This window comes from Dermacentor albipictus, chromosome 2, assembly GCF_038994185.2.
Source record: "Dermacentor albipictus isolate Rhodes 1998 colony chromosome 2, USDA_Dalb.pri_finalv2, whole genome shotgun sequence".
NCBI classification, from domain to species: Eukaryota; Metazoa; Arthropoda; class Arachnida; order Ixodida; family Ixodidae; genus Dermacentor; species Dermacentor albipictus.
In genome coordinates, this window is record NC_091822.1 from 98,452,165 (window position 1) to 98,524,253 (window position 72,089).

General features: G+C 43.8%; 2 long non-coding RNA genes across 3 annotated transcripts; one reads left to right on the forward strand and one right to left on the reverse strand.

Moving 5' to 3' along the window:
* Positions 1–17,984: 17,984 nt before the first annotated feature.
* Positions 17,985–27,992, forward strand: LOC139055495 (uncharacterized). Of its 2 annotated transcripts, none has more exons than XR_011511804.1 (5): positions 17,985–18,412; positions 19,133–19,223; positions 21,964–22,149; positions 23,959–24,120; positions 27,896–27,992. It is a non-coding gene; the product is annotated as an uncharacterized lncRNA (long non-coding RNA). The 2 variants fall into 2 exon arrangements; XR_011511805.1 differs by having other exon boundaries at positions 27,899–27,977.
* A 2,184-nt stretch (positions 27,993–30,176) lies between these two features.
* Positions 30,177–40,173, reverse strand: LOC139055496 (uncharacterized). The gene is made up of 5 exons (XR_011511806.1): positions 39,756–40,173; positions 38,945–39,035; positions 36,020–36,205; positions 34,049–34,210; positions 30,177–30,273 (listed from the first exon to the last, which is right to left on the reverse strand). It is a non-coding gene; the product is annotated as an uncharacterized lncRNA (long non-coding RNA).
* Positions 40,174–72,089: the final 31,916 nt, after the last annotated feature.

Below are 72,089 nucleotides of genomic sequence, written 5' to 3' on the forward strand. Positions count from 1 at the left end.
GATTTAGATGGCTATACCGACAATAACGGAAAGTCAATGCTGTACCTTTGTGAGCAAAAGAACCTCGTGATCGTGAATACAGGGCCTACGTGTGAAGGACAGATCACGTGGGAAGTGGGAAACCGGCAATCGACCATTGATTACTGTCTGATGACAGAAGGAATTCATGATAAGTTGAGAGAAATGGTCATCGATGAGGAAGGGTTTAACAGCATAGGGAGCGACCATAAGCGCATCATATTGAAAATGGGATATGTAGTTGGGAAAGAGAGCAAGGTGAGCAAAATGGCCAGTCCAAATTTGAACGCTGAACAAATAGCAAATACAGTCACTAGAGTTGAGGAAGAACTTGGCAAATGGCCAAGTAAAGAGTGGGAATATGGTGAGCTTATAAGTGTAATAAAGACAGAAATACGGAAAGAGAACCAACATGTTCGTTGGAAAGGAAAAAAAACCGAAACGCTGGTGGAACAAGGAGATACGAGAAGCGATCGCCGAATGACAGAAACCAACTCGAGAGCACAGGCAGGCAAAGAAGGCGTAGTCGCCACAGGATGAAGTAACTAGTAAATGGGAAATATACCGGGAGAAAAAGTCTATGGTTCAAATACTGGTGCAAACAAAATTAAAAGCTGAAAGTGAACGTTGGTTGTAAGAAATACGTGAGAAACAGAAGGCCGCACCTAGAATATTTTGGAACCACATAAAATTTTTAGGCAGGAAGTCAACCACAATACAACAACATATCCTAGACGAAGATGAAAACAGACTCGAAGGAGAAGCGGCAATAAATTACATCAGAAAAGCAACAGCCGAATCTTTCCAAGGCAATGAAGAGGTTATACTTGTTGAAAAAAAGAGCATGAAAGAGACCCAAGGGGAAAGGCAGCTGGTGCTAACAAATTTAAACTGGAAGAAAGCGGAAGAGAAAATTCCTAAGCGTATAGCCACAGGGCTAGACGAGATTCCCATTAGGCTGATAAATGAACTAGGACCAAAAAGTAAGGAAGCTCTGGTGAAAGCAGTGGAAAGAACTTTAAAAAATAGACGAATACCAGACAGCTGGCGACAAAGAATAATGAATTTGATTTATAAAGGAAAGGGGGAGAAAGACAGAATTCACTCGTATAGACCATTGACCTTTACATCGGTAATATAAAGGCTCGCAATGCAGGCAATCAAATTAAAGCTTCAAGCATGGACTGATAATAATGGCATTTTGGGAGAGCTTCAGAATGGTTTCAGAATAGGTAGGCGTTTGGATGACAACTTGTTTGTTCTTACTCAGTGTATTGAAATATCAAAAGCAGAAAGCAGACCGTTGTATGTGGCCTTTTTAGAAATTACAGGAGCCTACGACAACGTTGACCGCAACATATTGTGGGATATCCTGGAAGGGGAAGGCTTAGGTAACGATTGTATACAGCTTTTGAGAGGGATTTACCTAGAAAATACCGGTTGCGTTGAATGGGAAGGGATGAGGAGCGATGAGAATGTTCATATCAACAAGGGACTGAGGCAGGGGTGCCCTTTATCCCCGCTGTTGTTTATGATGTACATGGTGAGGATGGAGAGGGCGCTAGAAGGAAGTAATGTCGGGATTAATCTCTCAAACAAACAGGCGGGTACAGTAATAGAGCGGCAACTCCTAGGTTTATTTTATGCGGATGACGTTGTGTTGCTAGCTAACAAGCAAAGTGATTTGCAACGTCTGGCTAATATCTGTGGACAGGAAGGTAACGATTTAGGCTTGAAGTTTAGTGTTAGAAAATCAGGTGTTATGGTATTCAATGAACACTGTGAACAGACAGCGGAGATACAGGGTCAAGAAATACCTCGGGCAACAGAATATAAATACCTTGGTATATGGATAAAAAAAGGCAATGGATATATGGAAACACAGGAGAAAACCATAACAGTAAAGGGGAAGAGAAATGCAGCCATAATGAAGCATAGAGCGCTATGGGGATGCAATAGGTACGAGGTCCTCCGAGGTATGTGGAAAGGTGTTGTGGTTCCAGGACTTACTTTTGGAAATGCAGTTGTTGGCTATAAATCAGGGGTACAATCAGGACTCGACGGGAACCAAAGGTCAGTGGGTCGCCGCGAATTGGGCGCTCACGGGAAGACTACAAACGAAGCTATGCAGAGTGATATGGGCTGGACTAGTTGTGAAGTGAGGGAAGCTTGCAGTAAAATTGAGTATGAAGAACGGCTGCGGAATATGGAAGAAAGTAAATGGGCTGGGAGAGTGTTCAGGTATCTGTACAGGAAAAACATTGATTCACAGTGGAGGAAAATAACTAGGAAGCTTACCAGCAAGTATGCGGCCTGTAGGGTGGACAACACAACAACAAAGGTCAAGCGGAAAATAAGAGAAGCTGAATTAATCTCATGGGTGGCGGCAATGGAACAGAAACCTGCCATGAGTAACTATTAAGAGGAAAAAACGAAATCAGGAAACAAACCATTTATGATAACTCAAAGGAAAGCTCATTACTTTTCGCAGCGAGATCAGGATGCCTTAGAACACGTACCTATAAAGCGAGATATAAGAAGGGAGAAGAAGCATGTGCTTGCTGTGGTAAAGCTAGGGAAACTACGGAGCATGTTTTATTAGAATGTGCAGACGTCTACCCAGCAGCCGATTTAGGCACCACTGTCCTCCTTGAAGCCCTTGGGTTCAGAGGGAGCAGTTGTAAAGCAAACATGTCCCCAATAGACATTAGTAAGAGGCGACTGGACGATTGGTGGAAGAAAAGTAGGGAAACGACATAAGGCGGAGACGTACAAAAGCACAGTTCGCAATAGGGGATCAGAAAATTTGGGCGTGGCAGTTCATAGGTTTTTTTTGTCTTTTTTCATTGTTTAACCCAGGTAGAATATTAGGCAGTATAGTAGCAAGAGCTTGGTGGCGAAACCCACCGCCCCGTTCCAAAGGGGACGCTCATAACATCCATCCGATTAGGTAGAATATTAGGCAGTATAGTAGCAAGATCTTGGTGGCGCAACCCACCGCCCCGTTCCAAAGGGGACGCTCATAGCATCCATCCATCCATGGTGGCGCCCGTGAAAAAACGGTGTATACCCGCTCTCAGCCGCTCCCCGACAGCAGCAGCAGGAACAGTGGGAAGGACGAAAGAAAACGCACAGAAAATTTCGCTTTAAAACTCATATAAGCACGTATTAGCATTTCGTACTAGACTAGCATTGAGTATACCACCTAAACCCGAGTAAGTCCTGCATACCGTAAACTGCTAAAACAAAAGCAGAAACCATAGCACACAATGGAGGGTGAATCAAAGAACGAATCCATTGGTCCCTGCCCAACACGTTCAACAATTGAACAATGAATGAACTACTTAAACAAAAGGTCACGTGACTATCTTCACTCTCGCGCTCTGCTCACATGTGCATTATTCGGTGCCTTTCGGGTCCTCTCATTCGCGGTCTTTAGAATATTCATTTCTTGCCTGACTAGTCGTCGGCCATGGCCATGAGCTCCTCCATGAACCCGTCATCCACGGTGGAATGGTGACACGTTGCGGGACTGTTGGCACAGGACACCAGGTCACGGTTGACATCCAGCTTGTGCTCGCGTGACGCTGTCTCGGCGCCACCTGTGATGCTTTCTTCAACTGCATCGTCGCCGATACTGCGGCATCCCTTGAAGCGCTTCAGAGGAATGCCTGCGCATAGCACAATAAATGGAAGGCCATAGGTTAGGGTTCTCGAAGATACGAAATTTAGAAATCAAGGCAGTAACGCACATCTCGCAAGATCACAGGAATTGTGCAAGAAGAAACAATACAGAGAAGGAAACAAACTTATCAACCGAAGTAAGTTTCTATCCCAGTCAAAATGCGTGTTCTGAATATTACGGGGGAAGTCACAAAATATTTTATGTTCTCCTTATCGGTCTAATTAGTCATGCTAATTACCACAGTTCTCAAGTATTGAGAATAGGGACAAGCCTACATTTATAAAGTTCTCGAGAGTTCCGAAGAACCTTGTTGACCCTATCGTTTTCATATATCACAGTCTTTCCGTGGGACGCGTAACAAATTATTGCTTACCAACTAAAACAGGAGGAAACGAGAACAAGGTGAAAGCGGGAGGCAACGTTTCGACAAGTGGACTTGTCGAAACGAAAACGCTGTCGAAACTAAAAGTAGGAAATATAAGCTGCTGAACAAGATATTTCATAGAATGTTGTGCGGTTATATTATTGGAAGTTTACCTCTGTAGCATAACTTGTAACGTTGAATAATCAATCTTGAAAAGTTATGCAATCGGGCACACGACAAAATCAGTGTGACGTGGTGCGTACCACCGTAAACAAACTACATTATTCAGGCTCTCCTCAAATGTTTCGGCCAATTTTGAAACCTTGTGCAGAGTTTGTTAGGACGCCTTGTATTTAAAAAGAATACAAAAGAAATGCTGAGGCTTGTCGCTAGCGCGACTTTCTCGAGCATGCCAATATTTACAACGTGTCCTATCGATGCAATACGCAATACGTTTAAAGCGCCGTTTTGCTTGCAGCAGAGCTGCCACGCAAAACGGCGCTTTAAAGGTATTGCGTATTGCATCGATAGGACACGTTGTAAATGTTGGCATGCTCGAGAATGTCCCGCTAGCGACAAGCCTCGCTTCTGTGCAAACCTTTTGTGAGAACGCCAAGCGGACTACCAATGCTAAGACTTCAAAAAAAATGCAACGTAAGACACACATGCGCACATAATACGACTGCGAGCGTTGAGAGCAGTAGACGATCCACATTAAACAAAATTCACGTGAAATGTTTTGGATATAAAGGTTGCAGTACAGAATATGTTTATATCAAAATTGGAAGCCCAGCGCTTAGGCGAAATACCCAAAAAATAACGGCACACCTATTTGAGGACGGCCCTGCGGGGGCAAGCAAGCAGAAAGCTTTATCAGTTTTTCAGATATTTCGGAAGCTTTCATCATGATGTGGCAAGAAATGCCACACGAGATGTACGCGCCGCAAAAGTCATGGTAATATGTTCCAATTCCGTCTAAAATGTTATGTTGGCGTACCTGCTGTTAGCATATTAATTATATTCTTCAATATTGATAACAAACCTAACAATTGTAACAATCAGTGTTAAGAACTGTCATAAACCCTGCAATGCAAAAAAAGTACTCACCACCACGGTAGACGATGCGTTTCTGAGCTGCGGGTCCTGACGAAGGGCCGGGCTCGGAAACAGCGTCACCGCCTGCAGCCCGCTTGGAGGCCACTGCAGCGCCTGTAGCCAGGATTACAGTCTCCCGTGAAGCCAGCTCCACTCTCCTTGGGCACACCACGCGGCCACTGGGCAGGGTGAAACGCACTCGCTTTGCTGGCATGGCTCCTTTGCTCGGTACAGCGAATCCGATGCACGTCCGCACACAACGAAGTCGGGCGTCGAATGATTTTTTTTTCACTCGCAAGGCAACGCGCGTCTTTCCCTTTCCCTCTCCCACTGCACCAACCAATGGGGTGGTTGGTTAGGGAAGCGTCCGTGCAAGGTCAATGTATCTCAAGCCCCGCCCATACTCGTGCCGCCCCCCCCCCCCCGCAGGAGCTGGATCCGACACATTTTAACATAAAACGGAGGAGTAATTGCGCATTTGTAATGCAAAGAAATTTGGAATATTTTTACCTTGTCCCGGCCCAGACATTCCCACCTGTGGCGACGGCAGCAATACAAAAGCCGACATTTACCACTACACCATGCTGCTCTCCCAACGACCACAGAAATAGTCAGGTTTGAAAACGAGACTGATCCACACTTAAACCATTGACGTTCTGTCATGACTGTTTAAGGTAAGCGGGGAAAAAAGTGGTGTCTTTCCTAGCAGCGTTCACGTCCGAGCTGCAAACTGGCTGCTGTATAGTTCATTGTTCCGTATGTCAGGTGCGTTTCCTTCGCTCGACTTCGTGCTCCAATTCAGCGTTGTATAATGTTTAACTCGGACGGCGTTACTCGGACGATTGAACATCCACCATGCATGGTCAACATTTTGAAATTGTTTTTCCGTCAGTGGGACATCGCGGCCATGACAGTCGAGGAGGGTGTCAGTGTTTCGTCTTCGCTCAGTTACAGGGAAACGCGCTGGCTTTTCCGTTATTAACCGCTGCAGTTCTACGCCATTTGGCTTGAATAGCCCGAAGACGCATGTGGTGTGTGCTATACAGGAACCGGGTGCGAGTGAAGCACATTTATCTACACCCCGTAGGCTTGGTTAAAGGAAAAGTAAAGCCAATCAGTGAGGAAATATTGTTCCCTTAAGCATGTATCAGCTGGGACTGTAGATAAGTGCTGTAAAATTGCATTGCAGAGTATAAGGATTTCTGATTTTAGCTTAAATTGAGTTGTCCCAAATTTTTTGAACAGAGGAAGCATTATGAATGACCATACAGCACGCACAACTGATTGATTGGCTGCAGCTATTATGTGAAAGAAACTATAGGCCCCTGCGACGCTGCCGTCGACGACTCAGCGCTTACGCGTGGATGTGAAAACGCCAGTACACGCTATCAATGCCAATGCCGCACTTCGCCATTTCCCTCTCAAGTTTCTTCTTTTTTCATTTTCCGTAGAAGCATGCGCTATCCTCAGCCTCCTAACTTGCGCTTGCTTTTGTTCATGCCACAGATTCTCGAGGTTAAACACAGACTTCTGAATGCAGCTGATGTTACTTGATCGCCTAACCTTGCGACCCATTTCATGCGGGATCGGTAGCCACTTCGAACTTGTTCGCCCCCTTCACGTTTTAAGTATGTTGTGCTGTGATTTTTCGCGGCGCCCTATGTCAGCTAGTATGCGGCGTTCCGGTGTTATCTAGACATACATATTCAAAGTGATGTTGAATATTGAGGGATTATTGTGCATTGGTAAGTGACAGTGTGCGAAGCCGCTGTCGCAGATAAAGGGACCGGTGGGGCGAAGACAACTTAACATCGAGAGCGAACGGGTGAGCGCAAGAAGCCGACGAGAAGAAGCGACGCGCGTGATGTCTGATGCGACGTCAAAACATAATACTAAGAAAGGAACCATTCAGGACCGTACACGTTGGGTGACGTAGAAGAGAATTAAGGAAGAAGAAGAGATGAGTAAGAGACCAAGGGCCGTGTTTGATGCCGTTTGCATTTACATATAATCAACAAAACGAATAACTCTTTCATTGTTCTCTTATAATTTGCTTCTTTTTGTATGTTTCGTTTTCTTGCTTTTTTGCTCACATCGAAATCGTAACATTCCAAAAGTATAGGTAATCGTTTCAGCACGCAATTCTTCGCCATTGATTGATTGATTGAAAACTTTATTGTTCCACCGAGCTGGGGTGCCCGCCTCTTAACTTACACGTAGGTAGGGGAGGAGGACGAAGCAGTCCCCGCGTGTTGAGGACGGTGAGTCTTCACGGCCTCAACGGCCAGGCGGATTGCTCGACGCTGGTCGTCTTCAGCCTCGCTCTGGAGCAAGGCCTCCCAGGCTTCTCTACTGACAATGTTTTCCTTGGCCCCTGGGGAGCCAGCACACTCCCATATTATATAGTCTAGCGTACCTTCGCCAATCCCGCGTGTGCGTAAGAGCCATAACATGAGGCCATTGTCATCATCATCATCATCGAGACCCTAGAACGGCGTGCACTGTAAACGAAAATAAACCCAGCTGGGGGTTTTTAAGAGGTGATGTGCCCTAAAACATCCGCTCCTCAAATATTTACTCCGATGTACGGGAGCAAAACAGCGCCATTCCCTCATTTCACTCCGCTGGCTAGCTGCGGGAGTATTAAGGCGACATGACGCGATTTTACTCCGCTTCAAAATCTTGTTCTCCCGTGAAACTCCGACAGGGTGTTTTAAAAAACTCCCCTCCACCGAAAAAGGTTGGTCACGTGGCGCTTCCCATGAGGCTGTGTGCCTCGCCAGCGACCGGGCGCGTTCGGCGGAGCCGGCAGTGCTCATGGCTGACGGTTTGTTTACGTCTGTGAAGTGTCGTTCCGTGACAGCGTTTCGTCAATTTGTTTCCCGTATTTCCTTCCAGAAAGTGTTACGGTATGCCTGAAGCTAACTGTATCTCAGCTTCAAGTAGATTAGCTGTGATCACTTTCCTGACAACGTTGATTGCAAGAGCAACGTTTTTAAGTGCGGAAAAAGGCTTAGGTATACCTCGAAGCTGCTCACTGGCTCGTGATGTCGGTTCAGGTTCTGACTGTGTTTTCGTGCTGCGTGACCCTGGCCTGTGTTCTTCAGTACGTGGAATGCGACTTCTATGTCTTTTTGGGTACATGATGGCAACGTCCAGTGTAGTGTTTGAAAGGACCGCGTAGCAATGGCAACAGCAGCCACTGTTCGAGCGACGACATCCGTGGTCGCGTATGAATGGTGTACCCCAAGTTCGTTGCGGTGCTGTGTTGCCAGTGAGAATGAGTGCAAGCAACTGTTTTTATGTATCTGTGAACGGATATCCTCACCGGAAGAAAAACGGTAGGACATAAGTATGCGTACTGAAAATAAAGCTTCTTATTGAGCGATGTGAATCGAATTGTTATCGCGCATATAGGTTTTGGTCACGTCGTTGCTTCCGATATTGCATGAACATTACGCTCTATCCGAGACACTGATTTAGACGCATGCCTGCTGGCTCCGAGTTTAAGGATTCACTCGACAGATCAGCGATGTAGCTTCTTTTCACAGCCGAGAGAGATTGCTTGGACGCAGAGCGAGTAGTGCGGTGTATAAAATGTATGACTACGCATTTTTCGGTGTTACGTCGGCACCTGCGGGTCATGCTCACGCGTAATAATTTTTTGCTACGCTACCACTATATCGCAAAAATTTAATTTTGCTATGTAGCCCACTCACTTACATTTTTGTTGCTTTCTGTAACCAACGCACTACTTTTTTGCCGCGAAGGCCGGCAGTGTGCGAAGTCGCTTCAGCACTCATAGAATGGCATAATTTTGAAAAAAACATCATTAACTTTTTTCTCTCACTATTCTGAATTAACAGTTTTGTGCTGATTAAGGTATTAAGGTAGAGAGGCAGATCTCGTATGAACGAGCATGTGAGTCGTAATTCTGAAAACAGCACAGCTGCTCCCTAGGCGGTTTCGAGGCACACAGTATTGTGGCTATATATACTGGCACCGTTGCTTCTAGAGTATCGCGTGTAGGTGGCATGTCTTCCAAATTTCTGCATTGGGCGTTTCTGAAATGTTTATGTATGTCATGACATATTGACTTGTTTCGTCGAATTTGACGCGGTCTCCTGTGCATATTTCGAAATTTGACCAGCAGCCTCTGCATGTCAACATGTTCGCGCAAACTCACGCGATGCCTCTTTTTATACTCCCGTTGCATCTCGAAAAAGCTCCGTCCTTGCAAAGCAAAAAATTAAAAAGACAGAAAGAAAACTCCCATAATTCCACGCAAAAAATCCGCTCGCACGGAGTAAAAATTCTACTCCGATCGTACGGAGCATAATAAACTCCGAACCGGGCCGGGGGTCGCTAGAAGACAAGCAGTATACTCCCACGTCGGAGTTATTTCCGTTTACAGTGTGGTGGTGTTCGGACGCAAGTGAGCGCCGAAGAAGTCAGCGTCCACTGCTAGCGGGAGTAAGCAGTCGGGCCGTGGGCCCGAGCTTGCAGATTACCACAGGTGGAACCTGGACTGCCTAACCTGCTCAGTCAGCACAACGTCCCATCGCGTGGCAACCTTGAGTTGCCACGACGGCTCGGCGCTTTTCAACTTCGCGGCCACGTGACAAGAACTGTTGGCGAGGCGTACCCCGCTCTTATTCTAATGTCCTTGTGTATTCTGACACACCTAACAACTTTAGGATTAGAGTAGCGGTGACTTTGATTAATGAGAACTGCATTTGTTACGAGCAGTGTAGAGTGCTTTTCATCCTTTTTCTCCATGCTTTGTTTATGGGTGTTTTCTTTCCACTTTCTATGTGTAAATACACATTCTTCTTTCACTTCTGAAATTTACCGCTTTCATGCTTCATTTGAATGGAAAACATAGATAGCGACATTATTTTAGGTCGCTTTCCATAAACGGACCGTGACAGGGATCAAGGCCTTGCTTAAGGTCTCACACAGGCAGCTTGCGATGTCACTACAACGTAATGACGGCGCCATCTGTAACCGCCACGGCAAACAAACAGCATGTCGGATTTTTGGACGTGGTGAAATGTCGTTTTGCAGAAGCAGCTTTTCTAGCGGTGTTCCACAAATTGCCTTCTCGTGAAAATTCCATCTGCCCATGTTAGGTCACATGGTGGTCGGGAAATCTGAGACGGAAACAAATTATTTAATTTTTCTAATATTAATCATCATATCAAATACATTGGTCCACTCGGGAGGTTTCGACCGTGCCCGTTAGGTCACTCTTACATATGCGGCAATCTCGATGAAGGTTTTACGCCAGGAGGTACGTTGACATCTCGGTGCCTCAATTCCACACGTGTGTTACATAAACTACGGAAGCCTAGGATCAAGATAAAATCATATTGTACAGCTGCCGCGTATTCAACTGCAAGAAATCAAATTATATCTTAGGGTAATTGCAACTGCTTATGGATGCTACACAGGATAATGTCCAAGAAATCACTGGAATCTCCACTGACCTTGAAAATACTTGATATCGTTTGCAGCTTCTTACAAAGTAAGCATTGACGTATACTTCTCTCTTGCCCACACCAGATAGCCATTTCATATGGTCACTGCGGGTTAAATATAGTGATGACCATTCTGTAGCACATGCGCACAACAGGAAATTGGCAAAGAGCCGTGTCCGTGTTTTAATTGTCTCCAATGTCCTGGCACAGTTGCTCATCAAGGAAATTTCGAACAAATTGCTCACAGTTATTCGGGCCATGGAGAGTACATACGTTGAAAAAAGAACCAAGAAATATTTTTTATGGTGTAAACTATTTATTGTGCTAATTAATGAATTGTTTATTGTTTTTAGGCTATCCAAAGGTGAAACGTCACTCCAACATATAAGAAACGAAATAGGGGCTTTGCTTTAGGTTTTCTGTGTTTCTTTTATCGTTGCGGCGCATAAAACACAGCGTAGCAGATATGATATATTGTACATTACGTGGGATGATTTCATTACTGCACATACCACAATGGGGGATTTACCAAGAAGTGGCCGTTACATATCATGCAACCGACTGGAGATACTATCCTGGACGGTGTTGAATTCTGTCATCTTGTCATATTTGGTAATGGCGGTATTTTGATCATATCGGAGGCACCTGTGGGCATCTCTAATTGGCTCAAAATTCCGTCATTGCCCAATTCCACGACGTTGCGGAATCGACACTGTCAAGAATAGTGTCCGTAGCTCTTTTACATCATTGCCGCGTGTTGTTGAGGAATATATTTTCCATACATTGGCACATCCCAGGTGATCTGTGATGAAGCAACCTGTACATGCGCAATAACCAAGAAAAAATGAAAAAGAAATACAATACAATGTAACAACTGCCACATTGTGTAGCATCGGCATACGCGAGGGCAGATGCACGTGTCACGTACCTTTGTGCCAAAGAAAACTACACAAAGAGAGTTCTTTTTTTTTGTCGGCCGTAATAATTCCACTTATCGTTGCTCTCCTAATAAATTAAAGAACGTGTTCAGACACCCGTACGGCAACTCACGAGCACATCTCTCTCGATGATCAAGTCCACTTGGTGTCGCAAACCTGGGGTGATGAAGAGTGGCCGCAGTGGTCAGCGAATTACCTGTCGCGTTGCCTCTGACCTTAGCGCAAATTATGCTTGGGAAAACATACACATCATTCTGGAAGCCATCCATCATACCTGATTGCTTAGCGTTAATAACCACCGCAGATTGCAGCCAAGAAGAGCCGCCTGCAGGCCTCTACCCCCCCCCCCCCTCTCTTGCCCACGCTTATATTGTCACGTGTACCTATCTTTATCGGGCGCCTAACAAATTTTCTCGCACAGCGTGGGATGCGCCTGCGTGTGTCCGAAGTTTCTGGAAAATTATCGATGCTTCTATCCGGCTGTCTGTTGTCGCCGAACTTTGTGTTATCTGATTTCATTGCGGGACGGAAATGGTGTAGAGCTTCGTGGAAGGCAGGCGGGTCCGAGTGATTAGTCTGGAACATTCGGCGACTGCTATATAAAAGCCGACGCGCTTAAACCGCTGATCAGATTTTCGACGATCGCCGACCCTGTTCGCCGCTATCGTTGAGTTATAAGTGTAGCCTGATTTTGTGGGCACAGGTTCGCCCAAAAAAAAGTAGTTTTGTCTTTCACAGTATTGCTACTGTGTTCTTCAGCGTCACCACCACGTGACATCTGGTGGAGGTGCGGGGTAACGTTCCCCGTACCTCTCGCAGATGTCACGCGGTGGTTAGGTTGAAGAACACCACTCACTCGTTCACTCACTCTCGCACTGCATAGGTTCAAGAACAATCTGTCCTCTTGGCTGAGTCCATCCCAGTCTTGAACCTATGCAGCGCGAGAGTCAGTGAAAGAAAAGAGGTGAGGGGGCAATCATTCACAGACGCAACACCCGATCGACGTCACCGACTTGCACGGACCAATGGAAAAACTAGGAAAGTGCTCCAAAATGAGAGCGCATGACCATGACGCCCCCCCAAAAACGTTGAACCGAAACTAACAAGCACACGCATGCAGACAAAAACACACGAATACTTACTTAATGTTTCACAATTTAAACGAAACGCAAAAAAGGGGGGATTTCCATGTCAGGGGTTCCTCGGAACAAAAGTGTGCGCGCCTCCTTGGCCGCATCACATTGTTGTTTTTTTCTGTGCAGATTTCAGGCAATTAAGTTGAGTGAAATCATCTTTCAAGTAATCACATTTAAAACGAACTTTTACTCATGATCTTCAGACGGTCGTGTTTCTAGCATCCTGATCGAGCACTACAGATAAGAACCGAGTCACAGAGAGGAAGGACGTGTTAACGCAGTAGCTCGGTTTCACAGAGAAATCGTGACTGCTTCCTGTGGCTGCGGTGTCCGTGATCGCATTTACTCGAAACTCTTTTTTTACATTCTCGGCAGAGCAATGGAAATCTACCAAGTTTTAGAAACTCAACTCGACATTGAGTTTAACATTGCCACTGACACGTTCGTTGAGAACAAACAAACGCACTCGTTCACAAGACGAGAAACAATGTACACAATTTACTGTGTACGCGAACTTTGGTCGTATTTGTCTTTTTTTTCCTTTCGTTCGATTGTACTGCTCTTTTAGATTCAACGTATATTTACGTCCACATATTTAAGTTGGCACCAAGCTAGTCGCGTCTCACGTGCATAAATTTATTTTTATTTTGCTTAATTTCACCTTGTTTTGTGTGCGAAGAAGTTCTTGTGTCTTTTTACGTTACAAGCACATTGTGAGTTTCATCTTTTCGTTGTTTTGTTACTTATGTTTAATGGGTGTCCTTTTGTGTTTCGCTCTCCTATATTTGTAGCATCGGGACGATGCATTTTAAGAGGGGGGTATGGACACGTCTACTCATCTTTATCGGGCGACCACGTTTCGCCGCCTAACAAATGTAATCGCACAGCGTGAGATGGGCCTGCACGCATCTGAAGTTGTGTTATCTGATTTCATCGCGCGACGCGAATGGTGTAGAACTTTGTGGAAGGCACGCGGGTCCGCATGATTAGTCTGGAACATTCGACGACTGCTGTATAAAAGCCGACGCGCTTAAACCGCTGATCAGATTTTCGACGATCGCCGACCGTGTTCGCCGCTATCGTTGAGATATAAGTGTAGACTGTTTTCGTGGGAACAGGTTCGCCCATTAAAAGTTAGTTTTGTCCTTCACAGTATTTCTACTGTGTTCTTCAACGTCACCACCACGTGACAATACATACTCTTCGATAGACTTTGCCTCTTAGTGGGCGCTCACCTTCCCTCGGCCCCCTGTGCGCACGTGACGAGACCCCACGCATGAAGCCGCCGTCCATCTCGGCTCTCCCTCGAACGCTTTCCGCCGAATCTGCAGCATACAACGCGCTGCGACGAGGGAAGAAATTCGCCTGAAGTGTCGCTATAATTGCTATGACAATAAAAGGCACAGAAGCTTAGCTATCGCATGCGTGGAAACATGCTTTCATTCACTCGTCTCGCTGGGGACAATGGTGTAAGGCGACATGGAGACACTTCACAGCTATCAAGGGTCCCAGCCTAAACATAATGGTGAACCTTCAGTGAAATCAAGAAGGGTGTGCGGCGCAAGGTAACAATAAACGTAAGTTCAAAGTACGGTACGGTCCGCTTCTGCTATATATAAATAAAATAATCAAATATGGGTAGCGGTAAACATACGCAGGACATGCGTAAGCAGAGTTGGTTTTATTCACCTCAGTGTCTAGGCGACACAACGGAAGTGGTTGCACGTCAAAGAAACACTTCTGTGCCCGCCGAAGTAGCACTGTGGCTATGGCATTGCTCGAGGTCGCAGATTTGACCAGCGAGCGTATACTTTTATTTCAAATCAACAAGATTTAGGCACCCGCATTTTGACGAGGGAGAAATCGTGAGACATATCACGTGTCTCGTTTCATAAACCATCAGAAGTGGCGTGGGAAGAAAAAACGTTGAGCCCGATTAGAGTGCAGATAATTGGGGAAAATGCTTGTGATTCTCCTCTCTCTGCATCGTTCTACCTACGGGAGAGAAATAGTGATCAAGGTAAAAACTGTGATCGCGGTATCAGAGACGTCCGCTACACATACAGTATACCAACTATAAGGAACGATCTCTATTCTCAGAGGCCAAATAGAGACGATGTACCTGCTTTAGCGAAGCATTTAGGTGTCTGTCAAAGCAGAAAATCATGACTGATTCCAGGAATTTCGCAAACGTGTGATTTTCCTTCATCTTTGTAGAAAAAGGAAGGCTGTGTTGCATCTGGCAGTACTGCCGCACTGTTTCCGATGGGTGTCGACTAGTTCCGCAATTTGTGAAGCGCGAAAAAAATTAAATTATGGAGATACCACGCACTATGGGAATCTATGGAAGCGAAGCTTTCTGTGCTGTTTGTATTGACTGCCATAATTACTGGCTCATGTTGACTGCAAATATTTAGTTTTTAAAACGGTTTCTGAACACGAGTGTCGTGAGGTGATGATAAACGTTACCTTTTGTGCACCACTACTGTTTGTCTGCTTAGTACACAAAACACAAAGGGAGAGGTGTTTGCTTTAGTTGTTGTCCGCCATATTTCGTCACCTCAGAGAGGGTTGAGCATTGTCATTGGCTCACATGGCACATCGCATTATGGCAGAAGCCTTAAACTTGATTTTGATGATGAGGCTCTGCATGCCAAAACCACGATCGGATTAAGAGGCATGCCGTAGAGCCGCACTCCGGAATAATTTGAGCTGCGTGGTGCTCTTTAACGTCTCCCTAAATCAAAGTAACCGATAGTTTTTTATTTCTCTCTTGTCAAAATGTGGGTGCCTCGGTCAAATCTGCGACCTCGAGTAATGCCATAGCCGCAGTGCTACTTTGGCGGGCACAGTAGTGTTTATTTGACGTGCGACCGCTTCCGATGTGTCGCCTAGACCCTGTGGCGCACTTTATTGAACGCGACTCTGCTTACACATGTCCTGCGTATGTTTACCGCTAGACATACTTGATGCTTTTATTTTTATAAATAGGAGAAGTGGACCATACCGTATCTTGAACTTAAGTTTATGTAGCGTTTCTGTGCCGTCTTACGTTAGCTTTTTCTATTCCACCCCTCACCCCTGGTATTTGTATGAGAACTGCGAACCAAAGGTGGCAAGGCTTTAGTCACTCGTTTCGCGACTGCCTCTGTTCAGCCCATTCTCTGCCTTCTCTTCCCGCTCCTTTCTTCCATTCTGTCTAGCTAAACTCTGGATTGGCATGTTGGTAAAAAGGTAAGCGCTGGTGAGGGGTCACGGTCAATTACAGCTGTCAAAACGCTAATGTGGCCTTGACCCTGAACCTCCAGGGGGCATTGTGCACATTCGACGCGGTGCGGTCAAAACGAGTTCTTCGCGTCTTTTCTCTGCCACGCTCTTTCTATGTATATAGAGCTTTTCATCTGGTGAGAAGAATAGGGAGCGCGGCGCATCTTGACGGTATTGCTGTCGCTAGCTGCGGAACGATTTCGGGATGGTTTAGATCTTACTTTGTGAAATTTACGCATGTCTGTTCATATGAGATCGTAAGGGGAGCCTTTCGATGCACCGGTAACTACAGTACGCGCTTGGGGGCCCAAACATGTGACGCGGATTATAAGCCGCGGTGTGTGTAAGTGTTGTGAACTATTTTGCGTACACTGTAAAAAATTTCCGTAATTTTACGGGGGATTTCTGTCATTATACGGAGAACTGCAGATAAAAATACGGAAAGTATGTCATATTTCAAAAATACGGCAATATCTGCCCTTAATATACGGAAAGTGCTCTCCGTATTCAGCTTTACGGACATTTTCACTGTAATCATATAACGGCTATACACTGTTTTGGACGAAACAGAAAATTCCGTATTTTTGTTATGTGAACATCCGTATATTGTGAGAAAATTTAAGCTGTCTGAATGAGCGCTCGTACTCATAAAGTTTCAGCTAACAATACTTTATTGAACACGCAAACTGTACGCATTACGAAGATGCGTACAAAATGTGAGAGCTAGCCTTCTACCAAAAGCTGCAATAAGAGATCGTATAAATATATATACGCATCTTCTATTCCGGTCGCAGTTTGCCGCGCATATGGGCTTTGTAACGCTGATCATATGCGCAAATATATGCGTGTTCTCACAATGTTCTCAAATTAGGCGCTTTGTAGTTAATAACGCAGCATATATGTTTAAATGAATGAAGAGCCGGGGACATACGTGCATACGTAAACAAGCTTGCGGCACTCAGGTGCTGGTGCACTGGGAATGACATTGGTGCTCTATACGCCAAAAATTGTGCGTACTCTAAATCAGTACCGAAATGCAGGGAGCGGTATAATGACCGTAACTGCGTTTACATTTGGCAATAAATGGTCTCGAAGGGGACTGGCGGCCTATAGATCCAAGTACAACGGTCGGAGGAAATTTTCGAATGCGGCAAGTGTCGAATCCCAAGTGTCAAAGGGCACTGCTGAACTGCAATGTAGTTGGTTGAACTCATTCCCATGATATTTACAAAATATCTCGTCTCTGACAATAACTGCCCATTCATTGAGACAAATCGATTACGCATAATCTTCACTGTTCATGTGTTAATTCTTGCGGTAAGATGTAATCGCAAACATTTGGCGCTTCATCTTGAAACAAGACCGGTAAGCGCGCTCGTTCTTGTACGGTAGAATAAAGAACGCGAACATGCACCGACATGTGTGTAAACTACTGGAAGGTGACTGAAGATGAAGGACCTATTACCGTGCTAGTACTGTGTATACTGTCAAAAAGAAGAAAAAAACATTTCGGAAGGAAAGAATGCCCAGTGTCGAGATGTAACGATTCAAGCTTTATTTCTTTTTGACCTAGAATGCAACACCATTAGTTCCACGTGCTTTATGCATGGGTAATGTTATGACACAACTCATTATTTACCCGTTCATTACATGCACCAACCAGCCCAAATTATCGCTGTACTAGAGCTTATGGACGCATCGCAGTGCATTGCTTTGCACTTCATTGTAGCACAGGGGTTTGCTATTGCCAGTAGCGAATGCTTTGGTTGACCTCCCTGCCTTTCTGTTTTTTGAATTCTCTCTCCCTTTGTATAAAACGCACTAACTTGTGGGAGAGAAAGCGTTCTCCTCTCTTAGAATTCAATTAATTGTCAAGCAATTATATTCCAGTTCCAGTAACTAGAGCACAAATGCGAAAACGAAACCGATTCCGTTCGGTTCTCCGCGCTCAGAGTGCGGCACCAGGGGGCAGCGCGCGCTGCGCGTCCGTTGAAGGAGTGGTGTACGGAGATGCACATGTGTTGTCAGCCGGCATTTTTCGAGTTGTGTTGTAAATGTTGTTAATTCGCCGTAAATATCTCTTGATTTGTGCTCAAGAGTGGAGCAAGACCCCAAGGAAGAGAGATTGACGCATCGGGAGCGAAGAACAGCAACGATGGATGGTTACGCTGCTTGGGTCTCGGCACGTTCGAATTGGCAAAGTTCCGAATTTGTCGCTGTGTTGTGTACGCTTGTGCGCTCATCATTTGCCGTCATCGCGCGGAGATATTTGCGCTGGGTGTCTTTCACTTCGTGTACAAAACTCTGCACGCTGCGGCATCGAAGAAGTTGTCCTGTGTTTGGGTGCACGTATGCGCTTGGACACGGATAGCCTGCTTGCTCTCAACGGGTGTTCAACAGTCTACGCGCGCTCGTAACTTCCTCATGAGGTAAGCCCATTTTAATCTTATTTGGTTTGCATAACGCAGGTGTTAAAATGATGTGTGGTAAGCCGGTGTCGCGAACAGAAATATTGTTTCAAAAGACCACTATGCAACGTCTTAGGGCAAAAATGACGCATGAATGGGGAAAGGGATCACCCTATCTTTTCAGATCGATTCCAGTCGTAGCGCGATTGGCTCGATCGCAATTTCCGTGAGGTACTTCTAACCTTTTGTTCACTCGCGTTAAAAGCGTAGAATAAAACTGCGTTCAGTTGAGCTCTTGTATTGACGCTTGTATTGGCTTGAGAGCATACTGTATCCGATACAAGAACTTCTGTTAAAATACGGAAATAAACGTTCGAGGCAATAGCAGTCGCTCACTACCTGTGATCGTTACTTTCTTGCTTGGGTGCACGTTTTAATTGTGACCAGAAAAAAACGTCTTGCTGCACCGCAAACGGTGCAGCAAGACGTGTTCCTTCGAATGATGTCTGGGCAGTCAAGGCATTCGTGCCACTAAGCAAGCAGTAAACGGGGTATCAGTGCGAAAAAATTTGTACATACAAGAGAAGCGAAAGGTATCATCATTGACTCTTTTATTTTACGAATAATTAAGTTGTATTACTAAAGCGGAGAGTGGATATGCATGAAAGTCAGATTGTATTGATACTCAGCAAAAACAAGGTAACTTATCATTACTAATCAATCCTTTTCTTTTACTGAAAGGCAAGTTGCTGTTGTGCTGCAGCTGAGAAGAGGTCTGCTGCCTGCAATGGGTCCATCTCTCTCAAGTTATTGCAGTATTATAGCTCTCAAGGTGAGTGGATTTTTTTTTCTCATAGCTATTTGCCACCTGAATCATGACCGTTTACTTAGCTGTGTAGGTGATCACTGTTAGTGACATTGGAGTGCTGGTGGACCAGCACTCCTTTATGATTGCAACGCATATGACAGGGTGCAGCTGTGGCAGTAGGCAAAGGTGTTAATCTATAAGCCAAATTAGGTTCTTTGAGGTAATATGTTAATATATTGATGACATTGGATTGTGGTCTAGCAGGCAAAAATGCTAAACAAGAAATTTTAATTTGCACTTGGTAAGATGTGCAAGCAATTCAGGCTGTTATACATGAAATGGGACATTTGTAGATGTCTTCTACAGTGATGCAGTCCTGAATTGCTTCAGAGTTGAGTGATACCACTATAATTTCTCTGTAGAGCATGCAGCACAGTTTAGCATTGGGGGAGGCTGGCATCAACAGGCGTCTACTTACTGTGAAGTTCAAATGAGGTGTTACTGTTAGGGTGACTATATATAATTTATGGTTTAATTCTAATCTTGTGTCAGGCAGACATAGTTTACCCACTTGGTTAAACAATAGAGATGTAATATCTATGTATACAAGTATTACCCATTCATTTATGCCATTTAGACAATGGCAGAAATGCGTGGGTAATACTTGTGTACATAGACAATACATCACTATTGTTTAACCAAGCGGTGCCCCTGCATGCTAAATTTTACAGGGCTATTATTATGTAATGTCAGCTTTTGTTGTAACATTAAGGCACCTTTTATATTATTACAGATTACCACCATTGTGCACCATCATAGTGTGATATTTACACTAAATGTATTTGACTTTGCTATAAAACCTTGCACAGCGGTGCATCATGAAATTTTTTTATATAGTTTCTGGCCTCAGAATGCACTTCACGTTATATTCTTGTTTGCAACAAGACTATAATGCAGGTTTCTCTCCTTATGTTTTGTGGCACTTCAAACTGCGGCGAGCTAAACCACTGGGCAGCAATACTGGATATGCTACTGCGTGTGGAGCTGTCTTCAAACACACACAAGGAATACATCATTGCTTTTTTAGCACAAAACAACGGACACAAGAAAGACGACAGAACAAGGCGCTACCCTCAACTGACATCACTTTATTGCGTCCCTCCTTTGTAGACAGCAGAATCTAGAACATGCGCTGTGAACACCATGTGCAGGAATCACCAACATCTGATCAAAAAAGCACACTCATGCGACAGAATAAAAAAAAAACATATTGAGCACTGTACAAGGTTAAAGAAAGCACACTAATGCACTGTGACCCCAATGACTGTATGAATAAAACTTCCGATAACTCTCTGGCGGTGGTATCACGGCTCTTTTTTCAAAATCGTAGCATCACGAAACATTGCGAACCTAAGCGATCCATACCAACAGGCACAGGTTCCCATTTGGCTCAACATTGTAAAATATGGAAGTGCAAAGCCATGCATCGTGATACTACGATTTTGAAAAAGTGCTGTGATACCACCGCCCGAGAGTTATCGGAAGCTTTCTTCATACAGTCTTTGGGGTCACAGTGCATTAGTGTGCCTTCTTTAACTTTGTGCAGTGCTCAGTATGGTTTTTTGGATCCCGTCGCATGAGTACGCTCTTGTGATTGGTTGGTGGTCTCCGCACTTCGTGCTTACTGCGCATGTTCTTCTAGATTCTACTATTTATAAAGGAGCGACGCAATAAAGTGATGTCAGTTGAGTGTAGCGCCTTGTGCTGGTTGTCTTTCTTGTGTCCAATGTTTTGCGCTTAACAAAGTATTTATGGATTCACACCAACTAGCCCGCCAACACATTGTGTTGCGGGCACTTCTGAAGTACTGTCTGTCTAATAACCTTGGTGGCATGAAAGCGCCGTCCACTTCTATGCGTTGCTTTCTGTTTCATTGTGGCATCACATCACATTATAATCATAATGTGTATGTACTTTTTCCAAGAGACCCATATTCCTATCCTTGTGTTATATTTGCTGTCGCATTATTTATGTGCAAATTACCAGTGCTCCAAGCTCCATTTTATCGCAAAGTAAACTACTGGTACTTAAACAGTTCTATATATCAGAAAACCAAAGCTGAACTGCCGAACAGTACCAAGCGGCAGCCTTAGTGCAGTGTCAAGTAGTCAGATTTTATTGGTCATGCAGAGGTGCACAGGATAGCTCTTTATTACTTGCTGAATAATTAAGCTGTGTGAAAACTGAGTATTTATGTAGCTTCAACCACATGCTATTGGCCATTGCTCCTGCCCTCATCAAATGTAGAAGATTATCACGGCATTTCCTATTCTCTTTTTCCTTCTTACAGTGGGATTACTGTATGCGTAAGTAGGAAACGGATCACATAGGCAATCAAAAGCCAACAATGTGTAAACTTGGAACATTGATTGTACAGTTTGATGACCCAGAATAAGTAGAAATACACCATAAATGATTGACCATTAACTTTTACTTGACACAGGGCTAGAGCATACAGTAAGCATACTGTATGCTCATACGGTGTCACATCAATTTAAATTTTAGTTGAGCTTTGCAGTGTACACTTCTATTGTTGCATTCTCTCAGAGGAATGGTAATGTTTCGCGTGTATAGCAACTAGACTGTCTATATACAGTAGTAAAAATGTGTGAACTGTATTTTTTAATGATTTGATAGAATGTGTAGCACAATAAAGCCATACAATCAACGCACAGTGATGTGACTTTCTCTGCACGTGTTGCAGGTTCAAAAAAAGTATGGTGGAAGCTGTTGCCAAGGTTCCGGCCAGAAAAGACAGCCAGTATAAAAGGGTCCACGCCACTGATCTCTACTACAGGGGATGAACAGCACATCGAGCACCCTCGACTGAAGCCGGCCTTGTCCTGGAAGTTGGTGCTTCACAACTTTGCGGCAGCACTTTGTTGCACGGGTGTGTGGCATTTCTTCCCCTAACATGCTTGCCTGATGTGCCATAAACTACCCAAGCAGTGTTTCGAGGTGTCCAGAATTTTTCCATTGTAGTGTCTACAGTGTCGCTAACATAAGTGGCGTGCAATGGAAACACTGGTAAATCAGAAAAAACTTGATGTAAGAGAACACTATCGTATACGGGTTCAGATTGTCATAAAAGTGCTTACCAGACATGTAGAGACCTCCTAAAATGTGAAAAACCACAAAGAAAGGTTTTTCGGCAGCAATATTATCTGATCGCACGCACTAGTTAGTCCACCATATGCCCTGCTTCCAGGACAAGCGACTGCATGACATCGCATTTCCACTGGCTTCACCTGCATCCGGTGCGGTGTGCTGCATCCAGCGAAACATGTTAGAAATCAGTGGTGCACAGTGTTTTCTGTCCCCTTTCTCGACGCCTACTGAACACATGTTAAACTGTTTCCAAAGCAGACAAACAGAGGGAAAGGGTTCTGAACACATTGCATTTTAAAGTGGCTGGTCTGGGTAACGCAAGTACTGTGGCATAGTAGATTTGCACCAGGCAACCTGGGCGCCCAAAAAGGCTGCTGTTTACTTGCAAATGGCCAACATATTGTGAGCATGAAGTTCTTTTTTTATTCTCATCGCTTATTTAGCTAATGGAGACAGCTTTTACAACTGAAGAAGCCTTGAAAGCATGAAACACTTCACAAAACCAGCTTGAATATATTGTGTCTGCATCACAATTTCATGGCTGCATGAGTGAACCCTCAGGTTAACATGTAAGAGAGTTCATGATGTTTGCCATGCATTATCCACTTTATTTACAGGTCAACCCTATCTTGAGATTTAAGCTGATGTTGCGTTTAGAGAAATTATGGCCGAGAGCCAGCTTTTGAGAATACAGATTGAGCTTGACAGATTAAACGCCAGAACAAGTCGTTGAGGATTTCAGATCAAGAATCTTCAAATGCCAGTTCATTTAGTGGTGTTAATATTCTGCTCGAAGTTATTGATTGTTACGTTCATATGGTGCCCAAGCATTGCGGTAACAACTTCACTTGGAGTACATAGCAAGGGTGTATTCGATGTAAGCTGCTGGCTTTTTTTCTGTGTTTTCAAAAACTGGTTTCTTGTTCACTTTAAATTTTCAAATTTTGCATTGTTTATTAGGTGTTGTGTCCTGTTTCCTTTTCCTGCAGCTTCTTAGTTAAACATCTGAATAGTGAACACAACTTGACCTTTTGCTTGATTGTCTAGATTACATGCCCTCGATGCAAAACAATTTCACTTCAAAACTGCTTGTACCATACTGAAAGAATAACTTGAAGCAGCCATAGCTACCAATAACACGCAAAAGATGATTATGAAAGTTTTAATATTGTTTTTTGATCTACAGGGTGTCTTGACTATCATGCACCAAGATTTAGAAATATGTAAATGCGATGTAACTAGACAAAATGAAGGTAATGTTTGCCATCGCTTGGAGATACTCTGATTATATTGTGCATTCTGCCTAATTGCATAATTCTTAATTAGTTATTAAATATCTCAAATAATTAAATTAAATGTGTCAATGAAAAGTTGTAGAGCAATATGAAAGCCTCCTGATACACTTTTTTGTTACTGTTACTCATTGTGTGCTACATAAAAGTGTTTTTCCAAGGAATAAGCCTGCGAATACATTAAAAGTGTCTTGAGTGGCCAGTCATATGTCATTTTGTGGTGCAAAGCCACGAATACAACTTAAATGGGCTCTTTTAAGAAAAAGACTTAGCTCAGCAAATTATCTTTCTTTGTGCAGCCTGTGGAGACAAGGTTTCTTAGACATGGCCATGGCCCTCAAGGAAGATGCCGAGGCCACAGGCAGTTCCTCCAGTGACCGTGAAAAGGTCCCCTGGGGCACAAGTCTGGTTTGGCACCCCCGCCTTTCTCCTGCAGCTTTTCTGTCTACTTAGCTAACCAGGTGGGTCAATGATGGCAAAGGGAAAAAAAGAATCAACAGTATCAAATGCAGAACTTGCTCAAGCTCAATGCATTTTTGGTGTGAAGTTTTTCCCTTATCATTTATCAAAAAACGGGTAATATGTATATGATATGGTCTTCATACGGACACCTCTTTCCCACAGAGAATTAGCAGTAAAAAAAGCAGCTTATGAAGGCTTGAATATTAGCTAGGATGATGTGGCATAGATAGGATAATGATTATGAATGTTTCTAATGAAGGTAGTGGTAGTAAAGTGAATAATCATAGTTTATATATAGATTGAAAGACATTTCGTTCCAATGCCAGAATTTTAAATCATCCCAAATAATCCTTGCATTTTATAGTCTTCATTTTATAGTTCTTGATGCTTGCTTCTTGCGGACATCATTCTTATGCTGCATAAGTCACCTGTTATAAATTCCCTATTTCTCCCGTTCAAGCAACTTCCAGAAACTTGCTGATGAGATTAGGGGGCGGCGTGCACCCCAGGCTGAGATATGCATTCAAGAGCCTCATATCTTGCAAATGTTAGAAATACTCCTGCTAAGCAAGTTCTTGGTGTCATACAAGGTTATTTGCGAATACGAATTTGCCTAAATTTAGAAAGCAGTCAATATAAAACATGTCAAGCGATATCGCTGACGATACACACACATTCCAACTGAACTAAATACAAATAAATATAGCACCAAATGCAGAATCATTGGCATGATGCCATTCTTTCAGTGGAATAAAATCTGTCCTGCATTGTAAATCTGGAATCCTTTATAATCCAGAATACTAAATACTTATGAGGGTTGTAACGTAAAATATGCATGTATTTATTCCTCGTTTTTTTACTTTAGGACCCGATAATGCTTAAACAGCAGTGAAAGAACTGAGATCACAGTACCTAATACTTTATATTGCTCCAGAAATCCGTTTCCCTGCCGATCGCAGCATTAGACTCTAACAAAAAGGCACATAACACTTAGGGTGGTGCTATTCACTTTGATTGTTTGGGAACGAAACCCATAATGTACATGTTATGGCCCTACGTGTCATTACGTTTGAACAACAAAAAGGTAGAGGGTTTGCGTTTTGCAAAACTGCATGGAGGTTTTCACTGTGTGCAATTAAAATTAGGAACCTTCCCAGCTCATACTAAATGCATTCTCCAAAGCTTTAGGTTATACAGGTGCACTACTTTACACAGAACACACTCTTTTCCCTCGTCACGGCTCACACTCTTAGGCAGAGTTACACCCTTTGAAGTGCCCCTTCTTCCACACAACGATAATTGTCATCTGCCTTTATGCATTTCCTTTCTTTACCGCTGCGAGCCCTGTGCTTTCCAGTAACGAACGGCATGCGCGTTATCAGCATGATAGCATTCCCGACAACAAAGTAGCGGGCGTGGCGTTTTCAAGAAAGGAAACGCATCAAGGCAGATAACGATTATTGTTGTGTGGCAGAAGGGGCACTCCAAAGGGTGTAACTTTGCCTAAGAGTGCAGGTGGTGATTCAGATTCTTCAAAGGTGTTTCATTGTATGGGATGGCACATCGCGCTTCACTTATTTGCAGAATATTGCATTCCAATTGTGTCATATGAGATAAATCCATTAGAGAGCTTTAGCTTGCCCTAAATTTATTACAGCTGTGTACTGGTAAACTGGCCGCAGCTTGCAGTGCTTGTGGAAAAACAATTGTAACTGCCATATTATATGTAACTGCTAGTGCACAGGCTTCAGCAGCAGCAATGGTCAGGGTACACTTGTTTCTTCTATTCTGGGGTATGCATCCTCCACCAGAAAGTAGTTTTTTTCGTCTTCCTCTTCTACCATATTGGAATGTGAAATTGGGTGTAATTTGTAGGATATAGTCTTGCATAAACTTCATGAGCATTTATTCTTGTCTGTGCCACAGATCATTGTTGCTACCACTGTAAAAGCAGGGTGCCTGTTTACAGCACCCGTAGGGAACAATCTGTGAATCTTTAACGAACAGTAAGGATAATGAATAATCGTATAATTTTTAGTAATTTTCAACAAATTTAGCACTCTTTGCTTTCCACTATGGTGTTTTTCAAACTCTAATGTTGGCACAAGGTTTGAGTGCAGGATGTCATTTTGTGTGAAAGAGTACACTTGTGCGCATAACACCTCATCGTCAACATTCTGCTGCACAGAATGTCATTAGCTTTCGTATGCATTGGTCACTATCTCACAAACCGGTTGCTCCTTTGTTAGTTGGAATGTAGCATTTATGTAAAGCACATTTGATGTTCTAACAAAAAGCATTGTGCCCTCTTATCCCCTAATTCTCCTCACTTGATGCCTAGTGTTGTAATAGCATGGTTGACACCATGAGAGTCAGTGTGGTGAATAATTGTATCTGGTGGAGTAGGGGGTGTACGTTAACTTAAGCAACTTTTTCAGACGACTTGAATCAGTATTGTGGAATGCTGTTTTTTTTTTCAATCACTGTTACCAAGTTTCACTTTGGTTGTGGCAACAAGTATAATGTAGTTCGCTAGCACTCCTGCCAACACATATAACGTGCAGGCATCTGTGTTGAAAAAAAGACCAGCTAATGGTTTGCCAGGAGCTAAGGTCCATTTAGACCATTAAATTTTGAACTTACACCGGTGGAAATAACTGGTGAATGAAAGCACATCCGGGAGAACTGAAGCAAGACTGCGAGTCGGCCTAGTTGGAACAAATTCATCTTGAAACTTATTGTGCGCAACAAACAGGGACGAAGAATAGAAGAAACATAAGGAAGAGCGCTTAACATTGTGTTTCTTCTATTCTTCGTCCCTGTTTGTAGCGCGCAATAAGTTTCAAGATGAGCAGGAGAACTGACCATAATATTTTCTTTCATTATAACACCACTGAAGCTTTGAACTGCATTTGAACTGGCTTGTTTAAAAAATGACCCATTCCCTTGTTCAAGTAAGACAAAGGTTCCACAGGAAGACAGAAACTTGAAGCCGTCAACGGCAGCATGAATATAAACAGCACTCGACGTTTTTCAATCTTGCACCTGGTTATATTATCCATCCCATTTTTTTCCACAGGCTGTTCTTTACTGTTTTATGGTCATACCCAGTTTAATTTTAATGTCCCTATTTTTTAATATTTGGTTAATATATATTTTCTTCATCGGCTTTCAACAAAATATATATTCATAATGTGCCTTCATTTACCATTTGCAGTGATCTTAACCAGATGCATCTTGATACAAAATTTATTTTCCTTAATTCTTCGTTTTCCTTTTCCAAAAGTGCAAACTGTTTATCTTGATACCTATTATGTCTTCTGGGAAGATTGGGTCCACTGGATTAATGACTGCATACATGTGTACATCGTTTTCTGTTTTGGTCACCCCTACTCTTGGCAAGTACTGACAGCGTTGCTCATACCCGCTCCATCACAATCACCACTGCTAAGCACACCCTTCCTTCCTTTATTTTAACACTTTGGCTTCTCTTGACCTATTATATGCACCAGTTACTTCTCCCCCAATGAGGCTAGGGGCCAGTGAGATATGCACAATCTAAAACAACACAGCCAAGGAAAACATTTGCTACCCTAATGACAAGCACCTATGTCGAAATGTTCGCTACAGCAACATCCCCTGTTCCAACACTGTTGATCTACTTACATGTTTTTCTAACACAGAAGTTGCTGCTTTGTCGTGTTCTGTGGTTATACTTTTTTGCCGCTTTCTTTAGGATGGATATTCACGAATACTATTTGTTTGTCCTAACAGCAGCAAGTTTATCCTTGCAAGCGTTTGGAGTCAAGAACAACTTTCACCAGGAAGAAGTGCAAGACGAGTGATTGAAGAAAATAAAGTTGCTTCTGTGGTCTAAGAACTTGAGTACTGAAATGTTGCACCTTTTTGTATATATGCTATGCAGTGCATTCATATCACAAAGTGCAAAGTGTTTCATCTCTGCAGCCATGTCAGTGTGTTGGCAAGACAATTTTCTCAATGGTGACCTGCTGCTTTGACTAAGAGCTGCCTTCATGACATTTGCATTAAAGGAGATGTACTATCGTGGACAGAAGTACCCTGGAAGTGCAAGCGTTGACCAAATTACATTTCTGCTCAAGACCGCTGAAAACAGTGGGTCACGTATACACATTCCGAACGCAGATGGTGGCAAGGCTGATCCCAGCAAATAGCACACCAATGAAATTCGGTCGACTCTCGCACGTCCTGGGCAATTTTGTCCCCGATGGCACATTCTTCGAATAATGGATATGCTCTGCAAGATGAAATACGGGAAGCACCTGTACTTTAACGGATATAGTACAGATTTAGCATACGGAGTCTTTCGTTTTCTGAATACGGCAAGCACCTGTTTTTTAACAGTTATAGTACAGATTCAGCATACAGTGTGTTCCGTTTTCTGAATACGAGAAGCACCGTACTTTAACGGTTACAGTACAGATTCAGAATACAGAGTCTTCCGTTTTCTAGATACAGAAGCACTCGTATCTTGTATTACGGTCTCTTTTTTTACAGTTGTCCGTTCTACGGAAATGACCGTTCTTAATTTACGGAAGAGTGTTCGGTCACAAATTACCAGCAAATTTTCTGTAAAGTAAGGCAATTTTTTTTTACAGTGTAGGTGCTGGATTATAGTTACCGTTGTTCTATACAGCGTATGTTCCAAGCATGCAGCGTCAATGTTTATATATCTATACACGTTGTGCGGCGTGACAATGTGAGCTCGTATTGTGGTCTTGGCACGTGTTTCTCTGTTTTTCCAGAAAGAGGATGATAATCGAATTTTTTTTCGGTTGTGTTCGTTCCGTTCTCTATAATGCACTTACAGGTATTACGGAAATGTTGACCTCAAATATAGCCATGGCTTTCTTATTATGCGATCCCTCTCATATGTTAAGGCTTTAATGGGCAAAAGATCAATGCCGACGCACATACCTTATATATGTATCATGCTGGTTCACCAGCCGCAGTAATCGCCGTGTTGAGCAGCGCCATCGACCTCGTGCAGGAAGACTAGCGTAGACATATAGTGATTTCAAGCCTACTAGACTTCAAATGCCTGAAAACGATGACGGTGTACCACAAATATTTGCTAGCGCCTGCCGCTTAGATGTTTCGTGATTGCCTTAGGTTGACCGCACGCGAGCATGTGCACTTATGTTTTAGTCCCTACGCCAAGCCATCAGACAGACAGCAGATTTACCGTATCATGCTGGTCACACAGAGACACCGGTTCTATTCTATTCGTTTCATTGAAACGAATATACACTGTAAAAAAAAATTGCCTTACTTTACAGAAAATTTGCTGGTAATTTGTGACCGAACACTCTTCCGTAAATTAAGAACGGTCATTTCCGTAGAACGGACAACTGTAAAAAAAGAGACCGTAATACAAGATACGAGTGCTTCTGTATCTAGAAAACGGAAGACTCTGTATTCTGAATCTGTACTGTAACCGTTAAAGTACGGTGCTTCTCGTATTCAGAAAACGGAACACACTGTATGCTGAATCTGTACTATAACTGTTAAAAAACAGGTGCTTGCCGTATTCAGAAAACGAAAGACTCCGTATGCTAAATCTGTACTATATCCGTTAAAGTACAGGTGCTTCCCGTATTTCATCTTGCAGAGCATATCCATTATTCGAAGAATGTGCCATCGGGGACAAAATTGCCCAGGACGTGCGAGAGTCGACCGAATTTCATTGGTGTGCTATTTGCTGGGATCAGCCGTGCCACCATCTGCGTTCGGAATGTGTATACGTGACCCACTGTTTTCAGCGGTCTTGAGCAGAAATGTAATTTGGTCAACGCTTGCACTTCCAGGGTACTTCTGTCCACGATAGTACATCTCCTTTAATGCAAATGTCATGAAGGCAGCTCTTAGTCAAAGCAGCAGGTCACCATTGAGAAAATTGTCTTGCCAACACACTGACATGGCTGCAGAGATGAAACACTTTGCACTTTGTGATATGAATGCACTGCATAGCATATATACAAAAAGGTGCAACATTTCAGTACTCAAGTTCTTAGACCACAGAAGCAACTTTATTTTCTTCAATCACTCGTCTTGCACTTCTTCCTGGTGAAAGTTGTTCTTGACTCCAAACGCTTGCAAGGATAAACTTGCTGCTGTTAGGACAAACAAATAGTATTCGTGAATATCCATCCTAAAGAAAGCGGCAAAAAAGTATAACCACAGAACACGACAAAGCAGCAACTTCTGTGTTAGAAAAACATGTAAGTAGATCAACAGTGTTGGAACAGGGGATGTTGCTGTAGCGAACATTTCGACATAGGTGCTTGTCATTAGGGTAGCAAATGTTTTCCTTGGCTGTGTTGTTTTAGATTGTGCATATCTCACTGGCCCCTAGCCTCATTGGGGGAGAAGTAACTGGTGCATATAATAGGTCAAGAGAAGCCAAAGTGTTAAAATAAAGGAAGGAAGGGTGTGCTTAGCAGTGGTGATTGTGATGGAGCGGGTATGAGCAACGCTGTCAGTACTTGCCAAGAGTAGGGGTGACCAAAACAGAAAACGATGTACACATGTATGCAGTCATTAATCCAGTGGACCCAATCTTCCCAGAAGACATAATAGGTATCAAGATAAACAGTTTGCACTTTTGGAAAAGGAAAACGAAGAATTAAGGAAAATAAATTTTGTATCAAGATGCATCTGGTTAAGATCACTGCAAATGGTAAATGAAGGCACATTATGAATATATATTTTGTTGAAAGCCGATGAAGAAAATATATATTAACCAAATATTAAAAAATAGGGACATTAAAATTAAACTGGGTATGACCATAAAACAGTAAAGAACAGCCTGTGGAAAAAAATGGGATGGATAATATAACCAGGTGCAAGATTGAAAAACGTCGAGTGCTGTTTATATTCATGCTGCCGTTGACGGCTTCAAGTTTCTGTCTTCCTGTGGAACCTTTGTCTTACTTGAACAAGGGAATGGGTCATTTTTTAAACAAGCCAGTTCAAATGCAGTTCAAAGCTTCAGTGGTGTTATAATGAAAGAAAATATTATGGTCAGTTCTCCTGCTCATCTTGAAACTTATTGCGCGCTACAAACAGGGACGAAGAATAGAAGAAACACAATGTTAAGCGCTCTTCCTTATGTTTCTTCTATTCTTCGTCCCTGTTTGTTGCGCACAATAAGTTTCAAGATGAATTTGTTCCAACTAGGCCGACTCGCAGTCTTGCTTCAGTTCTCCCGGATGTGCTTTCATTCACCAGTTATTTCCACCGGTGTAAGTTCAAAATTTAATGGTCTAAATGGACCTTAGCTCCTGGCAAACCATTAGCTGGTCTTTTTTTCAACACAGATGCCTGCACGTTATATGTGTTGGCAGGAGTGCTAGCGAACTACATTATACTTGTTGCCACAACCAAAGTGAAACTTGGTAACAGTGATTGAAAAAAAAAACAGCATTCCACAATACTGATTCAAGTCGTCTGAAAAAGTTGCTTAAGTTAACGTACACCCCCTACTCCACCAGATACAATTATTCACCACACTGACTCTCATGGTGTCAACCATGCTATTACAACACTAGGCATCAAGTGAGGAGAATTAGGGGATAAGAGGGCACAATGCTTTTTGTTAGAACATCAAATGTGCTTTACATAAATGCTACATTCCAACTAACAAAGGAGCAACCGGTTTGTGAGATAGTGACCAATGCATACGAAAGCTAATGACATTCTGTGCAGCAGAATGTTGACGATGAGGTGTTATGCGCACAAGTGTACTCTTTCACACAAAATGACATCCTGCACTCAAACCTTGTGCCAACATTAGAGTTTGAAAAACACCATAGTGGAAAGCAAAGAGTGCTAAATTTGTTGAAAATTACTAAAAATTATACGATTATTCATTATCCTTACTGTTCGTTAAAGATTCACAGATTGTTCCCTACGGGTGCTGTAAACAGGCACCCTGCTTTTACAGTGGTAGCAACAATGATCTGTGGCACAGACAAGAATAAATGCTCATGAAGTTTATGCAAGACTATATCCTACAAATTACACCCAATTTCACATTCCAATATGGTAGAAGAGGAAGACGAAAAAAACTACTTTCTGGTGGAGGATGCATACCCCAGAATAGAAGAAACAAGTGTACCCTGACCATTGCTGCTGCTGAAGCCTGTGCACTAGCAGTTATATATAATATGGCAGTTACAATTGTTTTTCCACAAGCACTGCAAGCTGCGGCCAGTTTACCAGTACACAGCTGTAATAAATTTAGGGCAAGCTAAAGCTCTCTAATGGATTTATCTCATATGACACAATTGGAATGCAATATTCTGCAAATAAGTGAAGCGCGATGTGCCATCCCATACAATGAAACACCTTTGAAGAATCTGAATCACCACCTGCACTCTTAGGCAAAGTTACACCCTTTGGAGTGCCCCTTCTGCCACACAACAATAATCGTTATCTGCCTTGATGCGTTTCCTTTCTTGAAAACGCCACGCCCGCTACTTTGTTGTCGGGAATGCTATCATGCTGATAACGCGCATGCCGTTCGTTACTGGAAAGCACAGGGCTCGCAGCGGTAAAGAAAGGAAATGCATAAAGGCAGATGACAATTATCGTTGTGTGGAAGAAGGGGCACTTCAAAGGGTGTAACTCTGCCTAAGAGTGTGAGCCGTGACGAGGGAAAAGAGTGTGTTCTGTGTAAAGTAGTGCACCTGTATAACCTAAAGCTTTGGAGAATGCATTTAGTATGAGCTGGGAAGGTTCCTAATTTTAATTGCACACAGTGAAAACCTCCATGCAGTTTTGCAAAACGCAAACCCTCTACCTTTTTGTTGTTCAAACGTAATGACACGTAGGGCCATAACATGTACATTATGGGTTTCGTTCCCAAACAATCAAAGTGAATAGCACCACCCTAAGTGTTATGTGCCTTTTTGTTAGAGTCTAATGCTGCGATCGGCAGGGAAACGGATTTCTGGAGCAATATAAAGTATTAGGTACTGTGATCTCAGTTCTTTCACTGCTGTTTAAGCATTATCGGGTCCTAAAGTAAAAAAACGAGGAATAAATACATGCATATTTTACGTTACAACCCTCATAAGTATTTAGTATTCTGGATTATAAAGGATTCCAGATTTACAATGCAGGACAGATTTTATTCCACTGAAAGAATGGCATCATGCCAATGATTCTGCATTTGGTGCTATATTTATTTGTATTTAGTTCAGTTGGAATGTGTGTGTATCGTCAGCGATATCGCTTGACATGTTTTATATTGACTGCTTTCTAAATTTAGGCAAATTCGTATTCGCAAATAACCTTGTATGACACCAAGAACTTGCTTAGCAGGAGTATTTCTAACATTTGCAAGATATGAGGCTCTTGAATGCATATCTCAGCCTGGGGTGCACGCCGCCCCCTAATCTCATCAGCAAGTTTCTGGAAGTTGCTTGAACGGGAGAAATAGGGAATTTATAACAGGTGACTTATGCAGCATAAGAATGATGTCCGCAAGAAGCAAGCATCAAGAACTATAAAATGAAGACTATAAAATGCAAGGATTATTTGGGATGATTTAAAATTCTGGCATTGGAACGAAATGTCTTTCAATCTATATATAAACTATGATTATTCACTTTACTACCACTACCTTCATTAGAAACATTCATAATCATTATCCTATCTATGCCACATCATCCTAGCTAATATTCAAGCCTTCATAAGCTGCTTTTTTTACTGCTAATTCTCTGTGGGAAAGAGGTGTCCGTATGAAGACCATATCATATACATATTACCCGTTTTTTGATAAATGATAAGGGAAAAACTTCACACCAAAAATGCATTGAGCTTGAGCAAGTTCTGCATTTGATACTGTTGATTCTTTTTTTCCCTTTGCCATCATTGACCCACCTGGTTAGCTAAGTAGACAGAAAAGCTGCAGGAGAAAGGCGGGGGTGCCAAACCAGACTTGTGCCCCAGGGGACCTTTTCACGGTCACTGGAGGAACTGCCTGTGGCCTCGGCATCTTCCTTGAGGGCCATGGCCATGTCTAAGAAACCTTGTCTCCACAGGCTGCACAAAGAAAGATAATTTGCTGAGCTAAGTCTTTTTCTTAAAAGAGCCCATTTAAGTTGTATTCGTGGCTTTGCACCACAAAATGACATATGACTGGCCACTCAAGACACTTTTAATGTATTCGCAGGCTTATTCCTTGGAAAAACACTTTTATGTAGCACACAATGAGTAACAGTAACAAAAAAGTGTATCAGGAGGCTTTCATATTGCTCTACAACTTTTCATTGACACATTTAATTTAATTATTTGAGATATTTAATAACTAATTAAGAATTATGCAATTAGGCAGAATGCACAATATAATCAGAGTATCTCCAAGCGATGGCAAACATTACCTTCATTTTGTCTAGTTACATCGCATTTACATATTTCTAAATCTTGGTGCATGATAGTCAAGACACCCTGTAGATCAAAAAACAATATTAAAACTTTCATAATCATCTTTTGCGTGTTATTGGTAGCTATGGCTGCTTCAAGTTATTCTTTCAGTATGGTACAAGCAGTTTTGAAGTGAAATTGTTTTGCATCGAGGGCATGTAATCTAGACAATCAAGCAAAAGGTCAAGTTGTGTTCACTATTCAGATGTTTAACTAAGAAGCTGCAGGAAAAGGAAACAGGACACAACACCTAATAAACAATGCAAAATTTGAAAATTTAAAGTGAACAAGAAACCAGTTTTTGAAAACACAGAAAAAAAGCCAGCAGCTTACATCGAATACACCCTTGCTATGTACTCCAAGTGAAGTTGTTACCGCAATGCTTGGGCACCATATGAACGTAACAATCAATAACTTCGAGCAGAATATTAACACCACTAAATGAACTGGCATTTGAAGATTCTTGATCTGAAATCCTCAACGACTTGTTCTGGCGTTTAATCTGTCAAGCTCAATCTGTATTCTCAAAAGCTGGCTCTCGGCCATAATTTCTCTAAACGCAACATCAGCTTAAATCTCAAGATAGGGTTGACCTGTAAATAAAGTGGATAATGCATGGCAAACATCATGAACTCTCTTACATGTTAACCTGAGGGTTCACTCATGCAGCCATGAAATTGTGATGCAGACACAATATATTCAAGCTGGTTTTGTGAAGTGTTTCATGCTTTCAAGGCTTCTTCAGTTGTAAAAGCTGTCTCCATTAGCTAAATAAGCGATGAGAATAAAAAAAGAACTTCATGCTCACAATATGTTGGCCATTTGCAAGTAAACAGCAGCCTTTTTGGGCGCCCAGGTTGCCTGGTGCAAATCTACTATGCCACAGTACTTGCGTTACCCAGACCAGCCACTTTAAAATGCAATGTGTTCAGAACCCTTTCCCTCTGTTTGTCTGCTTTGGAAACAGTTTAACATGTGTTCAGTAGGCGTCGAGAAAGGGGACAGAAAACACTGTGCACCACTGATTTCTAACATGTTTCGCTGGATGCAGCACACCGCACCGGATGCAGGTGAAGCCAGTGGAAATGCGATGTCATGCAGTCGCTTGTCCTGGAAGCAGGGCATATGGTGGACTAACTAGTGCGTGCGATCAGATAATATTGCTGCCGAAAAACCTTTCTTTGTGGTTTTTCACATTTTAGGAGGTCTCTACATGTCTGGTAAGCACTTTTATGACAATCTGAACCCGTATACGATAGTGTTCTCTTACATCAAGTTTTTTCTGATTTACCAGTGTTTCCATTGCACGCCACTTATGTTAGCGACACTGTAGACACTACAATGGAAAAATTCTGGACACCTCGAAACACTGCTTGGGTAGTTTATGGCACATCAGGCAAGCATGTTAGGGGAAGAAATGCCACACACCCGTGCAACAAAGTGCTGCCGCAAAGTTGTGAAGCACCAACTTCCAGGACAAGGCCGGCTTCAGTCGAGGGTGCTCGATGTGCTGTTCATCCCCTGTAGTAGAGATCAGTGGCGTGGACCCTTTTATACTGGCTGTCTTTTCTGGCCGGAACCTTGGCAACAGCTTCCACCATACTTTTTTTGAACCTGCAACACGTGCAGAGAAAGTCACATCACTGTGCGTTGATTGTATGGCTTTATTGTGCTACACATTCTATCAAATCATTAAAAAATACAGTTCACACATTTTTACTACTGTATATAGACAGTCTAGTTGCTATACACGCGAAACATTACCATTCCTCTGAGAGAATGCAACAATAGAAGTGTACACTGCAAAGCTCAACTAAAATTTAAATTGATGTGACACCGTATGAGCATACAGTATGCTTACTGTATGCTCTAGCCCTGTGTCAAGTAAAAGTTAATGGTCAATCATTTATGGTGTATTTCTACTTATTCTGGGTCATCAAACTGTACAATCAATGTTCCAAGTTTACACATTGTTGGCTTTTGATTGCCTATGTGATCCGTTTCCTACTTACGCATACAGTAATCCCACTGTAAGAAGGAAAAAGAGAATAGGAAATGCCGTGATAATCTTCTACATTTGATGAGGGCAGGAGCAATGGCCAATAGCATGTGGTTGAAGCTACATAAATACTCAGTTTTCACACAGCTTAATTATTCAGCAAGTAATAAAGAGCTATCCTGTGCACCTCTGCATGACCAATAAAATCTGACTACTTGACACTGCACTAAGGCTGCCGCTTGGTACTGTTCGGCAGTTCAGCTTTGGTTTTCTGATATATAGAACTGTTTAAGTACCAGTAGTTTACTTTGCGATAAAATGGAGCTTGGAGCACTGGTAATTTGCACATAAATAATGCGACAGCAAATATAACACAAGGATAGGAATATGGGTCTCTTGGAAAAAGTACATACACATTATGATTATAATGTGATGTGATGCCACAATGAAACAGAAAGCAACGCATAGAAGTGGACGGCGCTTTCATGCCACCAAGGTTATTAGACAGACAGTACTTCAGAAGTGCCCGCAACACAATGTGTTGGCGGGCTAGTTGGTGTGAATCCATAAATACTTTGTTAAGCGCAAAACATTGGACACAAGAAAGACAACCAGCACAAGGCGCTACACTCAACTGACATCACTTTATTGCGTCGCTCCTTTATAAATAGTAGAATCTAGAAGAACATGCGCAGTAAGCACGAAGTGCGGAGACCACCAACCAATCACAAGAGCGTACTCATGCGACGGGATCCAAAAAACCATACTGAGCACTGCACAAAGTTAAAGAAGGCACACTAATGCACTGTGACCCCAAAGACTGTATGAAGAAAGCTTCCGATAACTCTCGGGCGGTGGTATCACAGCACTTTTTCAAAATCGTAGTATCACGATGCATGGCTTTGCACTTCCATATTTTACAATGTTGAGCCAAATGGGAACCTGTGCCTGTTGGTATGGATCGCTTAGGTTCGCAATGTTTCGTGATGCTACGATTTTGAAAAAAGAGCCGTGATACCACCGCCAGAGAGTTATCGGAAGTTTTATTCATACAGTCATTGGGGTCACAGTGCATTAGTGTGCTTTCTTTAACCTTGTACAGTGCTCAATATGTTTTTTTTTATTCTGTCGCATGAGTGTGCTTTTTTGATCAGATGTTGGTGATTCCTGCACATGGTGTTCACAGCGCATGTTCTAGATTCTGCTGTCTACAAAGGAGGGACGCAATAAAGTGATGTCAGTTGAGGGTAGCGCCTTGTTCTGTCGTCTTTCTTGTGTCCGTTGTTTTGTGCTAAAAAAGCAATGATGTATTCCTTGTGTGTGTTTGAAGACAGCTCCACACGCAGTAGCATATCCAGTATTGCTGCCCAGTGGTTTAGCTCGCCGCAGTTTGAAGTGCCACAAAACATAAGGAGAGAAACCTGCATTATAGTCTTGTTGCAAACAAGAATATAACGTGAAGTGCATTCTGAGGCCAGAAACTATATAAAAAAATTTCATGATGCACCGCTGTGCAAGGTTTTATAGCAAAGTCAAATACATTTAGTGTAAATATCACACTATGATGGTGCACAATGGTGGTAATCTGTAATAATATAAAAGGTGCCTTAATGTTACAACAAAAGCTGACATTACATAATAATAGCCCTGTAAAATTTAGCATGCAGGGGCACCGCTTGGTTAAACAATAGTGATGTATTGTCTATGTACACAAGTATTACCCACGCATTTCTGCCATTGTCTAAATGGCATAAATGAATGGGTAATACTTGTATACATAGATATTACATCTCTATTGTTTAACCAAGTGGGTAAACTATGTCTGCCTGACACAAGATTAGAATTAAACCATAAATTATATATAGTCACCCTAACAGTAACACCTCATTTGAACTTCACAGTAAGTAGACGCCTGTTGATGCCAGCCTCCCCCAATGCTAAACTGTGCTGCATGCTCTACAGAGAAATTATAGTGGTATCACTCAACTCTGAAGCAATTCAGGACTGCATCACTGTAGAAGACATCTACAAATGTCCCATTTCATGTATAACAGCCTGAATTGCTTGCACATCTTACCAAGTGCAAATTAAAATTTCTTGTTTAGCATTTTTGCCTGCTAGACCACAATCCAATGTCATCAATATATTAACATATTACCTCAAAGAACCTAATTTGGCTTATAGATTAACACCTTTGCCTACTGCCACAGCTGCACCCTGTCATATGCGTTGCAATCATAAAGGAGTGCTGGTCCACCAGCACTCCAATGTCACTAACAGTGATCACCTACACAGCTAAGTAAACGGTCATGATTCAGGTGGCAAATAGCTATGAGAAAAAAAAATCCACTCACCTTGAGAGCTATAATACTGCAATAACTTGAGAGAGATGGACCCATTGCAGGCAGCAGACCTCTTCTCAGCTGCAGCACAACAGCAACTTGCCTTTCAGTAAAAGAAAAGGATTGATTAGTAATGATAAGTTACCTTGTTTTTGCTGAGTATCAATACAATCTGACTTTCATGCATATCCACTCTCCGCTTTAGTAATACAACTTAATTATTCGTAAAATAAAAGAGTCAATGATGATACCTTTCGCTTCTCTTGTATGTACAAATTTTTTCGCACTGATACCCCGTTTACTGCTTGCTTAGTGGCACGAATGCCTTGACTGCCCAGACATCATTCGAAGGAACACGTCTTGCTGCACCGTTTGCGGTGCAGCAAGACGTTTTTTTCTGGTCACAATTAAAACGTGCACCCAAGCAAGAAAGTAACGATCACAGGTAGTGAGCGACTGCTATTGCCTCGAACGTTTATTTCCGTATTTTAACAGAAGTTCTTGTATCGGATACAGTATGCTCTCAAGCCAATACAAGCGTCAATACAAGAGCTCAACTGAACGCAGTTTTATTCTACGCTTTTAACGCGAGTGAACAAAAGGTTAGAAGTACCTCACGGAAATTGCGATCGAGCCAATCGCGCTACGACTGGAATCGATCTGAAAAGATAGGGTGATCCCTTTCCCCATTCATGCGTCATTTTTGCCCTAAGACGTTGCATAGTGGTCTTTTGAAACAATATTTCTGTTCGCGACACCGGCTTACCACACATCATTTTAACACCTGCGTTATGCAAACCAAATAAGATTAAAATGGGCTTACCTCATGAGGAAGTTACGAGCGCGCGTAGACTGTTGAACACCCGTTGAGAGCAAGCAGGCTATCCGTGTCCAAGCGCATACGTGCACCCAAACACAGGACAACTTCTTCGATGCCGCAGCGTGCAGAGTTTTGTACACGAAGTGAAAGACACCCAGCGCAAATATCTCCGCGCGATGACGGCAAATGATGAGCGCACAAGCGTACACAACACAGCGACAAATTCGGAACTTTGCCAATTCGAACGTGCCGAGACCCAAGCAGCGTAACCATCCATCGTTGCTGTTCTTCGCTCCCGATGCGTCAATCTCTCTTCCTTGGGGTCTTGCTCCACTCTTGAGCACAAATCAAGAGATATTTACGGCGAATTAACAACATTTACAACACAACTCGAAAAATGCCGGCTGACAACACATGTGCATCTCCGTACACCACTCCTTCAACGGACGCGCAGCGCGCGCTGCCCCCTGGTGCCGCACTCTGAGCGCGGAGAACCGAACGGAATCGGTTTCGTTTTCGCATTTGTGCTCTAGTTACTGGAACTGGAATATAATTGCTTGACAATTAATTGAATTCTAAGAGAGGAGAACGCTTTCTCTCCCACAAGTTAGTGCGTTTTATACAAAGGGAGAGAGAATTCAAAAAACAGAAAGGCAGGGAGGTCAACCAAAGCATTCGCTACTGGCAATAGCAAACCCCTGTGCTACAATGAAGTGCAAAGCAATGCACTGCGATGCGTCCATAAGCTCTAGTACAGTGATAATTTGGGCTGGTTGGTGCATGTAATGAACGGGTAAATAATGAGTTGTGTCATAACATTACCCATGCATAAAGCACGTGGAACTAATGGTGTTGCATTCTAGGTCAAAAAGAAATAAAGCTTGAATCGTTACATCTCGACACTGGGCATTCTTTCCTTCCGAAATGTTTTTTTCTTCTTTTTGACAGTATACACAGTACTAGCACGGTAATAGGTCCTTCATCTTCAGTCACCTTCCAGTAGTTTACACACATGTCGGTGCATGTTCGCGTTCTTTATTCTACCGTACAAGAACGAGCGCGCTTACCGGTCTTGTTTCAAGATGAAGCGCCAAATGTTTGCGATTACATCTTACCGCAAGAATTAACACATGAACAGTGAAGATTATGCGTAATCGATTTGTCTCAATGAATGGGCAGTTATTGTCAGAGACGAGATATTTTGTAAATATCATGGGAATGAGTTCAACCAACTACATTGCAGTTCAGCAGTGCCCTTTGACACTTGGGATTCGACACTTGCCGCATTCGAAAATTTCCTCCGACCGTTGTACTTGGATCTATAGGCCGCCAGTCCCCTTCGAGACCATTTATTGCCAAATGTAAACGCAGTTACGGTCATTATACCACTCCCTGCATTTCGGTACTGATTTAGAGTGCGCACAATTTTTGGCGTATAGAGCACCAATGTCATTCCCAGTGCACCAGCACCTGAGTGCCGCAAGCTTGTTTACGTATGCACGTATGTCCCCGGCTCTTCATTCATTTAAACATATATGCTGCGTTATTAACTACAAAGCGCCTAATTTGAGAACATTGCGAGAACACGCATATATTTGCGCATATGATCAGCGTTACAAAGCCCATATGCGCGGCAAACTGCGACCGGAATAGAAGATGCGTATATATATTTATACGATCTCTTATTGCAGCTTTTGGTAGAAGGCTAGCTCTCACATTTTGTACGCATCTTCGTAATGCGTACAGTTTGCGTGTTCAATAAAGTATTGTTAGCTGAAACTTTATGAGTACGAGCGCTCATTCAGACAGCTTAAATTTTCTCACAATATACGGATGTTCACATAACAAAAATACGGAATTTTCTGTTTCGTCCAAAACAGTGTATAGCCGTTATATGATTACAGTGAAAATGTCCGTAAAGCTGAATACGGAGAGCACTTTCCGTATATTAACGGCAGATATTGCCGTATTTTTGAAATATGACATACTTTCCGTATTTTTATCTGCAGTTCTCCGTATAATGACAGAAATCCCCCGTAAAATTACGGAAATTTTTTACAGTGTACCCCTGCTTGGGACGCTCGCACAGTTGGTATAGTTCACACTGTGTGTTATGCTGTTATTACTTATCAAAACTATTTTATATTCATGGGTGGAAACCTCATACACAGAACCATGTAATCACGCTATGTAATCTGCAGCTAACAGTTTGAACGCTTGTCAAAGTATAACAGTACAGCACCTATCAAAGCAGAACGGTTCCCACGCGGTTACAATCGTCGTGTATGTTTTCTTGCTCCGAAACCACAGCTTAAAGGGCCCCTGAAACGGTTCGGACAAATTTTGTAGGCGCATAGGGTACAGCTTAAGTAGAACATTCGCACCACAATTTAAGTGAAGCGTTACGTATTAATGGAGTTACAAGCGATTAGAAGTTACCCTCCTCCCTAGCCATGCTTTTCCTCCTCAACTCGCTCGCCGAGCGAGCGGCGCTATGCTCCGCCTTCACTGGTCTTGCGTCACGATGCGACGCCACATCGTCCACTTCCGGTTGTTGGAGCACGCCTCCTCCCGCGCCAGACCTCTCCGCTGGCCGCTTGGCCGTCGACCGAGAGCCATCGAAGCAGCGTGCGTTGCGAGCATTCTGTCGTAGCGCCGAAGGTGGCCGGTATTCCGGTAACCACAGGCAAGCTCGTCATTTCGGCAAATGACTGGAGGCATAAACTCAAGCTGATGAAGGAACTTCAGAGTAGGCGTACGTGAGCAGCCTGATCGGTCTGCACGGTCCAGACACTTGTTGGCACAGCGCTTAACCAGTCAAACGAAGCGCTAATATTGCTCTAACCAAGTGTAAAACATTTTGAACATTTATAAGAACAACGTGTTGATGACTACACTCCTGCGAAAAACACACACGCAGCAAAGAAGAATGCACTTCGTTGCTGCTACTGTGTATGGTTGAGCTCTGTGCCACCAGGCGGCTGCACCGTGCAGACCATTCACATTTACCTTTCTGCTCATCTCATGGCTCATCTCGGCGCAGTGAAGCGGCCAGACCCTGTCCCCTTGCGCTTGTGTTTGCCCTAATACCGGACTTGCGAAACGCTATTGCGTTAGTAATCTTCCGCTGTAAAGTGACGGCCACAAACGCGCAAATCCTGGCGCCTCTCGGATAGCCGCAGTCCGATGCGCAGCAGTAAGTTCGCTCGTATGCTGCCTTGCAGAGAGACACGATTTCGCAACTTCACATCTTTCCAGTCGCTACGTGTGCAGCCCACAACGCAACAAGGGTGATTCATCGTGCTCACGAAAAGACTGATCGACACTGACGGCGGAGCTCTCGTCAAAGACTGCGCATGTTGTAACACAAGCAGACGACACTTGCTGTGTGCCGGAAGTGCTCAAGTGTACTAAAAAACTATTCTTGTGTATTCTCTTTAAGTTATTTTCTTTTTACAAAAACAAAGTAACTAACATTCCAACTGTTACGAGCATCATTTGTTCACCATAAAGTTGGAAAAATTATCGACCACGCGCCCTGGTCAGCCAATCAGATAGCTCGCTCATGTGACGTCATATGGGTTATTTGCATCATATGGGTAGGGGCTGCTTAAAATTCCGCCGAGCAGTGCGCTGCGATCGACAGCGATATGCATTTTTAAAACCTTATAATAAATTACACGCTTTACGGAGAGCACCTAGATGTGTCAATTAATGATCAGAAGGACCTACTCTAACGACTCAGAACGTTTGTAGAAAATCGCCAAAATCGTTTCAGGGTCCCTTTAAAACTAGACCATATTACCGCAATAAGGTCACATTAGTGAATGGAACTGTTAGTAACGCACAATTGATCTCCGAGGCTGATTGTAGGCTCAAACATGTGCGCACACATCGCGCTTCGTGTTCCCTCCGCCTCAACGCCGGTAGAAAGCCCTGCGAAAGTGACTTAACCCACATCAGTACGTCTCACGCAACCGTTTAGCGCGTAGAATACGCACGTCCTGCTAAATAGACCGTACGAGCGCGAACACAAACACCAGAAACTACCGCCGAGCGTATACCTGCCATGCGAAAGGGAGCGCTCGCCCAAGCAAGCATGCCCACTGCCCATAGATGGCGCCGCAGCGCAGGAAACGTTCCTTAGAAACTCATAAGAGCCACCAGTTATTGACAATTATGTTTGGGAAGGGTGCAACAGAACTAAGTCAGAAAGAAAGGGAGGGGGAGTCGGAACGCTCATCCATCAGGGAAGCCAAATGGAAAAGAGTAAATTCACAATGTCAAGAGCATCTTTGGCTATCAGGTAAAATAAATGGCAAAGAAACTTGGCTGGGCGTTACGTTATTGTGGGCCGGAAAAAATTGCACAGAGAAAAATAAAGAGTTAGTGGAATGCATAAGTGCTGATATTAAGGGTTTCGGGAGTGGTGCTGAAATTTCCCTGTTAGGTGACATGAGTGCCCACATACAGGATTTAGATGGCTATACCGACAATAACGGAAAGTCAATGCTGGACCTTTGTGAGCAAAATAACCTCGTGATCGTGAATACAGGGCCTAAGTGTGAAGGACAGATCACGTGGGAAGTGGGAAACCGGCAATCGACCAGTGATTACTGTCTGATGACAGAAGGAATTCATGATAAGTTGAGAGAAATGGTCATCGATGAGGAAGGGTTTAACAGCATAGGGAGCGACCATAAACGCATCATATTGAAAATGGGATATGTAGTTGGGAAAGGGAGCAAGGAGAGCAAAATGGCCAGTCCAAATTTGAACGCTGAACAAATAGCAAATACAGTCACTAGAGTTGAGGAACAACTTGGCAAATGGCCAAGTAAAGAGTGGGAATATGGTGAGCTTATAAGTGTAATAAAGACAGAAATACGGAAAGAGAACCAACATGTTCGTTGGAATGGAAAAAAGAAACCGAAACGCTGGTGGAACAAGGAGATACGAGAAGCGATGGCCGAACGACAGAAAGCATCTCGAGAGCACAGGCAGGCAAAGAAGGCGCAGTCGCCACAGGATGAAGTAACTAGTAAACGGGAAATATACCGGGAGAGAAAGTCTATGGTTCAAATACTGGTGCAAACAAAATTAAAAGGTGAAAGTGAACGTTGGTTGTCAGAAATACGTGAGAAACAGAAGGCCGCACCTAGAATGTTTAGGAACCACATAAAATTATTAGGCAGGAAGTCAACAACAATAGAACATATCCTAGACAAAGATGAAAACAGACTCGAAGGAGAAGCGGCAATAAATTACATTCGAAAATTTCCAAGGCAAAGACGAGGTTATACTTGTTGAAAAAAAGAGCATGAAATAGACCCAAGGGGAAAAGCAGCTGGTGCTAACAAATTTAAACTGGAAGAAAGCGAAAGAGAAAATTCCTAAGCGTACAGCCACAGGGCTAGACGAGGTTCCCATTAGGCTGATAAATGAACTAGGACCAAAAGGTAAGGAAGCTCTGATGAAAGCAGTGGAAAGAACTTTAAAAGGTAGAAGAATACCAGACAGCTGGCGACAAAGAATAATGAATTTGATTTATAAAGGAAAGGGGGAGAAATACAGAATTCACTCGTATAGACCGTTGACCGGTAATATACAGGCTAGCAATGCAGGCAATCAAATTAAAGCTTCAAGCATGGACAGAGAATAATGGCATTTTGGGAGAGCTTCAGAATGGTTTCAGAATAGGTAGGCGTTTGGATGACAACTTGTTTGTTCTTACTCAGTGTATTGAAATATCAAAAGCAGAAAGCAGACCGTTGTATGTGGCCTTTTTAGACATTACAGGAGCCTACGACAACGTGGACCGCAACATATTGTGGGATATCCTGGAAGGGGAAAGCATAGGTAACGATTGTATACAGCTTTTGAGAGAGATTTACCTAGAAAATACCGTTTGCGTTGAATGGGAAGGGATGAGGAGCGAGGAGAAAGTTCATATCAACAAGGGACTGAGGCAGGGGTGCCCTGTATCTCCGCTGTTGTTTATGATGTACATGGTGAGGATGGAGAGGGCGCAAGAATGAAGTAATATCGGGTTTAATCTCTCATACAAACACGCGGGTACAGTAATAGATCAGCAACTCCCAGGTTTATTTTATGCGGATGAAATTCTGTTGCTAGCTAACAAGCAAAGTGATTTGAAAAGTCTGGCTAATATCTGTGGACAGGAAGGCAACGATTTAGGCTTGAAGTTTAGTGTTAGAAAATCAGGTGTTATGGTATTCAATGAAAACTGTGAACAGACAGTGGAGATACAGGGCCAAGAAATACCTCAGGTAACAGAATATAAATACCTTGCTATATGGATAAACGAAGGCAATGTATATATGGAAACACAGGAAAAAACCATAACAGTAAAGGGGAAGAGAAATGCAGCCATAATGAAGCATCGAGCGCTATGGGGATGCAATAGGTACGAGGTCCTCCGAGGTATGTGGAAAGGTGTAACGGTTCCAGGACTTACTTTTGGAAATGCAGTTGTTTGCTATAAATCAGGGGTACAATCAGGACTCGACGGGAACCAAAGGTCAGTGGGTCGCCTCGCATTGGGCGCTCACGGGAAGACTACAAATGAAGCTGTGCAGGGTGATATGGGCTGGACTGGTTTTGAAGTGAGGGAAGCTTGCAGTAAAATTGAGTATGAAGAACGGCTGCGGAATATGGAAGAAAGTAAATGGGCTGGGAGAGTGTTCAGGTATCTGTACAGGAAAAACATTGATTCACAGTGGAGGAAAATAACTAGGAAGCTTACCAGCAAGTATGCGGCCTGTAGGGTGGACAACACAACAACAAAGGTCAAGCGGAAAATAAGAGAAGCTGAATTAATCTCATGGGTGGCGGCAATGGAACAGAAACCTGCCATGAGTAACTATTAAGAGGAAAAAACGAAATCAGGAAACAAACCATTTATGATAACTCAAAGGAAAGCTCATTACTTTTCGCAGCGAGATCAGGATGCCTTAGAACACGTACCTATAAAGCGAGATATAAGAAGGAAGAAGAAGCATGTGCTTGCTGTGGTAAAGCTAGGGAAACTACGGAGCATGTTTTATTAGAATATGAAGACGTCTACCCAGAGGTCGATTTAGGCTCCACCGGCCTCCTTGAAGCCCTTGGGTTCAGAGGAAGCAGTGGTAATGCAAACATGTCCGCAATAGACATTAGTAAGAGGCGACTGGAGGATTGGTGCAAGAAAAGTAGGGAAACGACATAAGGCGGAGACGTACAAAAGCGCAGTTCGCAATAGGGGATCAGAAAATTTGGGCGTGGTAGTTCATAGTGTTTTTTTGTCTTTTTTCATTGTTTAACCTGGGTAGAATATTAGGCAGTATATTAGCAAGAGCTTGGTGGCGCAACCCACCGCCCCGTTCCAAAGGGGACGCTCATAACATCCATCCGATTAGGTAGTATATTAAGCAGTATAGTAGCAAGAGCTTGGTGGCGCAACCCACCACCCCGTTCCAAAGGGGACGCTCATAGAATCCATCCATCCATGTTGGCGCCTGTGAAAAAACGGTGTATACCCGCTCTCAGCCGCTCCCCGACAGCAGCAGCAGGAACAGTGGGAAGGACGAAAGAAAACGCAGAGAAAATTTCGCTTTAAAACTCACATAAGCACATATTAGCATTTCGTACTAGACTAGCATTGAGTATACCACCTAAACCCGAGTAAGTCCTGCATGCCGTAAACTGCAAAAACAAAAGCAGAAACCATAGCACACAATGGAGGGTGAATGAAAGAACGAATTCATTGGTCCCTGCCCAACACCTTCAACAATTGAACAATGAAGAAAAACTTGAACAAAAGGTCATGTGACTATCTTCACTCTCGCGCTCTGCGGTCTCTAGAATATTCGCGGTCTCTAGAATATTCATTTCTTGCCGGACTAGTCGTCGGCTGGGGCCATGAGCTACTCCATGAACCCGTCATTCACGGTGGAATGGTGACACGTTGCGGGACTGTTGGCACAGGACACCAGGTCACGGTTGACATCCAGCCTGTGCTCGCGTGACGCTGTCTCGGCGCCAACTCTGATGGTTTCTTCAACTGCAATGTCGCTGATACTGCGGCATCCCTTGAACCGCTTCAGAGGAATGCCTGCGCATAGCACAATAAATGGAAGGCCATAGGTTGGGGTTCTCGAAGATACGAAATTTAGAAATCAAGGCAGCAACATACATCTCGCAAGATCACAGGAATTGTGCAAGAAGAAACAATACAGAGAAGGAAACAAACTTATCAACCGAAGTAAGTTTCTATCCCAGGCAAAATGCGTGTTCTGAACATTACGGGGGAAGTCACAAAATATTTTATGTTCTCCTTATCGGCCTAATTAGGCATGGTAATTACCACAGTTCTCAAGTATTGAGAATAGGGACAAGCCTACATTTATAAAGTTCTCGAGAGATCCAAAGAACCTTGTTGACCCTATTGTTTTCATATATCACAGTCTTTCCCTGGGACGCGTAAGAAATTATTGCTTACCAAGTAAAACAGGTGGAAGACGGGAGATGGAAATTCAAGAAGATGAGCAAGACGAGAACAAGGTGAAAGCGGGAGGCAACGTTTCGACAAGTGGACTTCACCTTGTTCTCGTTTTGCTATTGCTTAGAAAGTAGGAAATATAAGCTGCTGAACAAGATATTTCATAGAAAGTTGTGCGGTTATATTATTGGAAGTTTAGCGCTGTAGCTTAACTTGTAACGTTGAATAATCAATTTTGAAAAGTTATGCAATCGGGCACACGACAAAATCAGTGTGATGTTGTGCGTACCACCGTAAACAAACTAGATTATTCACGCTCTCCTCAAATGTTTCGGCCAATTTTGAAACGTTGTGCAGAGTTTGTTAGGACGCCTAGTATTTAAAAAGAATACAAAAGAAATGCTGAGGCTTGTCGCTAGCGGTACTTTCTCGAGCATGCCAACATTTACAACGTGTCCTGTCGATGCAATGCGCAATACTTTTAAAGCGCCGTTTTGCTTGCAGCAGAGCTGCCACGCAAAACGGCGCTTTAAAAGTATTGCGTATTGCATCGATAGGACACGTTGTAAATGTTGGCATGCTCGAGAATGTCCCGCTAGCGACAAGCCTCGCTTCTGTGCAAACCTTTTGTGAGAACGCTAAGCGGACTACCAATGCTAAAACTTAAAAAAAAAATGCAACGTAAGACACACATGCGCACTTAATACGACTGCGAGCGTTGAGAGCAGTAGACGATCCACATTAAACAAAATTCACGTGAAATGTTTTGGATACAAATGTTGCAGTACAGAATATGTTTATATCAAAATTGCAAGCCCAGCGCTTAGGCGAAATACCCAAAAAATAACGGCACACCTATTTGAGGACGGCCCTGCGGGGGCAAGCAAGCGGAAAGCTTTATCAGTTTTTCAGATATTTCGGAAGCTTTCAACATGATGTGGCAAGAAAGGCCACACGAGATGTACGCGCGGCAAAATTCATGGTAATATGTTCCAATTCCGTCTAAAATGTTATGTTGGCGTACCTGCTGTTAGCATATTAACTATATGCTTCAATATTGATTACAAACCTAACAATTAGGAATTATACAGAAACGATGGATACATTAACGAATGAAACAGTGTTTTATCTGCATCGAAGGCGAGGTATTTTTCTTAAAATATCATTCATGGTAACTGGGACATGCTGTACATATCTCGCACGTCTGGCAACAAATTACAGTATACAGGAATAAACCAACCACAAAAGAAGCCTAAATCAGTGTTAAAAACTGTCATAAACCCTGCAATGCAAAAAAAGTACTCACCACCACGGTAGACGATGCGTTTCTGAGCTGCGGGTCCTGACGAAGGGCCGGGCTCGGAAACAGCGTCACCGCCTGCAGCCCGCTTGGAGGCCACTGCAGCGCCTGTAGCCAGGATTACAGTCTCCCGTGAAGCCAGCTCCACTCTCCTTGGGCACACCACGCGGCACCTGGGCAGGGTGAAACGCACTCGCTTTGCTGGCATGGCTCCTTTGCTCGGTACAGCGAATCCGATGCACGTCCGCACACAACGAAGTCGGGCGTCGAATGAATTTTTTTTCACTCGCAAGGCAACACGCGTCTTTCCCTTTCCCTCTCCCACTGCACCAACCAATGGGGTGGTTGGTTAGGAAGCGTCCGTGCAAGGTCAATGTATCTCAGGCCCCGCCCATACTCGTGCCGACCTCCCCCCCGCAAGAGCTGGATCCGACACATTTTAACATAAAACGGAGGAGTAATTGCGCATTTGTAGTACAAAGAAAATTGGAAATACAATACAAAATCCGAAAATTACAACTACATCATGCTGCTCTCCGAACGACCACATAAATAGTCAGGTTTGAAAACGAGACTGATACACTTAAACCATTGACGTTCTGTCATGACTGTTTAAGGTAAGCGGGGAAAAAAGTGGTGTCTTTCCTAGCAGCGTTCACGTCCGAGTTGCAAACTGGCTGCTGTATAATTCATTGTTCCGTATATCAGGTGCGTTTCCTTCGCTCGACTTCGTGCTCCAATTCAGCGTTGTATAATGTTTAACTCAGACGGCGTTAACCGGACGATTGAACATCCACCATGCATGGTCAACATTTTGAAATTGTTTTTCCGTCAGTGGGACATCGCGGCCATGACAGTCGAGGAGGGTGTCAGTTTTTCGTCTTCGCTCAGTTACAGGGAAGCACGGTGGCTTTTCCGTTATTAACCGCTGCAGTTCTACGCCATTTGGCTTGAATAGCCCGAAGACGCATGTGGTGTGTGCTATACGGGAACCGGGTGCCAGTGAAGCACATTTATCTACACCCCGTAGGCTTGCTTAAAGGTATAGTAAAGCCAATCAGTGAGGAAATATTGTTCCCTTAAGCATGTATCAGCTGAGACTGTAGATAAGTGTTGTAAAATTGCATTGCAGAGTATAAGGACTTCTGATTTTAGCTTAAATTGAGTTGTCCTAAAATTGAGTTGTCCCAAATATCCAGAGGGCCCACGATGCGGCGGTCGGGCAAGGCCTGACTGTCCCAACGTGGGAGCGGCCCGCAGCGCGCTGAGTCGCGTACCTCAGGACCTTATTAAAGTTTTGCATCCATCCATCCATCCAACCCAATTTTTTTGAAAGAGGAAGCATTATGAATGACCATACAGCACGCACAACTGCTTGATTGGCTGCAGCTATTATGTGAAAGAAACTGCAGGCCCCTGCGACGCTACCATTGACGACTCAGCGCTTACGTGTGGATGTGCAAACGCCAGTAAACGCTATAAATGCCAATCCCGCGCTTCGCCATTTCCCTCTCAAGTTTGTTCTTTTTTCATTTTCCGTAGAAGCATACGCTATCCTCAGCCTCCTAACTTGCGCTTGCTTTTGTTCATACCACAAATTGTCGAGGTTAAACGCAGACTTCTGAATGCAGCTGATGTTACTTGATCGCCTAACCTTGCGACCCATTTCATGCGGGATCGGTAGCCACTTCGAACTTGTTCGCCCCCTTCACGTTTTAAGTAAGTTGTGCTGTGATTTTTCGCGGCGCCCTATGTAAGCTACTATGCTGCGTTCCGGTGTTATCTAGACATACATATTCAAAGTGATGTTGAATATTGAGGGATTATTGTGCATTGGTAAGTGACAGTGTGCGAAGCCGCTGTCGCAGATAAAGGGACCGGTGGGGCGAAGACAACTTAACATCGAGAGCGAACGGGTGAGCGCAAGAAGCCGACGAGAAGAAGCGACGCGCGTGATGTCTGATGCGACGTCAAAACATAATACTAAGAAAGGAACCATTCAGGACCGTACACGTTGGGTGACGTAGAAGAGAATTAAGGAAGAAGAAGAGATGAGTAAGAGACCAAGGGCCGTGTTTGATGCCGTTTGCATTTACATATAATCAACAAAACGAATAACTCTTTCATTGTTCTCTTATAATTTGCTTCTTTTTGTATGTTTCGTTTTCTTGCGTTTTTGCTCACATCGAATTCGTAACATTCGAAAAGTATAGGTAATCGTTTCAGCACGCAATTCTTCGCCATTGATTGATTGATTGAAAACTTTATTGTTCCACCGAGCTGGGGTGCCCGCCTCTTAACCTACACGTGTAGGGGAGGAGGACGAAGCAGTCCCCGCGCGTTGACGACGGTGAGCCTTCACGGCCTCAACGGCCAGGCGGATTGCTCGACGCTGGTCGTCTTCAGCCTCGCTCTGGAGCAAGGCCTCCCAGGCTTCTCTACTGACAATGTTTTCCTTGGCCCCTGGGGAGCCAGCACACTCCCATATTATATGGTCTAGCGTACCTTCGCCAATTCCGCGTGTGCGTAAGAGCCATAACATGAGGCCATTGTCATCATCATCGAGACCCTAGAACGGCGTGGTGGTGTTTGGACGCAAGTGAGCGCCGAAGAAGTCAGCGTCCACTGGTAGCGGGAGTAAGCAGTCGGGCCGTGGGCCCGAGCTTGCAGATTACCACAGGCGGAACCTGGACTGCCTAACCTGCTCAGTCAGCACAAGGTTCCATCGCGTGGCAACCTTGAGTTGCCACGACGGCTCGGTGCTTTTTAACTTCGCGACCACGTGACAAGAACTGTTGGTGAGCCGAACCCCGCTCTTATTCTAATGTCCTTGTGTATTCGCACACGCCTAACATTTTAGCTCGCTTTCCATAAACGGACCGTGACAGGGATCAAGGCCTTGCTTAGGGTCTCATACAGGCAGCTTGCGATGTCACTACAACGTAATGACGGCGCCATCTGTAACCACCACGGCAAACAAACAGCATGTCGGATTTTTGGACGTGGTGAAATGTCGTGTTGCAGAAGCAGCTTTTCTAGCGGTGTTCCACAAATTCCCTTCTCGTGAAAATTCCATCTGCCCATGTTACGTCACACGGTGGTCGGGAAATCTGAGGCGGAAACAAATTATTTAATTTTTCCAATAATAATTATCATATCAAATACATTGGTCCACTCGGGAGGTTTAGACGGTGCACGTTAGGTCACTGTTACATATGTGGCAATATCGGTTGTGATTTTACATGAGGAGGTACGTTGACATCTCGGTGCCTCATTTCCACAGGTGTGTTACATATACTGTGTAAGCTTAGGATCAAGGTAAAATCATATTGTACAGCTGCCGTGTATTCAACTGCAAGAAATCAAATTATATGTTAGGGTCTATGCAACTCCTTATGGATGGTACACACGATAATGTCCAAGAAATCAGTGGAATCACCACTGACCTTGAAAACACTTTATATCGCTTGCAGCTTCTTACAAAGTAAACATTGACGTATACTTCTCTCTTGCCCACACCAGATAGCTATTTCATATGGTCACCGCAGGTTAAATATCATGATGTCCATTCTATAACACATACCCACAATAGGGAAATGGCAAAGAACCGTGTCCGTGTTTTGATTATGTCTCCAATGTCCTGGCACAGTTGCTTATCAAGGAAATATCAAACAAACTGCTCACATTTACTCTGGCCAGGAGAGTACATACGTATAAAAAGAACCAAGAAATATATTTTTTCTGGTGTAACCTCTTTAATTGTGCTAATTATTTATTATTTCTTGTTTTTTAAGCTATCCAAAGGGTGAAACGTCACTCCAAGATATAAAAAACTAAATAGGGGCTTTGCTTTAGGTTTTCTGTGTTTATTTTATCGTTACGGCGCATAAAACACAGCGCAGCAGATATGATACATGGGGCATTACATGGGATGATTTTATTACTGCGCATACCCACAATAGAGGAATTACCAAGAAGCGGCCGTTGCATATCGTGCAACCGACTGGAGATACTATTCTGGACAGTGCTGAATTCTGTCACGTTGTCATATTTGGTAATGGCGGCATGTTGATCATATCGGAGGCACCTGTGGGCATCTCCAAATTGCTGAAAATGCCGTCATTGGCAAATTCCACGACGTGGCGAAATTGGACACTGTCCAGAATAGTGTCCGCAGCTCTTTTACATCATTGCCGCGTGTTGTTTAGGAATATAATTTCCATACTATGGCACATTCCAGGTGATCTGCAATGAAGTGAACTGTACATGTGCAATGATTAAGAAGAAATGAAAAAAAAATACCAGCCAATGTAGCATCTTCCACATTGTGTAGCATTGGTACGCGAGGGCACATGCACGTGTCACGTACCTTTATGCCAAAATAATAATACACAAAAAAGTTCATTCCTTTGTCGGCCGTAGAAACGTCACTAATTATCATCATCGTCATCAGCCTGGTTACACCCACTGCAGGGCAAAGGCCTCTCCCATACATCTCCAACTACCGTGTCATGTACTAATTCTTGCTATGTTCATTTCCCTCCTATCAAATCAAAGAACATGTTCTGACACGCGTGCGGCAACTCACGAGCACATCTCTCTTGATGATCACGTCCACTTGCTGTCACAGCGCTGGGGTGATGAAGAGTGGCCGCAGTGGTTAGCGAATTCCCTGTCGCGTTGCCTCTGACCTTAACGCGAGTTATGATTGCAAAAACACATCATTCTGGTAGTTTCTGGTGTTTGTTTTCACGCTCGCATGGTCTATTTAGCATGACGTGTGTCTTTTACGCGCTAAACGGTTGTGTGAGACGTACAAAAGTGGTTTAGGTCACTATGGCCGGACTTTCTACTGGCGTTGAGGCGGGCGGTGCACGCATTGCGATGTGTGCTCGCATGTCTGAGCCTACAATCAGCCTCGAAGTTCCATTCACTAATGTGAACGTATTGCAGTATTATCATCTAGACTTAAGCTGTGGTTTCGGCGTAATGAAACATGCACGACGATGGTGACAGCGTGGGAACCATTCTGCTATGATACGAGCTGTACTATTTTGCTTTGACAAGCGTTCGAACTGTTAGCTGCAGGTTACATTGCGTGATTAGTTGGTTCTGTGTATGAGGTTTCCATTCACGAATATAAAATAGTTTTGGTTAGTAATAACACCACACCTTACAGTGTGAATTATAATTTTATAGCAAAGCGAACGTTTACCAACGGTTCGAGCATCCTAAGCAGTGGCAGGGGCTCGATATAGATATCTTTGTTCTATGTAGCATATTTTCCAAGCATGCGGCGTCACTGATTGTGTATCTGTGAACGTTGTGCGGTGTGACAATGCGTAATCGTACTGTGGCATTGGCAAGTGTTTCTTTTTCGAGAGGGAGGATGGTAACCGAATTTCTTTTTTCGGTTGTGTTCGTTCCGTTCTCTATGACGCACTCACACGTATTACGGAAATTTTGTCCTTAAAAATAGCCATCGCTTTCTTATTATGCGATTCCTCTCATACATTATGGCTTTGCAGGGCAAAAAGGCAATGCCGATGCACGTAGCTTATATATGTATCATGCCGGTTCACCAAACGCACTAATCGGTGTGTTGAGCAGCGCCATCGGCCTCATGCAGGATGACTAGCGTACACATATTGTGATTTCAAGCCTACTAGACTTCAAATGCGTGAGAACGATGCCGGTGTACAGCAATTATTTGATAGCGCCCACCGCTTAGATGTTTGGTTGTTGCCTTAGGTTGGCCGCACACGAGCATGCGCTCTTATGTTTTATGTTATAGTGTCTGCGCAGAGTGATCAGATAGCGGGCAGATTTACCATTGTATGCCGGTAACACAGATACATTGGTTCTATTCGTTTAATTAAAATGGATATACGCAAAACAGTTCATAACACTTACACACACCGCGGCTGAAAATGCGCGTCACATGTTCGCGACCCCAAGCATGTACTGTAGTCACCGGTGCACCGAAAGGCTTCCCTCACGACCTTATATGAACGGACATGTATAAATTTCACAAAATAAGATCTAAACCATCCCGAAATCCTTACGAAGCTCGCGATAGCAATACCGTCAAGCAGCACCACACTCTTTCCTTCTCGCCCGATGAAAAGGTCCATGTACGTGGAAAGAGCGTGGGAGGGAAGAGACGCGAAGAACTCGTTTGGACCGTACCGCATCGAATGTGCACAATGTCTGCTGGAGCTTTCGGGTCAAGGCCACATTAGCCTTTTTACAGCTGTAATTGGCCGTGACCCCCCGCCAGCGCTTACCTTTTTACCAACGTGCCAATCCAGAGTTTAGCTAGATTGAAGAATCGCAGAATGGAATGGAAGGAGTGGAATGTACGCAGAATGCAAGGAAGGAGCGGGAAGAGAAGGCAGCGAATGGGTTGAACAGACGCAGTCGCGAAACGAGAGACTAAGAGCCTTGCCACCTCTTGTTCATAGTTCTCATACAAATACAACGGGTGAGGTGTGGAATAGAAAAAGGTAACCGCAGACAGCAAATAAACGCTAGATAAACTTGAGTTCAAGGTATGGTACGGTCCGCTTCTGCTATTTATAAAAATAAAACCATCAAGTATGTCTAGCACTAAGCACACGCTGGACATGCGTAAGCAGAGTCGCGTTAATTAAAGTGCACCTCAGGGTCTAGGCGACACAGCGGAAGTGGTCGCACGTGAAATAAACACTTTTGTCCCCACCGAAGTGGCACTGCGGCTATGGCATTGCTCTAGGTCGCAGATTTGACCGAGGCACCCGCATTTCGATGAGGGAGAAATAAAAAACGGTCGGGCACTTTGATTTAGGGAGACGTTAATGAGCACCATGGTACCAAAATTAACCCGGAGAGCGCCACTATGGCATGCCTCATAATACAATCGTGATTTTGGGAAGCAGGGCCGCGTCATCAAATTAAGGTTTAGTGCTTCTAACATGATGCGATATGCCATGTGACGCAATGACAATGCTCAACCCTCTCTGAGGTGACGAAATATTTCGGACAAAACCTAAAGCAAACACCTCTCCCTTTGTATTTTGTGTACTAAGCACACAAACAGTAGTGGTGCAAGCAAGGTAACGCTTAACAGCAACTCACCACACTCGTGTTGAGAAACCGTTGAAAAAATTAAATATTTGCCTTCAACATAAGCAGTTATTATGAGAGTCAATGCAAACAGCACAGAAAGCTTCGCTTACAGAGATTCACACAGTGTGTGGAATCTGTATATTTAAAATTTTTTTCGCGGATCACAATGTGCGGACCTAGTCGACACCCATCAGAAACAGTGCTGCAGAACTGCCATATGCAACACAACCTTTTTTTTCTACACAGGTAAAGGAAAATCACAGGTTTGTGCTATTCGTGGAATCAGACATGATTTTCTGTTTTGACAGACACCTAAATCTTCGCGAAAGCAGGTACATAACCTCTATTTTGCGTCTGAGAATACAGACGATTCCTTTTAGTTGACGGTGTGCTGAATGTGTAGCGGATGTCTGATCCCCTGATCACAGTTGTTACCTTGACAACTATTTCTTTCACGTAAGTAGAAAGAACCAGAGAGAGCAGAATGACAAGCATTTTCCCCAACTATCTGCACTCTAATCGGGGTCAACGTTTTTTCTTCCCTCGCCACTTCTGATGGTTTATGAAACGGAGCACCTGACTTGTCTGACGATTTCAACGTTAGTATTTAGGCAGTCAGATATTTATGGCAAGGCCTGCAAGGTGATTTTCAATTTTTGGACCGCGTAAATAATTTAATCGAATATGCATGTCGATTAAGAGAACGAGACTTGGTTTTGTGGACAGTGTTAATTGGTAAGCTAACTTAGGAGTCTGGAAATAGCCAATCTGTATTACGTATCTAAAAAGGTTTTATTTAAGGTTATACCCGTGTCACACTGGCGTTTGCAAGGCCTTCCAACCAATATTCAGTTGGCTCAAAGATCAAGTTCGAGCTGCTACATGGGCGGTTTCTAAGGCCGCCGAGTCAATAGTCTATCGAGTCAACGGAGCACCCTACAACTACATGTACTAGAAGTATTCTAATACACTGTACTACAACTCTATCGAAATCTCGATGGCCTTTGAGCAAAGTAAGCGGAAACAGCCCGAGCATGCCCTCTCGATCACAGTGTGCTCGTATTCACGGTTAGAAAGAACAAATCAAACCAAATGCTCTGAAAGTACTATATATGTGCGTTATTCAATATTCAATAAAGTGTTTTTGACACTTGACATGTGCGAACACACACCAAAATGTCAGCCGCATCGAGCGGCGCAAACGTTGCCACAGTTTTGCTACTCAACAACTTAAAAACTAAACATGGCAATGTATAAACAATTTTTTTTAATGTATAAACCAACACAAAAGACATTATAGTGCTTTTATATGGTTTTAATGTTGTTTAACTTTTCGTGACATGAAAAGGAAAAGAAAGATCCGCAGCGCCACACAATTTTGCGAGAAACACCTGAACCACTCAACGGCCTTTCAAAAGTGCCGTGTAGCATCGCGACAACTCCTTTGAGTCGATAGAGTTGTGGCGTTTCAAAGGCCGTTGACTGGAAGGCCATCCAAATGTGCCCGTGAGACGCAGGTAATAGTCAAATGACGGTACCCTCTTTTGCGGGGCCGAAGAGTTCTCTAGGTGCGCAGGACAAATGATCCGCTAAAAAATCCGATCCTCCGCTCGTTTTAGGCGCCACAAGTGCTACTGGCACACAACTGTGGCCCCCTGGCACGGAGGTGCTCGCTAATGGGTCCAACTGTTGAACAATAGCAGAGGAGGAGGTCACCAAAGGCCCTTGTCTACCCGGACGCTGCTCTCCACAGGTACTCCTGCTCTCGGACTTCAAGCATGACCCGACAGTAAAGAAATAATCCACATACCTCGCAACACCATTATTCTCCTTAAGGGTCTTTTGACAGTAATAATTTTGATTACGCAAACCACGTTAGCGGCGCCATTTCCGAAATAATTCACTTCCGAAATGCTTCACCAAAGAGCGGTTTGTGAATCTCTATGCCAAAAAGTAAATTTTTGGAGGCTTTTGGCTGAAGATACTTTGATAATTTTGGTGATGAATATCCAAGGGGGACTTGATAATTTATATTTATTGTGTAGCTCTCAAAGTTTCCCATGGCATGGGGGATGGTTAAACAACTGTTAAGAAAGTTTTCAAGATTAAAAAAGTGTTTAACATTAGTTGAGACTGTAGCAAATGAATGAGCATGAGGATAATGTCGGCTAAGAGTGACAGGGAAGAAACACCGTGGCGCTACACGGCGCTTGACAACAGCAACTCTTCATTAGGTGAACCTGTGCCCAGAAAACAAGCCACATTCCGCAACAAGGACATGCGCGCCGATCGACGAAACCTGCTCTGAAAGCGCTTTCATTTCACACACGCAAAAAAAGTTTATTTCGTTATTGTAGCAATTATAAGAACACCACCATAGCCGGCACAATGAACGCACTTGAGCACATAAAAATGTAGTCTTTATGTTTTTTTCTGGTTGGTTACGGCCGGCGCCGAGTTGGAACACGAACCTCATGTTTGCTTTCCATCTGTTGCCGGACGTCTGTAGATGGCCTCTAGTGATCTGGTGATGTCATTACTGGTTATGTTGACGGCAAATATTTAATTTCGCAACACGAGTGTGGTGAGTTGATGTTGAACGTTACCTTGTTTGCAACATTACAGTTTGTCTGCTTAATACACAAAGCAAGTACAAAGGGAGTAGTGTTTGCTTTTAGGTCTTGTCCGCCATATCACGTCACCTCAGAGAGGGTAGAGCATTGTCATTGCTTCACATGGCACATCGCATAATGGCAGAAGCCTTAAACTTGAATTTGAATACGGGGCTCTGCGTGCCAAAACCACGATCGCATTATGAGGCATGCCATAGTGGCGCACTCCGGATTAATTTAGGCACCATGGTGCTCGTTAACGTGTCCCTAAATCAAAGTGCCCGAGCGTTTTTTATTTCTCCCTCGTAAAAATGCGGGTGCTCGATCAAATCTGCGACCTCGAGCAATTCCATAGCCGCAGTGCTACTTCGGCGGGAACAGAAGTGCTTATTTGACGTGCGACCGCCTCCGTTTTGTCGTCTAGACCCTGAGGGGCCCTTTAATGAACGCTACTCTGCTTACGCATGTCCTGTTTATGCTTACCGCTAGACATATTTGATGGTTTTATTTTTATAAATCACAGAAGCGGACCCCACCGTACCTTGAACTTAAGTTTGTCTAGCGTTTATTTGCCGTCTGCGGGGACCTTTTTTTCTATTCCACCCCTCTCCCGTTGTATTTGTATGAAAACTGCGAACAAGAGGTGGCAAGGCGGTTAGTCTCTCGATTCGCGACTGCGTCTGTTCACCACATTCTCTGCCTTCTCTTTTCGCTCCTTCCTTCCATTCTATCTAGCTAAACTCTGGATCGGCACGTCGGTAAAGAGGTAAGTGTTTGCGAGGGGTCACGGATAATTACAGCTGTCAAAAGGCTAATGTGGCCTTGACCCGGAAGCTTCAGGAGGCATTGTGCACATTCGACGCGGTGAGGTCCAAACGAGTTCTTCTCGTCTCTTCTTCGCCACGCTCTTTCCATGTATATAGAGCTTTTCATTGGGGTAGAAGGAAAGGGAGCGCGGTGCTGCTTGACGGTATGTGAGTGCGTCACAAAGCACAGAAGGAACACAACCTAAAAAAAAATCGGTTATCATCCTCTTTCTCGTGAAACACGTTCCAACGCCACAGTACAAGCTCGAATAGTTACACCGCACAACGTTTATAGATGCATAAACATTGACGCCGCATGCTTGTAACATACGCTATATAGAACAAAGATATCTATAATCCAGCACCTACCACTGCTAAGGATGCTCGCACAGTTGGTAAACGGTCGCTTTGCTGGAAAAATATAATTTACACTATAAGGCATGCTGTTATTAGTAACGAAAGCTATATTATATTCATGGGTAGAAACCTCATACACAGAACCAAGTAATCATGCAATGTAATCTGCAGCTAACAGCTTGAACGATTGTCAAAGTATAACGGTACAGCTCCTATTGTAGCAGAAGGGTTCCCACGCTCTTACAATCGTCGTGTATGTTGCAGTTCTACGAAACCGTAGCTTAAATGTAGAGGATAATACTGCAATAAGCTCACATTAGTGAATGGAACTGTCAGTAATGAACAATTGATCTCCGAGGCTAATTGTAGGCTCGAACATGCGCGCACACACCGCGCTGCGTGCTCCGTCCGCCTCAACGCCAGTAGAAAGTCCGGCCATAGTGACTTAAACCACTTTAGTACGTCTCACAGAACCGCATAGCGCGTACAAGACGCACGTCCTGCTAATAGACCATACGAGTGCGAAGACAAACACCAGAAACTACCGCCGAGCGTTTACCTGTCATGCGAAACGGAGCACTCGCCCAAGCCAGCATGCCGCCTGCCCATAGATGGCGCCACAGCGCAGGAATATGTAAAGTCCCTTGATAATTTGAAAGTACTGCCACTCTTTGAACTCTGCCGCCGCTGCGCGATCTCCTGGCCTCCTCCTCGCCCATTGCGTGTCCCCCCTGCGGCAAAAAGTTTTGCCCCCGTTTTTCTGCACGACGATTGGTCTCCCTGCCGTTGCCCTTGGAAACGCGCGGATCTTGAGTTTTGCTTGTGTTTTTCTTTTTTGTTCGCGCCATTTTCCCCCTGAGCACGGCTGGCTCGGTGCTTTAGCTCGGCGTAGCGAACGTCGTGCGCAGTGTTTTTGGTCTATGTGCTAGCGCTATGCCGGGCTGTTGCGCATATAACTGCAGCAAGAAGCCTGAAGATGCTTATGCCGTTTTTATGATACCACAACGAAAGCGTAACGGCTTGAGTGGCTGCATGACATTGGCCGAAGCAACTTTATTCTGACAAAGAACAGCGTTGTTTGCGAGCTGAGAAGTCTTTCTTTTAGCTCGTAGCAAAGCATCCCGTAATGCTGCATTTTTTATCATTCTTCCGGCCTGCTCACCAGCGTTTTTGTTGCGGTTGTCCTCAGTATGCTTAATATTCTGCGGTGGCTCCATCACTTCGCCCGTCGCTAACTGTTGTTATTCAGTCGGAAGCGCAGTATTATTGATTTTGCTTTGCGCCCTGAAAAAATTAGTGGCAAGTATCCCCGTAGTATTGTAGGTGATGAGCGTTCACTAGTCAAAATTGAACTTTTTTTTAAGTTTTAAGGCGAAAGCCTTTAGATCTTTATGTTTCAAGGTCGAGTTCTAAACTGGAAGTATCACGTGACCGAAGGAAGGCCAGAGGGGACCCAAAGCATGTCTACCCCTGTATGAGAGAATGATTACCCAAGTTATTTATGAATCATTAGTGGTTGATATAAGGTGGATTAGGGAGGATTAAGGTTGCTTAGAGTGTATTAAAGAAGATTAAGGTGTATTAGAGTGCATTACGAAGGATTAAGATGCATGAATAAAGATTTAGTTGCGTGGAGGAGAATTAAGGCGGATTAAGATGAAGTGTTGATGAAAGGGTAATAAGACCGATTGGGGTGGATAAGGGTGCATGAACAGCAATCCAATCACTAATCAATCATTACTTTGGTAATCATTAATTATCTCTTATACGCGGCTGCACATGCTTTGTTTCGCTTCCCGCCTTCCTTCGGTCACGTAATATTTTCTGTAGCTCACAACGGGACCTTGAAACAGAGGTCTAAGGCTTTTGCTTAATAAGCCACACACAAAGGGATGTGTCACAAGCAATACTAGACCAGACGCACGAAGTAAAGCATTTGATCATGTGGCAAATTGTCTGGAATATAGAACTCGCCTCAAAGCTCCCTTTAAATCAGTATACCCCGTTCATACGGCTTTAAGAAAAAACCAACCTCCTCATAAACGTTGCCTCCAGCATTATCGATGCTGTTATTAGCATTTCTCAAAATTTTCAACCCCACTGGGGCGCGCAGTTGGCCCAATATAACACACCTCCATAAAATCGTGCGGCCCGTCCGCGGGAGCCCAGGAGGAATAGCGTGCCGTGCGCAGCCGGCGGGCGAGGAGAATCGAGGAAGCAAGCGCCGTGAGGAGGAGAGTGTCGCTACTTTCAAATTATCAAGGGGCTTTAGGAATATGGCGCATGACAAGCTGAAGCTGAATAATTCTCATGGGTGGTGGCAAGGGAAAAGAAACCTGCCATGAGTAACTACTTAAGAGGAAAAAACGAAATCGGGAAAGAAACCATTTATGATAACTCAAAGGACAGGCCGCCAATGTAATCTAAACCTGGCAATGTTTAACGTTAGAACGCTATCTAGTGAGGCGAGTCTAGCAGTGTTATTGGAAGAATTAGAGGGTAGCAAATGGGATATAATAGGGCTCAGTGAGGTTAGGAGGAAAAAGAAGCATATACAGTGCTAAAAAGCGGGCATGTACTGGGTTACCGGGGCTTAGCGGAGAGACGAGAACTATGAGTCGGATTCCTGATTAATAAGGAAATAGCTGGTAACATACAGGAATTCTATAGCATTAACGAGAGGGTGGCAGGTCTTGTTGTAAAAATTAATAATAGGTACAAATTGAAGGTGGTACAAGTCGATGCCCCTACATGCAGTCATGATGACCAGGAAGTCGAAAGCTTTTATGAAGACGTGGAATCGGCGATGGGTCAAGTCAAAACAAAATACACGATACCTATGGGCGACTTCAATGCCAGGGCAGGCAAGAAGCAGGCTGGAGACAAGTCAGTGGGGGAATATGGCATAGGCTCTAGGAATAGCAGAGGAGAATTATTAGTAGAGTTTGCAGAACAGAATAATACGCGGATAATGAATACCTTTTTCCTCAAGCGGGTTAGTCGAAAGTGGACGTGGAGGAGCCCGAATGGTGAGACTAGAAATGAAATCGACTTCATACTCTGCGCGAACCCTGGCATCATACAAGATGTAGGCGTGCTCGGCAAGGTACGCTGCAGTGACCATAGGATGGTAAGAACTCGAATTAGCCTGGACTTGAGGAGGGAACGGAAGAAACTGGTACACAAGAAGCCAATCAATGAGTGAGCGGTAAGAGGGAAACTAGAGGAATTTCGGATCAAGCTACAGAACAGGTATTCGGCTTTAACTCAGGAAGAGGACCTTAGTGTTGAAGCAATGAACGACAATCTCATGGGCATCATTAAGAAGTGCGCAATAGAAGTCGGTGGTAACGCCGTTAGACAGGAAACCAGTAAGCTATCGCAGGAGACGAAAGATCTGATCAAGAAACGCCAATGTATGAAAACCTCTAACCCTAGAGCTAGAATAGAACTGGCAGAACTTTCTAAGTTAATCAACAAGCGTAAGACAGCGGACATCAGGAAATATAATATGGGTAGAATTTAGGAGGCTCTCAGGAACGGAGGAAGCCTAAAAACAGTGAAGAAGAAACTAGGAATAGGCAAGAATCAGATGTGTGCGTTAAGAGACAAAGCCGGCAATATCGTTACTAATATGGATGAGATAGCTGAAGTGGCTGAGGAGTTCTATAGAGATTTATACAGTACCAGTGGCATCCACGACGCTAGTGGAAGAGAGAATAACCTAGAGGAATTCGAAATCTCACAGGTAATGCCAGAAGAAGTAAAGAAAGCCTTAGGAGCTATGCAAAGGGGGAAGGCAGCTGGGGAGGATCAGGTAACAGCAGATTTGTTGAAGGATGGTGGTCAGATTGTTCTAGAGAAACTGGCCACATTGTATACGCAATGCCTCGTAACCTCGAGCGTACCGGAATCTTGGAAGAACGCTAACATAATCCTAATCCATAAGAAAGGTGACGCCAAAGACTTGAAAAATTATAGACCGATCAGCATACTGTCCGTTGCCTACAAAGTATTTACTAAGGTAATCGCAAATAGAATCAGGAACACCTTTGACTTCTGCCAACCAAAGGACCAGGCAGGATTCCGTAAAGGCTACTCAACAATAGACCATATTCACACTATCAATCAAGTGATAGAGAAATGTGCAGAATATAACCAACCCTTACATATAGCTTTCATTCATTACGAGAAAGCGTTTGATTCAGTCGAAACCTTAGCAGTCATGGAGGCATTACAGAATCAGGGGGTAGATGAGCCATATGTAAAAATACTGGAAGATACCTATAGCGGCTCTACAGCCACCGTAGTCCTCCACAAAGAGAGGAACAAAATCCCTATAAAGAAAGGCGTCAGACAGAAAAATACGATCTCTCCAATGCTATTCACAGCATGTTTACAGGAGGCATGCAGAGGCCTGGAGTGGGAAGAATTGGGGATAAAAGTTGATGGAGAATACCTTAGCAACTTGCGAATCGCTGATGATATTGCCTTGCTTAATAACTCAGGAGACCAATTGCAATGCATGCTCACCGACCTGGAGAGGCAAAGCAGAAGGGTCGGTCTGAAAATTAATCTGCAGAAAACTAAAGTATTGTTTAACAGTCTCGGAAGAGAACAGCAGTTTACGATAGGTAGCGAAGCACTGGAAGTGGTAATGGAATACATCTACTTAGACCAGGCAGTGACCACGGATCCGGATCGTGAGACTGAAATAACCAGAAGAATAAGAATGGGCTGGGGTGCGTTTGGCAGGCATTCTCAAATTATGAACAGCAGGTTGCCACTCTCCCTCAAAAGCAAAGTGCATAACAGCTGTGTGTTACCAGTACTCACATATGAGGCAGAAACCTGGAGGCTTACGAAAAGGGTTCTGCTGAACTTGAGGACGACGCAACGAGCTATGGAAAGAAGAATGATAGGTGTAACGTTAAGGGATAAGAAAAGAGCACATTGGGTTAGGGAACAAACGCGAGTTAATGACATCCTAGTTCAAATCAAGAAAAAGAAATGGGCAAGGGCAGGACATGTAATGAGGAGGGAAGATAACCGATGGTCACTAAGGGTTACGGACTGGATTCCGAGGGAAGGGAAGCGTAGCAGGGGGCGGCAGAAAGTTAGGTGGGCGGATGACATTAAGACTTTTGCAGGGACAACATGGCCACAATTACTACATGACCGGGGTAGTTAGAGAAGTATGGGAGAGGCCTTTGCGCTGCAGTGGGCGTAACTAGGCTGATGATGATGATGAAAGGGAAGCTCATGACTTTTCGAAGCGAGATCAGGATGCATTAAAACACGCACCTATAAATCGAGATATAAGAAGGAAGAAGGAGCTTGTGCTTGCTGTGGTAAAGCTATGGAAACTACGGAGCATGTTTTATTAGAATGTGAAGACGTCTACCCGGCAGCCGATTTAGGCACCACTGGCCTCCTTGGAGCCCTTGGGTTCAGAGGGAGCAGTGGTAAAGCAAACATGTCCGCAATAGACCTTAGTAAGAGGCAACAGGAGGATTGGTGAAAGAAAAGTAGGGAAACGACAAAAGACGGAGACGTACAAAAGCACAGGTCACAATAGGGGATCAGAAAATTTGGGCGTGGTAGTTCATAGTGTTTTTTGTGTCTTTTTAATTGTTTAACCTAGGTAGAATATTAGGAAGTATAGTAGGAAGAGCTTGGTGGCGCCACCCACCACCCCGTTCCAAAGGGGACGCTCATAACATCCATCCATCCATCCATGATGGAGCCTGTGAAAAAACGGTGTATACACGCTCTTAGCCGCTCCCCGACAGTAGCAGCAGGAACAGTGGGAAAGCCGAAAGAAAACGCACAGAATGTTTCGCTTTAAAACACACATAAGCACAAATTGGCATTTCGTACTACACCAAGTGTGTTTCTTGCTAATGGCAGCATTGAGTATACCACCTAAACCCGAGTAAGTCCTGCATACCATAAACTGCTAAATGAAAAGCAGGAACCATAGCACACAATGGAAGGTTAATAAAAGAACGAATTCATTGGACCCTGCACAGCACCTTTAAAAATTGAACAATGAATGAACTACTTGAACAAAAGGAATGAACTACTTGAACAAAAGAATGAACTACTTGAACAATTTTCGCTCACGCGCTCTGCTCACATGCATGTGCATTATTCTGTGCCTTTTGGGTCCTCTCATTCATGGTCTATAGAATGTTCGTTTCTTGCCGGACTAGTCGTCGGCCATGGCCATGAACTCCTCCATGAACCCGTCATTCACGGTGGAATGGTGACTCGTTCCGGGACTGTTGGCACAGGACAGCAGGCTGCGGTTGACGTCCACCTTCTCATCGCGTGACACTGTCTCGGCGCTACCTCTGATGGATTCTTCAACTGCTACGTCGCTGATACTGCGGCATCGCTTGAACCGCTTCAGAGGAATGCCTGCGCATAGCACAATAAATGGAAGGCCATAGGTTAGGGTTATCGAAGATACGAAATTTAGAAATCAAGGCAGTAACATACATCTCGCAAGATCACAGGAATTGTGCAAGAAGAAACAATACAGAGAAGGAAACAAATTTATCAACCGAAGTAAGTTTCTATCCCAGTCAAAATGCGTGTTCTGAATATTACGGAGGAAGTCACAAAATATTTTATGTTCTCCTTATCGGCCTAATTAGTCATGCTAATTACCACAGTTCTCAAGTATTGAGAATAGGGACAAGCGTACATTTATAAAGTTCACGAGAGTTCCAAAGAACCTTGTTGACCCTATTGTTTTCATATATCACGGTCTTTCCCTGGGACGCGTAAGAAATTATTGCTTACCAAGTAAAACAGGAGGAAGACGGGAGATGGAAATTCAAGAAGATGAGCAAGACGAGAACAAGGTGAAAGCGGGAGGCAACGTTTCGACAAGTGGACTTGACCTTGTTCTCGTTTTGCTATTGCTTAGAAAGTAGGAAATATAAGCTGCTGAACAAGATATTTCATAGAAAGTTGTGCGGTTATATTATTGGAAGTTTACCGCTGTAGCATAACTTGTAACGTTGAATAATCAATCTTGAAAAGTTATGCAATCGGGCACACGACAAAATCAGTGCGTCTTGGTGCGTACCACCATAAACAAACTACATTATTCACGCTCTCCTCAAATGTTTCGGCCAATTTTGAAACCTTGTGCAGAATTTGTTAGGACGCCTAGTATTTAAAAAGAATGCAAGAGAAATGCTGAGGCTTGTCGCTAGCGGGACTTTCTCGAGCATGCCAACATTTACAACGTGTCCTATCGATGCAATGCGCAACACTTTTAAAGCGCCGTTTTGCTTGCAGCAGAGCTGCCACGCAAAACGGCGCTTTAAAGGTATTGCGTATTGCATCGCTAGGACACGTTGTATATGCTGGCATGCTCGAGAAAGTCCCGCTAGCGACAAGCCTCGCTTCTGTGCAAACCTTTTGTGAGAACCAATGCTAAAACTTCAAAAAAAAATGCAATGTAAGACACACATGCGCACCTAATACGACTGCGAGCGTTGAGAGCAGTAGACGATCCACATTAAACAAAATTCACGTGAAATGTTTTGGATATAAATGTTGCAGTACAGAATATGTTTATATCAAGATTGGAAGCCCAGCGCTTAGGCGAAATACATAACAAATCACGGCACACCTATTTGAGGACGGCCCTGCGGGGGCAAGCAAGCGGAAAGCTTTATCAGTTTTTCAGATATTTCGGAAGCTTTCAACATGATGTGGCAAGAAAGGCCACACGAGATGTATGCGCGGCAAAATTCATGGTAATATGTTCCAATTCCGTCTAAAATGTTATGTTGGCGTACCTGCTGTTAGCATATTAACTATATGCTTCAATATTGATTACAAACCTAACAATTAGGAATTATACAGAAACGATGGATACATTAACGAAAGAAACAGTGTTTTATCTGCATCGAAGGCGAGGTATTTTTCTTAAAATATCATTCATGGTAACTTGGATATCCTGTACATATCTCGCACGTCTGGCAACAAATTACAGTATACGGGAATAAACCAACCACAAAAGAAGCCTAAATCAGTGTTAAAAACTGTCATAAACCCTGCAATGCAAAAAAAGTATCACCACCACGGTAGACGATGCGTTTCTGAGCTGCGGGTCCTGACGAAGGGCCGGGCTCGGAAACAGCGTCACCGCCTGCAGCCCACTTGGAGGCCACTGCAGCGCCTGTAGCCAGGATTACAGTATCCCGTGAAGCCAGCTCCACTCTCCTTGGGCACACCACGCGGCCACTGGGCAGGGTGAAACGCACTCGCTTTGCTGGCATGGCTCCTTTGCTCGGTACAGCGAATTCGATGCACGTCCGCACACAACGAAGTCGGGCGTCGAATGAATTTTTTTTCACTCGCAAGGCAACACGCGTCTTTCCCTTTCCCTCTCCCACTGCACCAACCAATGGGGTGGTTGGTTAGGAAGCGTCCGTGCAAGGTCAATGTATCTCAGGCCCCGCCCATACTCTTGCCGCCCCCCCCCCCCCCCCCGCAGGAGCTGGATCCGACACACTTTAACATAAAACGGAGGAGTAATTGCGCATTTGTAATGCAAAGAAATTTGGAATATGTTTACCTTGTCCCGGCCCAGACATTCCCACCTGTGGCGACGGCAGCAATACAAAAGCCGAAAATTACCACTACACCATGCTGCTCTCCCAACGAATACATAAATAGTCAGGTTTGAAAACGAGACTGATCCACACTTAAACCATTGACGTTCTGTCATGACTGTTTAAGGTAAGCGCGGAAAACAGCCGTGTCTTTCCTAGCAGCGTTCGCGTCCGAGCTGCAAACTGGCTGCTGTATAGTTCATTGTTCCGTATGTCAGGTGCGTTTCCTTCGCTCGACTTCGTGCTCCAATTCAGCGTTGTATAATGTTTAACTCGGACGGCGTTACTCGGACGATTGAACATCCACCATGCATGGTCAACATTTTAAAATTGTTTTTCCGTCAGTGCGACATCGCGGCCATGACAGTCGAGGAGGGTGTCAGTTTTTCGTCTTTGCTCAGTTACAGGGAAACACGGTGGCTTTTCCGTTATTAACCGCTGCAGTTCTACGCCATTCTGTGAAACGGTTCTGTGAGACGTGCTGAAGTGGTTTGAGGCATCATGGCATAAATGTATGCTGGCGTTGAGGTGAACGGAACATGTGTGCGCGCATACTTGAGCCTACAATCAGCCTCGGAGATCAATTGTGTATTTCTGAACGTTTCAATTACGAATGTGACCATATTGCAGTATTATCCTCTATTTCTACACTGTAAATGAAAATAAACCCACCTGGGAGTTTTTAACAGGTGATGTACCCTAAAACCTCCCCTCCTCAAATATTTACTCCGATGTATGGGAGCAAAACAGCGCCATTCCCTCGTTTCACTCCGCTGGCTAGGTGCGGGAGTATTAGGGCGACATGACGCGATTTTCCTCCGCTTAAAAATCTTGTTCTCCCGTGAAACTCCGACAGGGAGTTTTATAAACTCCCCTCCGCCGAAAGAGGTTGGTCACGTGGCGCTTCCCATGAGGCTGTGCGCCTCGCCAGCGATCGGGCCCATTCGGCGGAGTCGGCAGTGCTCATGGATGACGGTTTGTTTACATTGGTGAAGTGCCGTTCCGTGAAAGCGTTTCGTCAATTTGCTTCCCGTATTTCCTTCCAGAAAGTGTTATAGGCATGCCTGAAGCTCGCTGTTTCTCAGCTTCAAGTACGTTAGCTCTGATCACTTTGCTTACATCGATGAATGCAAGAGCAACGTTTTGAAGTGCGGAAAAAGGCCTAGGTATACCTCGAAGCTGCTCACTGGCTCGTGATGTCGGCTCAGGTTCTGACTGTGTTTTCGTGCTCCGTGACCCTGGCTTGTGTTGTTCAATAAGTGAAATGCGACTTTTAAGTTCTTTTGGGTACGTGCTGACAACGTCCGGTGTAATGTTTGAAAGGACCGCGTAGCAATGGCAACAGCAGCCAGTGTTCGAGCGAAGACGTCCGTGCCAGTCGCACATGTATGGCGTACCCCAAGTTCGTTGCGGTGCTGTGCTGCCAGTGAGAAAGATCGGATGATGAATTTGTTGTTTTAAGGCGCAAGGGCCAATTATGGCCAAAGAGCGCCAGGTCAGTGTTGATGAGTTTGCAGTGGGTAGATGAGTTCCGTGAGTTATTGTGATGTAGCTGTAAAGGGGCCTAAAAGCGATCTCTGTAAACTGCATAAAAGCTATATGTAATAAAATTATGGCAATGACTAATGAGTACTACTAAGAACACAAGAGATACATTGTGATAGATTGATCATATTTTAAAATATATGTAGGAAAATGTTTGCAAGACGCACTACTGCCTTAGAGAGCCCTTGAAACTGAAGGGCCTGAAGGCATGTGCTGTAGAAAAATAAGTTATCGCAGCGGCATCCTCTGGAGAGAGGATGTGCTACAAATTCGTAGGGCTAACAACATGTAAGGCAACATCGTTTAAGAAGCTTAGGACTGCTCTGGTGCCAAACAACGGTTCTGAACCAAGAAACATTACATGATGAAAGGGAATGTGCTGCCGGTATGCTAACGGAAAGTGTTTTTGTCTCTCTGTTTCGGCTTCCCGACACTCCAGGAGGGCGTGGAGGACCGTGAGCCTTTCACCGCATCTACCGCAGGATGGTGGCTCATTTCCAGTTAGCAGGAAACTGTGTGTGGCATATGTGTGTCCTATTCTGAGACGACAGAATAGGACTTCTGTTCGTCGTGTTTTTGTTGCGGGCGGCCAATAACCAAGTTTTGGCTTAATCAAGTGAAGCTTATTATTTGTTTCAGCATCCCATAAGCGCTGCCAGTGGCTTCTGAGTTTCTTTCGGATGAACGGCTTTAGGTCTAAGGCAGGTAGTGCAGTGGTAGAATGTGCATCTTGTGAAGCTATTGATGTGGCAATTTGGTCAGCCAGCATATTACCCTCAATGCCCCTGTGTCCAGGTACCCAGCATACTATGACTTGCTGCTGAGACATGTAGGATGTGCAAATAACGGAATAAAGCTCAGTGAGTACAGGGTTTCGATGATTGCGGAGGAACATTAGGGCTTTTACGACGCTTAGAGAGTCGGTGTATATGATGGCTTTGTGCAACTTTCTTTTCTTGATTTCCTTAACAGCAGATAAAATTGCATAAGCTTCCGCGGTGAATATGCTTGTTTCCGGATGTAGTCCATCGGACTCAGAGAAGGATGGTGCGATTGCAGCATAAAACACTCCGGCATGCGACTTAGAAGCGTCAGTGTAAAATTCTATGCACGAGTACTTCGATTGAAGTTCCAGGAAGTGCATTCGAATATGTGCCTGTGGGGCGTGTTTCGTCACCTCTACGAATGATGTATCGCATTCTATGGTTTTCCAATGCCATGGCGGCAATGGCTTAGCTAGGACCATTAGGTTTTGCTCAAGAACTGGAACTTGCATTTCTTCAGCAAGCTTTCTAATGCGCAGAGAGAATGGTTCTCGTGCTGCAGGTCGATTATTAAAGAGCTGTGCAGATGCCACGTCGTTTATGGTTACATAAGAGGGATGGTCGCGGTTCGCATTCACCTTTAGATAGTACATGAAACTAGAGTATGACCTCTGAAGATGAAGCGACCACTCATTAGCTTCAACGTA